Genomic DNA, 53,854 nt, shown 5'->3' with positions numbered 1-53,854 from the left:
TACTCTTCACCTTGACTACCAGGGAGCCCTGGTGGCTTAGTGAGTTATACACTGAGCTGCTAAACACCAGGTAAGTGGTTCAAACCCACTACTTGCTCCTGGGGAGACAGCTTAGGTTTACTGCTCCTATAAAGACCTACAACCTTGAAAAAATGAAAGGGACAGCTCTAGTCTGTCCTGTAAGACCATCTTGGCTTGGAATTGGCTTGATGGCATTGGGATCTTTGGGTGGGTGGAAGCCCTGGTGCTGCAGTGAGTATGCAGTCAACTGTTCACCATAAGTTAGCACTGGAAGCCACTAGCCACTCTGTGGGACCAAGAGTGGGCTTTCTGCTCCTTGAAGGAGTTCAGTCTCAAACCTCACAAAGGCGGTTCTACCCTGTCCTATAGGCTTGTCAACATCCATGCCAAGGAAGTGAGTTTGGTTTGGGGACCTAGACTACTGACTCAAACCTTTCTACTTTGCATATAGTCGCTAGTCCATTCTCTGTCTCTTCATTGGCCTAGTATTTCGGAGCCAGTTGATTCCTACCTCCAATGCCCCCTACATACGGGTGTGTGCTTCCAGCTCTTCACCAAGGTCAGTGTTCGAGGAGAAAGGGAAAGATGAATTAACTATGCTTCACTCAACAAGCAAGGACTGACTACATTGACTCCCAAAGTAGCTCCTTTCCCCCCTTCCCTGCCCACAAGAGGCACTTCTCATAATGATAGTGCAGTGACGAACCATGTCCTGTAGGTTCCTCGTCGCCTTGGATTTTGCCCTTCCGACTTGCTTTCCAGGATCAGACTGACGTGGAATGGAACTGTGCCCCTTACAGAGTGAGATAGTTAGTTTATTGTGTCAGCCTGGTCAATAAACACATGTGGGATTAATTGAAGGGTGGAGGCTTAAATAGCTTGGGGAGCCTCACCTTTCTTGTCTCTTGCTCTTTGATCATCAGACCAATTTGCAAGCTACACTACCTGTGGGACACCTAACCTGTGAATTGTGTCGTTGTCATTTGAGGTCCCTTTAAGACTTGTCTTGCCAGAGAATTGGAATGTACATCCCTGGATCTGGGGGCTGACGGTTGGTGACCTGCCTTACTGTTTGCTGCCTGTGCTGGGATAGCCTAGCTCTCTCTACAGAGGACTACCTGGTGGCCCTCAAGACTTGGAGGACTGCCAGTGTCTCACAACTCTCTCATGGGAGTGAATTGCACTGAGCCATTTGTATTCCTTTATAATTGAACTGTACATTTCTTGTATTATCTATCTATCTGTATATAATTTAACAGTTCATTTTTTATATTATATATCTATCTTTATAAACATATATATTTATCAGCAATCTGGTTTTATCTCTCTAGAGAACCCTGTCTAACACATTATGGTACCGAGAGTGGGGTGTCAAAGTAACATTGCTAGTGTTAAGACTAGTCAGGCTGGAGAGCCAATTTAAGAAGCCCATATTTGTGATTTTATTTCTCTAGAAGCATTCCCAGTACCCTGCCAACCCCAAATCAAACGCAGTGCAGTCCTGTCCATTCTGGCAATATGGTATGGAGCTCTGTAGGCCAGAATTTCTCAAACTTGGGGTCACAACCCCTGTGGGGGGGGGGTCAAACAACCCTTTCACAGGAGTCACCCATTTCATAACAGTAGCAAAAGTACAGTGATGAGGGAGCACCAAAAATAATGTCATGGTTGGGGGGTCAGCACAACATGAGGAACTGTCTGAAAGAGTGGCGGCATGAGGAAGGCTGAGAACCGCTGCGCTAGGTGCTTGGCTGTGATCATTACCAGGGCAGACCACCAGGCTTTTGTTTGGTTTTGTTTTCCAGGTGGCTTTGAGTATATGCCACTGAGAGTGAGTGAGGGAAACAGAAGCTATCACACACACACACACACACACACACACACACACACACACACACACACATTTGATTTTGGGCATCACAAATAGCCTGATTTAGGAAAAGCTTTACAGTGATTTTATTATCATAAAATCAGAATGCTTGTATACTTTTCAGAGCAGGTCATAAACAGTTTTCAAAGGTAATAGAAGGTATTTTATAATGCTAGTACTGGTAAGAAGAATTAATACCGGAGGCTCACTCTTTAGAAATTGCTTGCTTATGTGAAACCGTTTTGATTGTCCAGGACACTCAGATCCAGGGTCAGTAGTTGAAGGTGGTTTCTTGAGACGTTGTTCCTATATCACTTTTGTGAAAAGAAGGAGTCATGGTGGTGCCGTGGGTGAGGCGCTGGGCTGCGAACCATGTGTCTGGACAGTTCAAAAGCACCAGAGAGCAAGATCAGGCTGTCCGCTCCCATCAAGATCTATATCCATGGCAATCCATGGCTGGGGCACTGTGGATGTGAGCCCACTTGCTGGCAATAAACTATTTGGATATCGTGAAAATAATACCTCTTAAGGCTGCTTTATTCCTTTGTATGTGTCTAAGTGAAAATCTTCTTTCTTGAGGTATATTTGCCCTAGCTTGAGGACAGAGAACACACTCCCTCCATGACCATGGTGTCTCGCAATGGACACAGCCAGCTAGCCAGAGCTTGTCTGGGGGGAAAACGGTCTAGGCAGTAAGTTGGATAAAAAGGAGTCTAATTCAGCAAAAATCTAAGTTAACGTTAAGCATGCAACTTGGTCAAGAAAGGGTTTATGGATTTCTTTACAATGTACATGACAGTTCACAGGCACAAACCCAAAGCGGCTGTAGCTGCTAATTCTGCTCAGACCACGAGGAACAGACAAGGATTCGGGGCATGGCACAATGACTGTGTGCAAGACTCCTGCGAATTTGCCCTCTCTCCATCCACAAGCAAACACCAGAGGTTTGGAACACCAGCCTTCATCGCATCCCAGTGCGTGACAAACTTTCCTGGGTCAGAAGAAGATGCGTTCAATTTGACATCCGCCCAACCGATGCTGTGGTTACACTCAGGACATCCCTAGTTCTTCTTAACAGATCTCGAGGGCCCCTTGTCACCATTCCCTAAGCTGCGAGCTCCCCCTAGTGGTTTCTACTTTACAGAGTCCTTGCTAATGAAAACATCCTTGGGGAAATTCCAGGATGCTTTCGTATGAATCCGGGAATTTTTCACAGGCATGTGGTAGCGTATTTGTGTCCAGAACCTAGAATTGGGAGGAACTGATTTTAAGCCTCTCCAGGTGATGGTGGGCAAAACACTGAGAGCTTTCTTAACAAGATGAGGTAGAGACGCTGGCTCTTCGAAGGAACAGAAGTTAATTAAAATTAGTTTCAGTGTTTGATCGTCCAAGGCCAGATTGACCGCTGCTTGTAGTTCAAAGACGGTGGGTCCGTTGACATAGTCAGGGCTCAGGATAAATATTCCCCTTCTACTTTTCTTGATCATACTCACAATGTCCTCTGCATACACTGGAAATAGAGAATTTCATTATTTGTTAATTGTCATTGTTTAACTTCAAGTTACATTAAGCCTGCTTCTTCTAGATCTATCTTGAAGATCCCTTGCAAGTCAAGCTCTTAAGGAAGGAAACGTGGCTTATGCAAGAGGTGAACGTGTATTCTAGTCCAGAGGCACTCTAGAGTTCCTATCCCTGTGCTCTGCCTCCCCAAGTTGGCAATGCCTCTGGAGCACAGCTCCGATATAAGGAAAGGGGGGATGCAATAGAGCTGTGGAAAGCACCGAGGTCCTTGCTTGTGGGTGATCTCTGGGGCAGAGTTGGCTGCAGTGGAGCAGGCTGAAGTCCGTACAAATTATGGGTGAGCCAGGTTGGGACCAGGGCCTGGAAGTCAGCTAGATCCAGGGCTAAGGCTTCCCCTAAGCTAAGGGCCAAGCCCACAGTCTCCAGAGAAGAGGAAACCACTGGGTAGCATAAACAGGACACTTGCTAGTGAAGTGCTGGAGGGAGATCTTTGCTATGGGCAGTATCCCTAAGATCCAATATAATATCTTCTTCTGAAGGTGTGCATGCATGTGTGTGTGCGTGTGTGTGGTGATGATGATGATGGTGGCAGGCCATGTCTCTGGAACACACATTCTCTCTTTTCTGTTATTGCCCAGTACGGCCTACCGTCACAAAACTTCCCAATCTTGAATGTCCTTAAAGCAAGAATGACAGAAGGAAACTTGAGGACAGCTTGCATGTAACTGCCTTTCTTCTGTTGCTCTAAATCGGATCTAGGCGTGCAGGACCTACCTCCTCCTGGGACCACATCTCTCTCGAGCAAACACAAGGTGTATCCATGTTTGTTTTCCAGAACTTCCGGGAACAGGTGAACCGCCAAGTGTTCCTCACTGGGAGATGGAGAAGCCTCGCTCTCCAAGCTGCGCCCTTTCGAATAGGACACAAACGCATCAAATTCCTTTTGATCTAAAAAGGGAAATGATAGAGAATTAGGCTATTTACGTGGTTAATAGCCTAGTGCCTACGGGGAGACATATACATATACTTTATGTTAAATTGATAAAAATCAGATTTAAGTTTTCCACAGATTGTTTTTTCTTTTTTACGGAGCAGCTGTGTCCATTTTTAAAGTCACAGATCTGAGTGGTGTCGATTGCCTGCCCACAGTTGAATTCTAATTTATGAGGCCTGGCTGCATGTTCACGGAGGTTAGAGCAAACATCTGGGGCCTGCAATGGTTCAACCTCATGTATTTGGGACTTGCGCTGAGCTTCCTTTGCATCTACTGCATTTCTGTCTCATTAGTTCGACATCGAAGAAGAGTCAGCACCGTAAACGTGTGATCATGTTCAGTGAGCAAGGCTTTCCTGAGGAGGAAGAAAAATATCCTTCGTAGAATTACAATAAAGTTTCTACATCTAGAGGCGTGTCTACTTGCCCTTGAGTCCATTCTGACTCATGGCGACCCCAGGTGTGACTGCAGAGCAGTGCTCGGGTTCTTGGCAAAGAGCTTGATAGAAGGCTGGGACTTGCTTCTGTGGAACCACTAAGATGCTCAGACCATCGTCTTTTAGGTTAGGAGTTGATGGAAAACTGCAGGTGTCATGCCGGAAGTGTACACACACACGCACGCACGCACACGCACATGCACGTGTGTAGTTTCCAAAGGTGGCATCAACGTTTGGAAGCCTGAACTTTGGTTTGAGGGCCATCAGCGGCTCCCAGAAGAAAGTCTTCATTACTCATTTCCATGAAGGGGACAGCCGAGAGCACACCATGCAGCAGTTCCGCTCTGTAACACACCCGGTCACCAGGCATCGAGATTGATTCTGCAACACAAAGCCCCAGCCCCACTAGCAAGGGAGTGGAAACGCGCGTTTTCTCTGCTTTGAGCGCGGTAGAATATACTGTCAGCTTCTTGTGCAACAAACACACAGCCTTGCATTTGTTTGCCAGCGGCCCAGCAGCAGCCCTCTCCCGCCAAAGGCATTCTCTTGAGGGCTACTCTGTGCCTTCAAAAACATTTCAAAAGTCGCCCGTGTCGGTATTTGTGGAGGAAAGCTGCGATTGTCTGCCCGTGCGATGCCTACAGCCTAGTAATTCTCAGACGCCCTATGGGGCTGTCTGCTCTGTCTTAGAGGGTCAACATAGGATTGGCATATATGTCTACGTTCGAACAGGTATGTAAATCCCTTAGCGAACCAAGGATCATAATGATGTCACTGGAGGCTTTTCTGAGGATTTCGTGGAATAATGAACAGGAGTGCTGATATAAGGGACTTGACGGATGTGTTTCCTCTTCTAGATAGGGAATTTTATTTGTGGAATTTGTTTTCTGATCATTTAAAGATCTCGTATGCCTCTGTTGACTACATTGTCACACACACACACACTGATTCCAGGATGTGCAAAGGGACTAACTGGGTGAGACAGAAAACCTCACAGGCATTGCAGTCAGACAAGCTGATTCGTGGATTAGCGCTCTATTCAAAGCCTTGGAAGGAAACGTTGTAACGAACAGTAAGCAACAGCACTAATCCTCGAAGCTAGTTGGCAGCACCCTTGTTCAGTGGGGACCTGAAAAAGAGCCTCGGAGATGGAAGGGCCAGCAACAGAGATGAAAGAGGAAGAGCCAGAAGAGGAGGTGACCAATGAGCTGAGGTTCAAAGGATCTGTCTACGTACCATTTCATTGCCCATGTGGGAAAGAAGAGATATACAGAGCGTAATGTGCAGGTAGGTGCTGTGCATTTTAAGTGTTTATTAGTCTGTGTTGATTCAATTCCTTACATCTCCTTGTGATACTCCAGCAACGATTGTCTTATAAGCTGAAAATGCTACATATCTTCATTTCTGCGATGGCAGAGTCACAGTATTAGAATACCCACAGCGTGTGAGTAATACAAGGCAACCGTACCCATTGCCGTCGGGCCGAGGCAAACTCAGAGAGACCATCGAGGACAGGGTGCAACTGCGGGCTTTCTGAGACTGTCACTGTTGAAGGATGTGTTTTTTTTTCCCCATAGAGAGGCTGGTGGTGTCAAACTGCTTACCTTTCTAATCTCAGCCCAACGTGTAACCCTCTACACTACTCAGGCTTTCCCCAATTCTGGCATCAACATCACTGAAATTGTGGATATTAGGAACCGACATAAGAGAAACATTGCTATGATTTTTTAATTAGTTTGGCCAGCAGAGGGCACTGCAGCGCTGTGCTTGAAAACCTTGCCTCCTAATTGAATGATGTTTTTGCAAGGTAAGAAAGGATATGCTTAAATATGTCCTTTGGCTCTTTGGGGCAAGGCCTAGAATCCTAAGCAAAATATTTTAATAAAAGAAATACGAAGTCACCGGGGCAAGATTAAGATGTTAGTTTGCTTAATTTAAAGCAGATGTGTGTGTGTGATATAGAAATAGATGTATGTGTATGTGTGTGTATGCATTTGTATATGTATATGCATGGGAGAAAGATGAGGATTTCTCTTCCCAGAGAAATGTACAGTCTCAGAAACCCCCAAGAGCACTTGGAGTCAGTCCTATAGGATTGCTCTGAGTCAGAATTGACTTTGGAAGCATTTTACATACATATAAACTCCAAACACACAATATATATGACATATATATACATATATATGTAAACTCAACAGTTTTAAATAGCTCAAAACACCCTTGCCTTAAGAATTTGTAATTCGTAGGTTGTCTCAATAATTGGCATTAAGCAAGGTGGGAGTGATACATCTCTTTGTGGTCACTTTCCGTGATGATGTGACAACTCTTCCCAAACTTTGTATGGAGGGAAAACCACAGGAAACTGGAGAGGCCATCGCCATGAGGTGAATCAGCACCATCCGTTGGAATTCAGCAGAAGTCTTGCACAAAGGGCTCCTGCCTTTCTACGTAAGGGAATCACAGCAGCGCCTGCAAATATTCTGACTTAGAACCAAACCCAGACGCACTGGTGCTCTGCAGTTGCAGGGGCTCGCTGCCTAGCTTGCGGTTCTCACAGGCCCACTTAACCACGGCGCTGCCAAGGCGCACACCCTAACCCAGATCCATGCATGTAGGGCCATTCTCCTAGTCTAAAGAAACAAACACTACTCAACACTACTCTTCGGTCTTAGGGCAAAGCGGATAAGACACTTCATTAATAAGGACCGGGCTGTTATTTTTACAAAACTTTACACTTTGAAGTTCATTTTTTACCATCATAAAAGACTCTCATTTTACAAGGGAAGCGAATGGATACAATAGCCAATGGTAACTCTTAAACCTGACTGTGCGGGTCCCAATCCCAGCTCTCACAGGGTGTGGAGATCAAGGGTAGGAAATGACTCCCGTCTCTCTGCCTGCCTTCGAGGATAGTGGTGGGAAGGCAGGTAGCTTTGGCACCCAGGATTCCAGCGCGAACCATCGGCAGGAATGGTGTTCAGCGTACACCGAGCACTGTTCTAAATGCTTAATCAATCCTAACTCCATGGATCGGCACAGCTTACGATGTAGTTCGGAAAAGTAAGGCATGGAGAGGTTCACATACTTCTCATATTGCTTTAGGTTCATTCACAGAGAGACGCATTGAAGTCCAACATGCCCGCCAGATAATACGATCATCTACCAGATTTCCTGGTTTCTGGAATTGGAAGAAACGTCTTCTCCGCCTGCTTTTAACACTCGCAGGTATGAGGTCATTAACATGGGACCCAGACCCATGAGGATCAGACTCTAAACCTTGGGCTGGCCGTATCTGGAGATCCTCCCTCAACTCTGCCAGATTTGGGCCCAGCTGGCTGCCCCACATCCTTCTGTGATGAGGTTCCCACACACACGCAGCTGTTCTTGGTCCAAGAGGGCAGCCCTGAGAGACGAGCCCTGATACATGCAGGCCCCTCTTGGCTTTAAGTGCCTATCAAGCTTCTGAAATTCTTTTAAGATAAGCCTGAGGAAACAACGCCGGGTGTCTATGACAGCATTTTCTCTTGTCTGGGTCTTTACTGAGGAGCCCTGGTGGCATAGTGGGTACAAGTTGGGCTGCCAATTACAAGGCCAGCAGTTCAAAACCACCAGCCCGATCTGTGGGGGGAAAACCTGAGGGCTTCTACTCCCATAAAGAGTTGCAGTCTCAGAAACTCACAGGGGCAGCTCTAGTCTACCTGAACCGACAGGGTCGCTATGAATTGCACTTGACCAATGGCAGTGAGCTTTGTTTGGTTGTTTGGTTGGTTTATTGATCTATTGGTTTTATGTTCTTTGTTGCCTTCTGTGCTGGTTCATGTCATGTGTCGGTGTGAGTGACCTGGGGTGCCCAGATATTCAGTCACACTCTGTTTATGGGAAAGGAACCCGTTGACCTTTGAACGACTTGGGGTTAGGGGCGCTCACCCACTGGCCTGTAGAAAATCTGTGTATGGCTTGTGACTCCACAAAATCCTAACAATGCTGATTTTGTTAAATTACCGTAATGAGTAAATTAAAGTATATTCTGTATATTATATGTATTATATACTGCACCATCCTAAAAGCGGCCATTTCCATAGGAGCGAAAATATTAAGCTTTTATAAAAGTGCCAAGTTTTTTGCGCCTCCTCGCTTAACGTGATTTTTGTTTGTTAAGATGATCCTTACACTGGATTCATTTCTCTTGAACGGCTGGGAAGCCACAGCTGCAGCCCTGGATACATGGTTCATGTTAAGCAATCCAACTTTTTCTGTGGTGTCATGACTTTGCTCTGCTCTTTGGAAGTACTTGTATCAACCCTCGTGGGACCCGTGGGAGTCTCATCGTGCTACCCCGTGTGTATGTGGACTCAGTTCATACACACTTGTTCCACGGTCAGCTGTGGTGTTTTCACTGTGAATCGCCTATGAATCAATCAACTGTCAGCAGAGGAGCTGCCCCTGGACAATATGGATGAGCTTGGACTCCTGGGAAATAAGGCCCTCTGCCTGAGGACCATCTCAAACAGAGAACAAGGGAGAGTGTCGAACTTTCTGTTTGACCTGAAACTTTTGTGCATGGCACTGCTGAAATTTCCACTCTGCCTCCTGGTCAATGGTTTCTGTTTGTTTTTTTTTTTAATTGCCCTGCAATTATAGATAATCCAAATCCTTAAGATATCTCTCTCTCTCTCTCTTTCTCCTATTGATTCTGTTTCTCTGGATTATCCCAGTTAACTCACTCTCCAAACCAGTTCGAAGAGGAACAGTCAGAGGTTCTGAAGTGGCCACGCGTTGTACTGTCCTTACCGCCGAGGGTCTCATCCTTGCTCTGGTAGGTACGAAACAGGAGCACTATTTCAATCCAGTACACGTAGAGAAGGGCGCTTGCCGACAGCGTGCCCACCATGAGAATGATGGTGCCCAGTAGTATGTACACGAAAACCACTGCAAGGGAAATGTGGGCACGGTGAACAGAGAGGAGATGCGCAAGCATAGAGAAGTAGCCCTGCCTTTCGACATGATTGCATTCAGGCCAGCACGGTGGATTTGTTTACCCAAGGCCATTTCCATGTCCAGGTTGTTGAAATCCCTGCTATTGGCAGCATTCCTTTTACATCTGGGAATGTGTCACTGAGGTCTTGAGAAAGCCATCCTCAAATCAGTTCCAGAGACGCTGGGACAATGGCACCGACTAGATCTGGGTAGCCTGGGAATTGGAACTATCTTTATTTCTCCCCTCACTACTTCAAAATCCCCACCTGGATCTCTCTCCTTCCATGTTGTAAATTATTTATAACCACTCTACTGAAGTTTACCACTACTCATCTGCCATGTTGTCATTCGGTGGTAACTTGTGTGTTTCTTATTCAAATGCATGCACCAATCTTTAAAGCCAAAGATAAAGACATTTTACAATTCTAGTTACTTCTTCAGTCTGAAGATGATCAAGCATGCAATGAAGACCCATTGATAACTGGTCATTAGAATGCCATGTGGAAAACAGAGAGGAAGAATCGGTTTGAAAAATAAGGATTTGATCATATAAATGAGACTAGAAATTCCATGATAGAAGTTTTTCACGATCAATTACTTATTAGTTGGAAACACCTTTCTTTGACAACATAAATGGTGACTACACATGGGGACATTACTAGGTGTCAGAAACAGAAACCAAATCCACTACATCGGTGGAAAAAAAAACACCTTGGAAAAAATCGGTGCAGTCAGACAGAAGGAAGCCAAGGGCCAACTATGAAATAGATGAGCAATTGCTCAGATTCAAGTTCAAGTTGAAACTAAAGAAAATGAAAACAAGTCAACAAGAGCCAAACTATTATCCTGAGTACTTCCCACCTGAATGTAGAGACCATCTCAAGAATAGCTTTGACACGCTAGACACGACTTGCTTATGTGTCAGGATGCAGAAAAGGAAAGGAAAGCAGGAACGAAAACTAGGCCCTGGGACTTGCTTCCCACATGGAATAAGTTACAGTTATCTGTATAGTCGTGAAGGAAGGAATGGTTCCCGAAGGCTTCCAGGTACTCGGTGGATTTGTTAGTACTAATTCTGGATTGCTGGTGTGCAATTCCCTAGCTCTGTGACTTTGCGTAAAGCTATCAATTTATCTTTGCCTCAGTTTCCTTACTTATAAACTACAGATAATAGTGCCTGCACAATAAAGATGTTGGGAGGATTAAACCATCTAATACGTACAGGTGTTTAGAAGAGGGTCTGCCACCTAGTAATGTGAATTGCTATCATCAAGATCATCCTCATCATTATACTATTTTCTTTTTAAAAGTTCCTCTCCTTTTAATAAAAGCAAAGCAATTGCTAGTGTCCCAGGGAAATGCTCCTGGCTTACCTCCTTTCTTTTCTTTCAACTGGATGGACCAGGTAGTGTTGCCAATTGAGTTCTGGGCAAAGCAGATGAATTTCCTGTGAAGGTCATTCTGAGTCACTTCTTTCAAAGAGAGAACACATTGAAAGACTTCATCCCTTATTAGAGAGAAATTACTAGGAAAAAGCATAGCCATTGAGTTACATTCATTAACATCTAGTTGCCGTGTGTGAGACATGCATATCATTTGGATGCCAGAAACGGACGACTTATGAGATCAACCGGGTGTAAGAGATGCCAGAATTTAATATTGTGAGAGAGAAAGCTCACTCTTAATTACACTATTGAGCCTGATAAGAACGATGCTATGTAGGCGTCAGTTTGAGCAGAGCCTGTGACCCCCAAGTGAACTTTGTTCTAAGGACTAGATGGATCATCTCGACTTCCTGGATGGGATGAGAGTGCTGGCTGACTTGTCCAAGGGGAATGACCCAGAATGCATCTCATAGCAGCTGGTGAACTATCAGCAAATCCCTTCCCGCTTTCGCCGAGCACATGGCAGCACACCAGCAACGGCTTACGTAAACACGCTTCTTGCACGGTGCCCCATCTCAGCATCCTCTCCTCCTGGAGAAGCAATGTGATCCTTGGGCCACACTATAACGGGGGCTGTGTGCAGACCTCCAGCCGTGAGTTCACTATGAGGAGTAAGCCACTAACTATTGGGAATGGCACCTCTTATGGAAGCGGACCTTGCTGTTTCTTCAAGTGACTAAAATCTTGTTCATTCCAACACCTCTGATAGATGGTGTCTTTCTTGGCAAGCTTGAACTGTGGATTGGCATGGATTAAGTGTGGGCATCATTTAACCAACCTCAGCCCCAGAAGTTCTTCTTGAGAACAGATAACAATAATCATTTAGTAATAACATTTAAAATGACTACCTTTCCTAGGGACATGGTAGGCACCTATCAGCAACTCATCAAAGCACTGAGAGAGGGCTATTGAATCCCCTCAGTCCCCTCTGGGATGCCACTTGGTGTGACTTTCCTAACTTGGCTAACAATGAAGCTGAGACTCGAAGGAGAGCAAGTGGCCTAAGGTCACACTGCTGGGAGATTGGGTACCCGGATTCTTAGACTTTTCTTCTCCCTTCAAGAATTTGTAAGTTTCTGCATTTACTCACAACTTGGAATCTCCAGCATGGCTAACTACAGACTTCAAGTTGAGCAAACTGTGACAGATGTGCTATTTTAGGCTGTGTCGCTCTGAGGTGCATGGTCAGGCTAACCAGAAGCAACCAGCTTTTTTATTCACTGACTGCTTCCTACCTTCCAGGAACTCTGATGGCGTATCCCCTACCTTATACCTACTCCTAAAATTCTGGAATTTGACCCATAGATGGGAAGCATGCCAATCGAAGCTCATGGGGGTCACATGGTTAATCAGTTGAAAACAAATTCAAAGGTGTGGCTGTGTGATGTCAAGTTATCTAGTTGTTGCCACACTGGACTGGTTGTAAATGCAATGCGATATCCATTCACTATGAGACTCTATAACGTCCCTGCCTTAGACATTCTTGTCAACTTTTACTGTTTCCAAAAAAGATCTTTTAATATTCATATTGAGGTATAGTTTTAAAACTTAATTTATGTTTGCGCATGGAATTTGACTTTATTTTTAATCAGAAGGGAGACCTTTAATGCATTGTCTCTCTTTGGAGCAGAATTTCCAAAGAACAAGACAATATATCCTTTAGCATATTACATATGCCTCAGAAGTTAAATGCAAGCCTCTGATGCCTTTAGAGAGAGAAGTTCAGCTTCGTCATGTCTCAGGTAGCTTCAAGTTTCTAGAGGTTTTATTGCTATTGAACCAAAATCTCTCCTCAGTGAATTCTGCCCATTGCACTAGGTTCTGTGCTTTGGATAGAAATAAACTTAAAAATTAAGTTTAAAAAATATTTAACTAAGTTAATTTTTTCTCAAAAACCATGATCGTTTGCAAATATGTACAGATAGATGCCCCACCTCAATCCTCTTTTCTGCCAAGATACAATGCTTTAACCCTTCCTCACTTCACATATTTTGTTTTGTCAAACTCCGTAGTACTGTGTTACTTTGCCTGGAAGCATTCCAGACCGTTAATGACTGTCAAAGTGTGTATTCCTGAATTTGGCACACACTTGGGATTGAAGGTGCTAGTTAAAATAGGTGAGGGGCAGCCTCTTCACCCCTGGTTTGCATATGCAATTTCTAGGTCAGTATATTTGTCTGCTTATTTGCTTAAATTTTAGGAAAACCACACCAGACTGTGGCTTCAGCCTTAAACCAGACTTAAACCTTAAAATAACTTAAAGAGTTCATTCTATGCAGCCTAATCAGAAACTTCACTAGGACGCCATCTTTAAAGTTGACATGCACTTTGTTTTCTGTCTTTTATGTTTCGCCATTGGCTCGTGCATTGATACAGTGATGTGCATACTTCGGTGATGTCTCCAGGTGAGAACATACAGAGTGGGCTGCAAAAGGCTCGAGTCACTCATCTTCTTCTGGCCCGTTCTTGTCAAGTGTGAGGACTTACCATTTCTGCTCAGCATCGTCGATGGACCATCTTATCACAGGCTTACCATCCTTTTCAAAGCCAAATCGTGCTTTGCAGGGAAGAGTTAAAGGCTTCCCTGAAAATAAAGAGGCCAGAGAAGGCAGAAAGGATGCACATAAGAATACATGCTCTGCATGCAGGTGAAACAAGTGTGCCCAAATTAATGGGCAACAGCTACATCTCAAACATATAAATAACTGTAAGTTCCTCATAAAGTTTTATAGAGATCTAATTAATGGATCATAACAATTTAATAATGCAATCATATTAAGGTTTGTGTATTCATCACCACAATCAACTTTGGGATATTTTTTTCCTTTTTGTACCCATTGCTATTGACAGCCCATTGGCCCCATCACTTCCTTTTCCATGGCCCCAGGGAATTATTAACCCTGTTGCTGTCTTCATAACCCAGCAACAATGACCAAATACAATGGAAAATCCTCAATCAAAAAGAGAGCAAAAATTATTAAATGCAGAATAAATTCAAAATGGGGCAAAAGCAGAATAAATTCAAAATGAGTTGAAAGGGAGATCTAAATACAAGGCATTACATTCCAGTCTGGTTCAAGCTGTGAAAATCCACTTTACAATGCTCTTTGTCTGGTAAAAGGCTATGCACATTCCTAGACTATGGGAATTCACCAGAGACTCAATCTACATAGGGACCTACAAATGGATTTGGGACTTCTACCATCATCCATAATGTTCATGAGCTGAGTGTTTTGAATTTTGACTCTGGTACCACTCCCTCCTCTAGGTTTGGATTTTATTCTTTGCAATCTTTGGATCACACAGGTTGGTGTACTTCTTCCATATGGATATCACACTGCATCTATTGATGTAATCAGGTGGTTATTATTCTTCATCTTGCTTAAGTAATGAATTACATTTATTTCTTTTTTAATGTTGAACCATCCTTGCATCTCTGGTATTAATGCCACTTAGTCATAGTGAAATTGTGTTTGTGTGTGTGTGTGTGTGTTGCGAGATATCGTTGGCCAGAGTTTTGTTGGAAAATGCTCGTGTTTATCTTCATTAGGAATATTGGTCTGTATGTCCTTGTCTTTTGTTCTATAGATTTTCTGTCTTTGGGTATGTAATTTTTTTACCTTTTGATCAGCAGTTTTTTGTCTTTTTAGGTTTTGCTTGGGTTTAGTATCAGGATTATATTTGGTTCATAGAATGAGTTTAGAATTTTGTCATCTTCTATATTCGGGGATAGTTTGTGAGAGATTGACGGCATTTCTTCACTGAAAGGTTGGTACAAGTACCCTGTGAATCCGTCTGGGCCCAGGCTTTTCTTGGGTAGGAGTTTGTTGATGACCTTCTCTGTATCCGTTCTCCTGGGTGTGCTGAAGTTTTCTACTTTCATCTCTCTTAAAATGCATAAATGATGAAATACCATAAATGGTATTTCTATGCATTTTTCATTTCCTCTACATTATCAAACTTGGAGTACAACCATTATAGTAGTGCGTCATTATTAGATAAAATATAATATAGCATAGTTATTATGATTATATTTCATTTGAATCTGTTGTATCACTCTTCTCATCCCTAATTCTACATTTGTATATTCTTTTTTTCTTTGTTAAGTTTAACAAAATTGATACTTTCAAAGAACCAATTTCTTGTCTCATTGATGTTTATGTATGTATTTTTTATGTTTTCCAATTTTTTCTTTCTGCTCAAATATTTATGATTTATTTCCTTCTGTTCAAAAGTTTATGTTATTGCTTTTGTTCTAGTTGTTAGTAGTGTTGTATTAAGGTATTGATTAGGGCTTTCCACTCTTTTTTCATATGTGTTTTAATTGGTATAAATTACTATCTGATAATTGATTTTATTGTGTCCCAAATGCTTTGATATGTTGTATTATAGTTCTTCTTTGCTTCAAGGAATTTCTTGAATTCATCCCTTATTTGAACTACTATCCAGTCATTTTGAAGTAGTGCATTGTTCCATCGCCATGGGTTTGTCATTGTGTTCCTGTTCTTGCTATTGTTGATTTCTATTTTTATAGTACTGTGATCTGAGAAAATGGATTGTAGACTATCAATTTATTAGAATTTGTTTAGGATCACCTTGTGATATAGCAGGTCTCTAGACATATTAATAAAGAATGTTCATAAAGAACTTTTGATATCCAATATTTATGTATTACATGAAGAGCATGAGACTGCTGCATGTAGCTTGTAATTTTAAAAATGTATCTCTATATTCAGCTGAACCTTTTAGAATGATACATTGAGGACATGCATGCTATCACATCACCCACTTTCTACTCAATTTTTAGGTAAGATGTGTATTCAGATACATTCACTGTATCAAAGTTGGTATTCAATCATGAAATGACTAGGGACTCTATTCAAAAACTAACCTTTGAATCTTAATGTTCCCCCTACTAACAGAACCATCAAAGATGTACTGTCTTAGAAGAAGTCATCTCCTTGGAAGTGAGGATGACAAGTGTTTGTCTCACGTACGTTGGACATGTTCTCACTAGAGGTGAGTCCCGGGAGAAGGACACTGTGCTTGGGAAAGTAGAAGGGAAGTGAGAAAAGAAGAAGCCGATGGAGGAGATCGATTGGCGGTGCCTACAACAATGGGCTCAAACATCACAGCAATGGGGAGGGGGTGCAGGACCAGGCAGGGTTTCGTTCTGCTGTCCATCGGGTCGCTGTGAGTGGACTGTACCCAGAAACAATACCATCAAATCCAGTGATATCATTTTCCCCATTCCTTAGTCTCTTTTGATATTTTCCATAATACCTTTTCTATATCTGGAATCAGGAGAGACTACAAGTATCACCTCATGTTCTTATATCTTAATATCCATTTTTAGATTTTCTTCTGTAACCATGAATATTTTATTAGCATATAAAAGTGCAACTGTGGTATTGAGAAACCAGTATTTGTGTGTATGTAGTGCAATATTATGTATATATGCAGGAAGATATATATGCTATTGAAGGCCCTAAAATAAAAAATATTCTAGATAAAAGTAATTTCTCCCCTCTACACAAAGACACTACTTTGGAATATAAACTGAGCAGATATTATAAATATGCCATTCTATTCTCTGACAAAACATCATATTCATAAAGTTTAGGGCAATTCAAGTTGGTAAATGTACAGATAAAACCAGTCTTACCAATATATATACTGTCATTCCTAGAACTAAAATCTATTAATCATATTGAATATGCCACTTACCATATAATATTATATTGTTTAACAAATATTTTTTCATTACTTCTGAATGTAACCATGTAAAGTCAGTTTTATAATGTCTACATTCAGATTCAGAATATTGATTATTACAAGAATTAACTAACAATGCAAGGTCAGAAACTTAGTTGAGGCTGAGTTGAGGCTGTAGTTCTTAAACCTAATCCCAGAAGTGTAATGTTCTTCAAGGTCAGTAATGTATCCCAATTTACCAAATTCTACTTCCAGCGTGTCCATGTCAGGATACAGAATATCTGGTTTGAAGTTAGTGTTTTTGTCTGAAAAATAAAAATAAAGAAAGTTTTAGTGGGATATCTGAGGATTGTTTGCTAAGTACTTCATCATACTTTGACTTGAATACTTTCTAGTTACTTTGTTGTATTTTACACATAATCCACGCGGCTAAGCAATCTGTTTCCATGTCAAAAGTGCGCCTCCACAATTGATTGTGATGCTAGGGTTGAGGGGTGCAAAGGACGGATCCATCGATTCATTTCCACCAGGGAAAACTGTATGACACACCAACCCTGCTTACCAGTTTCAGACTTGAACCCCATCCCTGCTGTCTCCTTCCAGTTTATTTTTGGTACCCTCTAGAATCCACCGAAGGAAATAAACATCTCAGCCAGAGTTGGTCCACCCAATCTATCACCAAATTTGTAGTTTCTTTCAAAATAAAGAAGAATTCAACCCTTATCTCATCATTTATCCTTTCATTTTTGTCAAAGTTACTTTCATGGTCAAACTTCCTTCTGAAAATGTCTCGGTTTCTGTTAAGAGAAAAATACATTACCTTTTCCCTAGACATTGTTCCACTCTTCACCTCAGGGAACTGATCCCATCAATTAACACCCCCTCTCTCTTGTAGCATTACTTCTATGGGCTTCTTCTCACAAGCATTTACACATACTCTTCATCTCAAAAAAAAGGCAGAGTGAAGGAATCCTCCTCCTCACATCTGCCTTGAGTCCCCCACTGTCAGAGATAATTCTGTAAAGAATTCTATACATTCATTTTCTGCATTACCTCACCTCAAATGGAGTCTAATGTTAATACTACACTGAAACTACTTTGCCCAAAGTCAATAGTGACCTTCAAAAAACTAAATCCACTGAACACATGAAAACTTTAAACATCTTGACTTCTGAGCAGACTTGGAGACAGTTGGCTGTGCCATCTTGGAATCCTCTTTTCTTTGGGTTCCATGTTAGTGTACTCTTCTCTAGCTTCAGCTTTTCTATGTGACCGTGACATTTCTTCACCGTGAGACTGTGGCCATTCCTTCTTTTATGCCTCTTTGGAACAACACGTCTCTTCTCAGGCTTGCCTGGGTGTTCTTCTCACTCTACATGCTCCCTTTGGATTATCTCAATTACTCACACGCTTCACCTTTAATACCACTCCTGACCCCTGGCATTTTCTATCAATCACTCATATAATCAGCTTTACTATATTTACTGACTCCTTCCCTGCACACCCTTCTACTGAAAACCACTTTCGGTCATAATAATGACTCCATCATGCCAAATTGATGATCCGTTCTCAAGCCTCATCATTCTGAGGTGACACATCTTGCTGTCATTTTAGAGATGATTTTTTAACTGTGTCACTTGAACCGGATTCCTCTGTTTCCACCTTGCTCTTCTTTCTCCATTGCATATCCGCCTTCTCTCCCCACACTGTGAGTATTGGAATCCTTTGAGGTTCTGTTGTAAGCCCTCTTTGCTCTGGAATTACTCAGTAGGTGGTTCAGTTTCTTGATGTTAAATATAGTACAAAAACGAACCAATCTCACATCGCATGCCCAATCCAAAGGTCTCCAGACTTATAGATCCTTAAGGTGTACCCCTTCCCCAAATTAAAAAAAAAAAAAGATTTTTCCCCTCAAAGCTATGCATTTAGATTTATTTACAAAACAACCTTTTCACCTTTAAAAGTACTCTCCATTACACAATGCATTGGTCAACTCTGCGATTCCGTTCTTGGAAACATTTTTCAAACTCATCTGTTTGGATGGCTGACAGCACCTCCCTCGTTTTTTTCTTCACCTCTTCTATATCGTCAAATTGCTGTCCTTTCTAGTCCCTCATCATTCACAGAAACAAAAAGAAGCCGCACAGAGTGAGGTCAGGTGAATAAGGTGTGTGGGGAAAGAGAGGCATGCGGGATTTTTTTTACCATAACTGGTGCACTGAAATGGCTACATGAGGAATTCCCCATCTTCCACGAATCAGACCTTTTTTGTTACACTCTGTTATGCTACATTTTCAGAACCTCTAAATAGAAAGCTTGCTTAATAGTCTGACCTGGTGGAACAACCTCTACATGTACTACAAGTAGACATTTTCGTCTGTTCAGGAAGTTGATGGCCTCTAGATTGAGGTTTATTCTTAGTCATCATTTTACCTTTCTTGAAAGAGAAAACCACTCATACACTTGAGTTTTTCCATAGTGCTGTCCTTGTAAGCTGTGTTCAAGAACACAACCATTTTTGCAGCATTTTTCTGAGCAAAAAACAAAATTTCACAGCTGCCTGCTGTTCTCTTAAAATTGGCCATCACAAAAAAAATGAGGGTCATGTAAACCTGCTTTTACAGAATAAAACCCACTGTGAACAGAGAGGACCTTCCCAGGTGATGCACATGGTGTACTAACTCAGAGCAAGTTGCTCGATGCTCTCCTATCAGGAAAAAGATGTACTATGAAAGCTCTGTCCAGGCGAGACTTTGTTCCATTTGTTTGTTTGTTTGTGTTGGTGGGGTGCCCCCACGTATGTCTACTTGTCAATGTGACTTGGATAGCTTGCCTGTCCTTTCCAGGCCAGCACTTTATTTCTCCTACAGACTTTCTTCTTCCTCAGTCCATCTCGCCTGATTAAATTGTGCCACCATTTACCAACTCATCGTAGCCAAATCAGCAAGACACTTTTAATCCCTCTTTTTCTTTCTCTCTTAGGTTAATTTCATTATAATACTCTGTTGATTCAAAGTTCCAGCTACCATAACTCCTACTTAGTTCACAGAAAACTAGAGTGATCATTTTAGAACACAAATCAAATCTGCTGCTCCGTGGGAAATTGATATTTGGCCACAATGAAATCTCATGATGACTATATCTCTATGACTTTTCTTTTCTGAACGAAAACAGCCTTATGCCAGAAGAAAGATGGTCATAGCCCAGGTCATAGCCCAGGAAAACACACTTACCATAGGTTCTTACTTGGACCACAGCTCTGACTGTCCACACACTTGTGTTATCAGACTGAGTGTAATCACACACATACGTGCCCTTGTGAGAATCATAGATTGCACCTAATGGCATGGGATTTCTTCGTTGTTCTGGTTTTGAGAGTAGTTTCCCATTCTAATCCAGAAAAGAAGGATAAAAAATGCTTTCAATCAGATACTTTATATTAATATCGATTGTACCTGTAGAGAAAATTCTCAAGTTTGCAACAGTGAAGTAAAACATCAATCTGTGATAAGAGCATTTCCCAAACTATGAAGACTGTGTGTTCAAAACCATATTTCAAGATTCCCATTGGAAATATTCTAGACTGATAACTAAATGGCTTATGGAGTGCAAGCAGTTAAGCATTTGACCACAAACAAAAAGTTTGGTGGATGCAATCAACTAAGGGGCATTAAACAAAAAAGCATCGTCTATTTCTGAAAGATCTTACAGCCAGGGGAAACCCCACTGAGTTTATGTCTGCTCTGAAACACATGAGATTGCTGGGGTCAGAATTGTCTGATCAGTACTTTTTCATTTCTGTGTTTGTTTTTTCATTACAAATATGAGGGGCTTCAAAAAGTTCATGGAAAAATTGAATTAGAAAAGAGTGGGCATTTCCCACGACATTTTTGAAGGCTAGTTCATAGTAGTAAGTTTGTAGACAGTAAGTGATATATATTTGGAAATTGATTTCTGCAAGGGTGCAGATGGGATGGGGGTGATAATATAAAGTTGCCACTTTAAGTAAATTTAACTGAACAAAATAAAATTAAAGTAAATAATTGAACAGGTATCTGTAAAACCATTGTCTTTAAATCAATTCTGATTCAGAATTACCCTTAAAGTACAGAACAAACTGCCCCATAGGGTTTCCAAGCCTATCAATCTGTACACAAGCAGACTTGTGGTACATAGAGGTGGGACATAAATATTATGAAGAATTGCTGAACATTGAAAAGGAATGATTTAACTCATAATGGGCCCAAAGTCAAGTGAAAAGTAAAGTACAGCTTTACATCTCCCTCTCTTATTTAGAAATTCTCATTGATTCCATTTTGCCTTTAGAATAGGATGTAAAATTCCTCATGGTCTGACCCTACTGTTCTTTACCAGCCTCCTTTACTCTACTGCTCCTGTACTCGCTCACCATTCCTAAACAACGAATTCGTCCTCTGTGCATTTGCACATGTATCGCACCATTTCCCCCCACTTGGTTGGATGCCATTCATCCTTCCACTCCAACTGGAGAGATGCCTCCTATGGAAGTAAGTCACCAAGTGTTCCCTGAGCTCAGTTAGTCACTTCATACTCCTTGATTCCTGGGCACAGACCGTCATGCATGTATGTAGCACTTGTATAAAAACCGTGCATGTGGAAAAGGCGGAAGAGCACGAGAAAGTAACGCGAAGTATTTTGTCCCGCCAGCCGTCGTGGCTGCCCCTGGCTTCTCGTGGCTGGGCCTCCTCAGAGCCGCCCACCATGGCGTCGGAGCTCCCGCGAGGTTCTGAAGGCGAGGCAGAAAATATATACGGAAGAGATGGCCTTTGGAGCTTCAACTTTTCCACCTCAATATTTATCTTCTGATATAACTATTGATCCATATACCTATTCTCCTTATACCCTTGAATCTACACAAAATGTTTGTTCAGTGCCTGCCTCCCAGTATGACTACAATCAACCCAGGTGTTACCAAGATTTACAAGCTGCTAAGCCCCAAAGTGAGCGCGCATGTCCTCTCCCTCAAGAAATGAAAGGCCTGCTTAAGAAAAAGACATATGATGAACCAAAGTTTGACAGTAGAAGAGCTGGTATAAAATCAGCTAAAGGCTCCCATCATATACACATTCATGCAGAAAATAGCTTTAAATCAGATGTCTATCATAATAAACGAACTGACAGGAAACCCAGAATAATAGAAAAGAATGGTTCTACCTCCAAACTTGAGTTTGAATTTACCAGGGTGGATTTTCCTGAACTTCAAGGTCCAGAGAACAATGGTGTATTAGAGATGGCAAAACAACCCAAATGGGGTCCTTTGCGCTCTGCTACAACCAACATCTCTCTCTTGAGAGAAGTAAAACCGCTCGCAGTGTTATCAGAGGGTGAAAGAGTGGTCAAAAATAAAAATGCAACTCAATCAGTGGCTGATAATGATGCTAACAGTTCAACTTCATATACAAGAGAGTTATCTTGGACACCAATGGGCTATGTTGTGCGGCAGACATTGTCTACAGAACTGTCACCAGCCACTAACAGTGCTACTGCCACGAAAAGCCTAAAGACACATGCTTCAGCAGCAGATCCTAAAATGTCCAAAGATTTACAGAGTGACAACCCTGAACAAAATGAAGTTTCAAGAAAGAGTAAGAAAAAGAAAGAAAAATCTAAATCAAAATACGAAGTTCTAACAGTTCAAGAGCCACCAAGGATTGAAGATGCTGACGAGTTCCCCAATCTGGCAGTTGCTGCTGAAAGAAGAAACAGGGGAGAGCCAACAAAATGTCAATCCAAACAGCAACAGCAGAAGGATTTTAAAAACAGTGGAAAGAAGAGTGAAATTCCAGTTCAGCTGGATTTGGGCAGAATGCTCGCAGCCTTGGAGAAGAAGCAGCACTCTCAGAATGCAAAGCAGTCTTCCAAACCTGTGGTGGTCTCAGTTGGTGCTGTGCCAGTCCTTTCCAAAGAAGCCACCTCGGGGACGAAGAAACACCACTTGCAGCAGGTGCAAACCCCTCACAGCCCCTTAGACTCCAGTGCCCCGCTGAGGAAGAAAGGGAAGCAGCGAGAGGTTCCCAAGGCCAAGAAACCAACGTCTTTGAAGAAGATTATTTTGAAGGAACGACAGGAAAAAAAGCAGCAGCGTCTCCAAGAAAATGTTGCAACTGACATGCAAGATATAGAAAGCAGTGGTGATGACCAATCCTTTCAGCAGGATGACCTTTCAGGGGAAATGGAAGAATCGCTCCCCTCCACGCTGGCAGAGGAAAGAAGGGAAGAAGAACCAGTCCCAGCCAAGCCCCCGAGTGACTCAGAAACCTGCCATCTTCGTCTCGACTCAACCAGCTTCCCGAAGATTCACAGCCGGAGGTTCAGGGATTACTGCAGCCAGATGCTTAGTAAGGAAGTTGATGCTTGTGTTATGGATCTTCTAAAAGAATTGGTACGTTTCCAAGACCGTATGTATCAGAAAGATCCAGTCAAGGCTAAGACCAAACGCCGACTCGTCTTGGGGCTGAGAGAAGTTCTCAAACACCTGAAGCTCAAAAAGTTGAAATGTGTCATTATTTCTCCCAACTGTGAGAAGATAAAATCCAAAGGTGGGTTGGATGACACTTTGCATACCATTATTGATTATGCCTGTGAGCAGAACATCCCATTTGTGTTTGCTCTCAACCGCAAAGCTCTGGGGCGCAGTCTAAACAAAGCCGTTCCTGTTAGTGTGGTCGGGATATTCAGCTACGATGGAGCTCAGGACCAGTTCCATAAGATGGTTGAGCTGACAATGGTGGCCCGTCAGGAGTACAAGACCATGCTACAAAGCATATGCCAAGAGCTGGCTGAAGAGCCTGGTCCTTACATGTCACCCAGCCCACCCACACAGAGATCAGGGAACTCTTCGGAGGATACACACCCAAACCCCAGTGAGCAAGAAGAGCCACATTACATTGAAATCTGGAGAAAACATTTGGAAGCATATAATCAATGTGCCCAGGAACTAGAAGAAACATTAGAGGCTTCAACTTCTCAAGTGATGAATTTGAAATTATAAGAAAAGAGCTCTGTGTGTGTGTGCGCACGTGTGTTCGTGTGTGCACGTGTGTCCATATTTTGGGTAAAGGGGTGGATTAGAAAAGACTGTCTTATTCTCAGTTCTTCATTGACCTACTGTATTGGATTCAACCATTCAATATGAAAACTAGGCAGAGTGAAAGAATGTTTGTAGACATGGCTTGTTGTAGACCATACTGTGATACAGTTTTGGCTTTCTGACCACACTGGATTTGCAGAATACTGCAGAAAACATGATACTTAGACTACTTTGGTTGCTAAAGAAACTCCTCTTATTATTACAGAACAATTAAACAAGTAAATTATAAATTACACCTGTCTGCAGGAGCCCGGTATTGTAGTTACTGAGTGTCAGGTGTAGTAGGACAATTTAATTGACAGGAAGTGGAAAAAGGTGCCATTCCTAATCTTACCTTTTTTCCACCTCCCAGGAAGCTCTGACTGCTTTGTAGGAAACTAGTGTAAAGTCTTCTGTGAGTGATGCCAACATTAGAACAAAGAGGGGCATGGTGACGTGCTTGTTTCTCAAGGGATGTATGTTTTCACATTTATAGATTAAAAATTTGCTAAAATGAGTCACTGAAGGAAAAAAACATTTTCTAATCTGTGACTATTTAGTCTTAATTTTAAAAAAATGCATATCAATGTTTTGACATTTCAGTTTTGATAATCTTAAAAACTTTCTTATTTTAAATGAATATTCTGAATTCTTTGAGACCAAAGGGAAGAAGTTTACTTTCATATTTTCCCTATAAGTAAGAAGGCTAACTTATTTTTAATAAATAGTGATTACTTTAAAAAAAAAACGTGCATGTGGTAATCACATGACTTTATGTCAGCGTGAACATATAGGAAAGGGATCCAACATGTCAATTAGGTCACAGCCAGATGATGCTTCCAAGGGGGGTGTGAAGTTCTTATAATCAGGGAAAACTGGGGGCTTCCCTTTCTCTCTCTTTCTCTGCCTCTTTGTCTTCTTGTCTGCTGGAACTCTGCCTGCCTCCAAGGTCCCATGGAGCTGCGTGACCCTGAGACCAGTCAGCCCCCTGCCGGGTTTCCACTGACCTTGCATTCGCATGACTCTGCACCACCAGCCAGGGATCCTCCTGCTTCCCAGCTCACCATTCTGCATCACTTACATGGGGCTATGTGAGTGTGAAGAGGGACATGCACTAGCAGTGGTCTGATGGACTTGATTTGGACTGGGCTAGGATGCCTTCTTAATCCACAATTACTTCTCGGTATAAAACTCTTTCTTATACAGAGATGAGTGTCACTGGATTTCACACACACACACACACACACACACACACGTCTTCTACATTCTACATACATAGATTCCTTCTCTCAGTGAGCCCAACTCTCAGTCTAAAGAGGTGAATAATGCAGACCCTGCCTAGGAAATGGGATGCACAGAGCATGTAGAGACCAGGGGAGGTCTGACTACAGTCCATAGGGAGCAGTGATGCTTCCTCAAGTCTAGTCATAGCCTTGAAGAATACACAGAAATAGGTTTGTTGAGATAAGTGACATTTGGAGAATGCTTGAAGCAATTTGTGCATATAGTAAACAAGTGAGATAGGAATTAGAATATGAAATGAGATTTATTCTGCATGTTAAGGTGATAGGACCAATGCATATAGGACATGTTTGATTTTGTATTGCACTATATAATAACTTGATAAGAAATAAAACTATCTTTGAAAATTATGTGAATAAATAAATGTATAATGAAAAGAAATGTTCTGAAGTATGAAAGTCACATAATCAAAGATTTAAAAATATAAACAGCTGTATCAAATGGATGTGGAAACTCATATAGCTTGAAACACAGACTATAATAATCATGTTCATATTACTAGGAAGTAGTGATAAAATATTTGCCCAGTGACTGAGTGTTTAGGTAGTACAAACTGCTAATGCAGAATTTCAAATCCAACCAGGGGCATCTCAGAAGAAAGGCCTAGTAATATATTTCTTTAAAAATCTTTGAAAACAAAATTCATGGTGGATCACAGACCTCGAAGTAAAACCCCAAACTATTAAGCCCATCAATGAAGAAACCGGGACAACCCTTAGAACCTCGGGGCCAGAAATACATAGGCTAACTGAAATGGGGAAGAAGCTGAAATTCACAAGTGGGATATGCTAAGGATAAAACATCTCTGTGCATCCAGAGACTTCACGAGGCGAGTAATAAAACAACACAGAGACTGGGAGATCTTCAGCAACGACACACCAGACAAAGGGCTTACTACTAAAATGCATAGTACCCTATAAACCTGCAACAAGATAAAAGCAGAAAACTCTCTGAGGAAGTGGGCAAAAGACCTGAACAGAAGTTGCACTAGGGAGGAAACCAGAATAGCCAGTAAACATATGAGAAAAAGTTCCTGAGTACTCTCCATCAGAGAAATGCAAATTAAAACAACTATGAGAAGCCACCCAACACCTTTGAGGATAGCCCAGATTAAAAAAATATCAGAAAGCAACAAATGTTGGAGGGGATGTGGCAAGGTAAGAATGCTCATCCACTGTTAGTGGCCATGCAGATACGTACAGCCACTGTGAAGAGTGATCTGGCGATATCTAAAAGAAATGGAAATTTACTGGACATATATCCAGAAAAGGTAAGAAATAGACCACAACCAGTCACCTGCACTCCAGTGTTTATTGTAGAGCAATTCACAATCACAAAGATCTAGAAACAACTTAAATTTCCATCGATAGATAAGTGGATTAGAAAACTCTGGCACATAAACACAATGGAGTACTATGCATCCTTAAAAAACAGGGATGGACACATGAGGCACATTGTATCAAGTACATAACTCCACTGAGGAAAGCCCAATCAATGCACTGGGTACAGAAGAAAAACTACATAATTCACAGCCTGAGGGACAGGCCCACAGGCAGGGGACAGACCAAGCCCAAAAGAAGGGAAAAAGGGAAGGTGGGGGGGGGGGGGAGATGAAGGCATTCAGGGGAGCAGGGTACTAATCCACCCACGGGAAGGTATTGTTTATGTCTCCACAGGAAAAGGAGTTAGACTCCAGGTAGTATCATGGTGCACCACACCTTGAGGGCAACTTCACTGCCGGAAGCAGCCCGCGGACAGAGAGGACAACAGGCCAGTCCCAATCTGAGCAACGCTGACCCCCTCAGAGGCCATCACTCTCGCTGCTGGGGAAAGGCCCAGCCCATACCACCCACATGAGAGCAAACTAAGAAAGAAGAAGAGAGAGTGAGGGCCTAGACCCCACTTTGGCACACCCAGTCCTGATGACGACCTTCTTGCTTGGAACGCCTAAGAGGATTGTAGGGCTGACAACAGCTTGAGACATGATGTCCCATAGGGAACATAGTGCTACAGAGGACAATATTGGAGAGCGAGCCTGGACTGCCCCCCCCCGACACACACACACCCCGGCCCCCTGCAGTGGGGCAGAACAAGAATGGAGCATAACAGACCCACAATGGGACCTAAGTCAAAAAGCCCCAGAAGACTCCCGGAAATAAACTTCAGACTCAGAGGGGCAATGCCCGGAGCCCCGCCAAACCAGTAGGAAGATAGTCAAGAAGGTCAACGGACTGACCAGGAATTATGTATAGGTTATTTGTTTGTTTGTTTTTCTCTCTTTGTTGTTGTTGGTTGGTTGGTTGGTATTTAGTCTTCATTGGTTCTGTTTTGCCTACCTATATAAGATAGGCATGAGAAGCAAGCCAGGGAAAAAGCAATAGGACCGAAGCTTTTGGGGGATCTTGAGGGAGGAGAAACCAGGGAGAGGAAGAGAGATGCAAGCAAACAAGATCACAGACAGAGGAACACTAGGGATCTGAAATCGACATCAAGGGGGAGCAGAAATCCCGATAGTGGTGGAGCAGCCATAATCTAGCTGGAGGAATTACTGAGAGGCAAACAAGGGTGAACGTGATAGTGGAATAGGGGGAAGGCAAAAGGAAATAGAAGAAAGAATTAGGAAGCAAAACTATTTATAGAGGTATAAACATACAGGTGTATACTTGGAAATATATTAATGTATAACAATAGGGGTATTGGCGTGTGTGTGTGTGTGTGTGTGTGTGTGTGTTTATACACTGAGGCAGTGGACGGACTTTGGGCCTCTACTTAAGTATTCTTTCAACACAATAATACTTTGTTATAATAACATGGCATTGGGTGATGCCCACCACCCTGACACAATTGCTTAAGATAAACTAGGTGCATAAACAAATGTACTTAAGGAAGCAGATTGTGCCAGGCTATTAAAAGATATATCATCTGGGGTCTTAGAAGCTTGAAGCCAAGGAAGCATCTAGCAGGGAGGCAACAAAGCCCACATGGAAGAAGCAGACCAGTATGTTTGATCATGAGGTGTCAATGGGAACAGACATCAGAATTCCAAAATAAACAACCTCATTGAGGTGACAGAGAGAGAGTAAGCTAGAGACCCAGAGCCCATTCGTGGATCATTGGATGTCCCTGCAAACAGGGGCTGCATGGAGGAGGGTGTCAGTCTGGGTACTTTAGAGAATCAAACCCACCGAAACTCATGTATAAGAGAGAGCTTTATATAAAGCGTAAGTGCACATCAAGAAAACAGCTCAACCCAGTGCTGCCCAAGACCACAAGTCCAACATTAACCCATATGTCCAACACCAATCCACAAAGTCCTCCATCTCACAAAACAGATGCAATAATGTTGACAGCAGGAGGAAAGCCGAGTCAGTGAATATGTAAACCTCTCAGTGCTGGCAGGAGTCTCCACACAGGTGCTCCAGCACCCAGGGCTACATCAGGGTAGGTCCATGTGGCTTCTCCTCAAGGGTGTCTTGCAGGAAGTAAGCCTTGCCAGCTAAAACAGGGAACTGGTTAAGGCAGCTGCACCCTGATCTGACCATCAGAAAGCAAGAGACCTGAGAACTAGAAAGGCAAGGCTTACCGAGCCATTTATCCCTCTGCACTTCAATTAACCCCACATGTATTTATCAGCCAGGTTGGTACAATAAACTAACTACCTCAGAGGAGAAAATGTATCCAGGGAGGCAGTTTAGCACTGATGAAATACACAACACTCCTCTAGTTCTTTAATCCTTCTTCCCCCAGTATTTTGATCCTAGTCCAATATTGCAATTCCCACTAGACCGGTGTACAGACAGTGGCACAGAGGAGATATTTCAATATACAGAATATAGGAAAGACAACCCCCCTCAGAAACAGCAATGGGAGCAAAAATTCCTGGAGGATAAGGGAAGGGAATGGGAAGGAAAGGAGGGAAGGGAAAATGGATAGCAATATGGGCAAAATACCACCCCTCAGGGGAAGAATAACAGGATGGTAGGTGAAGGGACAGACTGGGAGATATAAAATGTGTGTACATAACAATACATATTATAGTAAGGATTTTCAGGGATGGCAAGGTGAGGGAGGGTGGGAAAAAAGAGGAGCTGATATCAGAGAGCTCAAGATGAATGATAATGTTTAGAAATTGTTGATGCCACTAATTATACATGTGTGCTTGAGATAACTGATGTACGGTTTGTTGTAATATATGCAATTTTTAAATTTTATTTAAATTTTTTAAAGTCATTGAAAGTATAATAGAACACAGTGCTTTCTGACACATAGAATTACAATGCATCTGTAAATTGAATCAATTTGATGAAAACTTGATGGAAACCTTGTAACCCTTATATATCATGTCTAATGATATTTCTCTGGAAAATGTTCTTCCTATCTCTAATATTAGTGTACTATAAGCAAAAAGAGAGAGAGAGATTAGCAATATCAAATCAACATTAATCTATTATCTATGTAGATTATAAAATATTCTCATATATTATCACATATGACAGTTCAAAATATTCCATAACTTGGTTTGGACAGATGCTATTTCTTCCAATTTATAATAGAGAAAATCAAAGCTGGGAAGTTTAAGTGGAGTGAGAATCAGCCACCCCCCCAAAAAAATAAAATTGTATTGAATTCATACTATATGTTTCAGTTAAGGAATTTCCTTTCCCATTTTGCCTGCTAACTTGTAGGAGAAAAGCTTCTCCCACTATATATCTCTGCTTTGATTTTGTGGCCCAATAAAGTAGATTGGTAAGAAGGCTACAAGAAGGTCCTCATCATGGATTCATTTTGTCCAGATGTTTACACATCCCATCTATTATAGTCCTGTGTAAAAATAATTTTTGCTTTCCCTATATAGTAATTGTCATTAGCATCCTTTTTTTCTTCAATTGGTAGCTAAATGTATAAGCCTTTATTAATGACCACAGTAAAAACTGAAATGCAGTATATATGAAGGGGTACTCCTCCCCCCCCAAAAAAAACAGAAAAAACTCCACTGAGCAGAGCTTTCATGGTATGCATTTTTTCCTGCTAGGTGATAATTGAACAACTCACTATGAGTTAGTGCACCCAGTGGCATCACCTGGAAAGGTTCTCTCTGGTCAGTGAATTTTTTTCATAAAAGCAGTTATGTTCAAACCTCATTCCCAAATATAGTCATCTCTTTCACATTCCCCAGTGTGTGTATTTAATGATTTATTTTATTCCTTGAACACATCTGTGTCATTTTTTACCTCCTTTCTGATCCTGCTAGTAGTTCCCTAGATCAGAGTGCACACTGTAGACCATGGATACATCGACAGTCCTGATAGTCCACATCCAAGCCAGAGCCTCTATTTCTAGCTCTCCTCCCAACTAACCACTCAATAACTTCATGTTCCCTCTTGTGGACTGCTCGCTTCTCACTAAGCATAGTCCTCATTTTCCAGTGTCTGCTGCGCATGTTGAGCTTTCCTGTTACACTTAACTATTTCAGGCTCTTGTCCCAATGGTCAACTGATAATGTAAGTGCTGCACTAGAAGTAACATTTATCTTACACAAAGAGAGTAGGACGTTAATTTACTGAGGAGGCGTGACTCAAAATGAAAAAAACAGTGCAAACATCTATTAATAGGTGGAACTCAGAATGCACAAAGTATGAATTTAGGAAAATTGGAAGGCATCAAAAATGAAATGGGATGTATAAAAACTGATATTCTAGGCATTAGTATACTGAAATAAACTGGTATTAGCCATTTTGAGTCAGACAGTCATATAATTTACTATGCTGGCCATCATAAATTCAAGAGGTATGGTGTAGTATTCATCATCAAACAGGAAATTGCAAGCTCTATCTTGAAGTACGATGCTGTGTGTGATTGGACAATAACTATCTTCATATCAGGAAATGTAGTCAATACAACTATCGTTCAAATGTATGCAGCAGCCACTAAAGCTAGTGGTGAAGAAACTGAGGACTTTTACAAATGTCTTCAGTCTTAAATTGCTCAAACATACAATCCAGAAGGATTGATTATTATGTAGACTTAGGAATACCGAAGCTGGAATAAAAAAGGAAGAGACAACAGTTGAAAATATGCCCTGGAAGATAGAAACAAAGCTGAAGATTGCATGACAGAACTTTATTCGTCTAACAACTTCTTCATCAAAAATACCTTTTATAACAGCACAAAAGGCAACTGTGTTGTGGAGGACTTCTCCAGATGAAATATACCGAAATCCAATTGACCACGTTTGTGGGAAGAGATGATCGAGATGCTCAATATCAGCAGCTAAAATCAGGTCAATGGCCCACTGTCGATCAGACCATCTGTTGCCCATATGTAAGTTCAGGCTGACACTAAATAAAATCTTACCACATCCACAAGAACCAACATACAACCTTGAGTATGTCACACCCGAATTTCAAGAACACCTCAAGAGCAAATTTGATGCATTGAACACTAATAACAGAGACCTGATGAGCCATGGGATAACATCAAGGGCATCATACATGAAGAAAGAAAAAGGTCATTAAAAAGACAGTAAAAAATAATGAAAGATCAAATGTATGTCAGGAGAGACTCTGGAACTATCTGTTAATCATAGAGTATCTACAACAAATGCAAGAAACAGTGAAGTATATTTTGAGAATGATGAGGGCAATGATTGTACAAATGTGCTTTACACAATTGATGGGTGTATGTATTGTGATAAGAGTTGCACGAGCCCCTAATAAAACGATTTAAAAACAAAACAACAAAAAAGGGCTGAACAGAACATTTCAAAAGGCAGCTTGAGAAGACAAAGTATTCGAGTGAAATCTGCAAAGACCTTGAGTTAGAAAAGCAAAAAGAGAAAACATGTTCAGTTTCTCTTAAACTGAAAGAACTGAAGAAAAGAATGTAAACCATATGAACAAGAGCCAATGAAAGTGAAGGAAGACGTTAAAGCTGCACTGAAGGCGCCGGAGGAAGCAAGCTCCAGGAATAGACAGAATACCAATGGAGATGTTATGACACACGTAGCTATGTCAAAATGTAATGTCTTAGCATTTGATCTCCCTTTAGGCCAATTTTAAAGCTGAGTGAAGGTTGGATATTAAATAAGGAAGAGTGAAGAATTTATATCTTTGAATTAGGATGCTGTCAAAAAATATTGAAATTACCTTGGACTGTCAAGAGAATGTGAAGGACTGTCCTGGAAGAAGATAGCCAGAATTCTTCTTAGAAATGAAGATGGCAGTTGAATTATGAGAGTGACGAGTGCAACGAATGTATAAGGGTGCTTTGCTCATTTGATGTATGCACAGATTGTGATAAGAGCCTTATGAGCCCCAATAAAAAGATTTAAAAAAAAGAAAGAAAATGATTAGGGCAAAGAATGTACGGATGTGCTTTATACAATTGATGTATGTATATGTATATGTATGGATTGTGATAAGAGTTGTATGAGCCCCTAATAAAATGTAAATAAATAAATAAATTTTAAAAAAAAGAAATGAAGATGGCAAGATTTCATATCAAGTACTTTGGACATATTTTCAGGAGAGACCAGCTCTAGGAAAGGTTTATAGAAAGGAGAAAAAATGTAGGAACAGTAAAAAAGATGAAGTATACGCAAGATAGATTGACACATGGCCTGCAACAAACAATGGGCTTGATCATAACAATTTTAGGAACATAACGTACAACTTACAAGGATGGCACAGGACCAGGCAGTGTTTCATTCTGTGGAACACAGGTTGCTATGTGTCAGAATTGATTCAAAGGCTTCTAACAACAGGACAAAGGGCAGGGTGACTTTCTACCAAACACAGAGATCTGAGCAGAGATGTCCAAGTTTTTCCTGCTCGATGGCATCAGGATGCATCCACTGTTGTTAGCACCTGAGGTCAACATTTGGAGAAAGTAGCAGCAGATGTCACTGGAGACACAATCGGACTTGCTGAAATTGACCTAATTGCTTACATTGTCTAGATAACACATTTCTGGATTGTGTTACTCAGCTGGAGTCAAATTTCTTGTAGCCGAAGCATTCTGACAGAATCCTATTGACACACCTGATGAGATAACGCTAAGAGTCCATGATGGAGGGCAATTGGTATCCTTGAGTCATGAACAACAATGGAAGAAAGAATCTTGCCTGAACTGGACATCCCCTTACATAAGGGTCGTGGGGAGGAGATGAGTCAGTCTGGGTGCTGTGTAGCAACAATGAAATACACCATTTTCCTCTAGTTCCTAAATGCTTCCTCCACCCCCAACCCCACTATCATGATCCCAATTCTACCTTACAGATCTGGCTAGACTAGAGGATGTACACTGGTACAAATAAGAACTGGAAACACAGGGAATCCAGGACAGATGATCCCTTCAGGACCATTGGTGAGAGTGACGATACTGGGAGAATGGAAGGAGGGTGGGGTGGAAAGGAGGAACTGATTACAAGGATCTACATAAAACCTCCTCCCTGGGGGATGGACAACAAAAAAAGTGGGTGAAGGGAGCCTTTGGACAGTGTAAGATGACAAAATAATAATAATTTATAAATTATTAAGGGTTCATGAGGGAGGGGAGTGGAGAAGGAGGGGGAATATGAGGAGCTGATGCCAAGGGCTCAAGTAGAAAGTAGATGTTTTGAGAATGATAATGGCAACAGATGTACAAATGGGCTTGACACAGTGGATGGATGTCTGGATTGTGATAAGAGTTGTACAAGCTCCCAATAAAATAATTTTTTTAAAAAGAATCTTGCCTGTTGTTCACGACACAATGTGTGTAAGGATGTTAAAAGTTGTTTTGGCTTAGCACTTAATTACTTGGTGTTCATTCAAAGAATACACACTAACTGTTCTGTGTCGGATACAGAACTGAGCATTGGACGCAAGAACAGCAGTGCCATACGAGGCTGCGGTTTGTTCTGTTGCACACAGGGTCACTACCAGTCTCCCAGACTCAGCAGCACCTCACAGCAACCAGCCAACTCGGAATGAATTGACACCATCTTTCCCCAGTACTAATATGATAGCTGTCACATTAATAGTTTGTTCAGAACAAAAAATGGTTCCCCTTTTCTCCATGTTGGTTGGACAATAAGTGGGATATTGTCATCAGAATAGGAAAACCAATCCAAAATTTCTGCCATGGAGTCGAGGCTGACTTAATGAATCCTTGTAGGACAGAGTAGAACTGCCCCTGAGGATTTCAGAGAGTACAATAATTCTGTGGGAGTAGAAAGCCTCGTCTTTCTCTCTGCTGACCATCACATAACCGGGGTGGACCAGGCAAGTGTATGAGCTTTGGAACAGTTCTTAAACATTAAATATAAATGGCTTTTTCTTATTCCTTATTTGGATTCTTTATTAGGGGCTCACCAGTCTCACCATGTTTACCGGTTCTCCATTTCACTAGACTCACTGATGCCAGTTACTAGGACAACTAGGCCACAAGCCAATGAAAAGGAGAAGTGGGCGGCAAATGTGCAAAAATTCCTTGGAACACAGGCACAGCAACCACTCAATAACCATATCTGCATTGCAGCATCCAGATGAGAGTGTCTTAAGCCACCAACAGAAGAGTTCTTCTGGACAGCATCGGTATTTATGTGAGGTCATAACTACATCACTTGGGCCTACTTTGCCTCACTGGCTTATCAAGAACCTACGTAGACACAGTGAGAGGCCTAGACCAGAGAGTTTTGGACCAATGGAAATTGTTGGCTTTAGAGAGAACTGAAAATAATGAACAAAACCATTCACTGTCCTTACTGACTTCATTTTAGAGGTCACGGTGTTAATGTGCTGCTTAAATGTGAATATCATTCAGGCCAGGGTGTGTTCATTGCTGCTTTAAATTACAAATATCACAAAACCTCAGCATATACATAGTTCAGTAGTGGACAACATAACTCCAGAATACCTATGGTCACAGAGTCTTAAGGGAATCACAGGATCTTAAGAAATGAGAATATGTCTTCTCAATCCAGTTGATTCAGGCTCATTATAACCCCATGGATGTCAGAGTAGAACTATGTTCAAAGAATTTTTTATACTTGGTTTTTTTTTTTACAAGTAGATCACCAGGCCTGGGTGTACTTGATTCTCTAATCTTCCATTTGGCAGTGAGCCCACTAAACCTTTGCACAAACAAGGTCATAGCAATGTGCCCCCCTCCCCCCATCCTTCCAAGAAACCCATCACGACAAACACAACACTTGCTTCACATTGAAAAGTCAAACAAACAGGAAACAAAAAATCTCTACCCATTGGGTCGATGTTTAAGTACTAGGGCTGGACTACACCCTCAGAGGGGCTAACTGCATATATTAAGGTCTATACAACTACTAGATAACCAGAGCCCACTTTTTTTTTAACTTTAATTAGCAGCAATTCAAACTGATGGGTTTATATTAACACATAATATATTTTAAAATCTACCTGAAATTTTAAGGGCTGGACTGAAAAAAAAAACCCTATTGCAATTATAGGAGGAGCTTAAACTCTAGGCTCTACCACCCAAGAATTGGCTAGCAGTGGGCTACCTCAGAGGGGACACGGCAGCATTACTTAGCACTTGGAAAAACCATTAAACATAATGACCATGTGTGGAGTGTTGTTATGGAAGCTTCAGACATCATTGCAAACCTTGCTTTTTCCTTGCCATTCTCTTTAGCACTGCACCCCTCTCTTAGCCGGACAAGACACCGGACTGTCAGCCAGTCTTTGGTGTCAGCCGCAACGGTTTGCTGCGATTATCTTCCAATGTGTGCTCCATTGGGAAAATCGTCCACCTCCTTCTACCTATTTCACAGAATATTTAAAACTCACTGGTTTTGTGTAGCTTTCCTCTCGAGTGTCCACTTAAAAAGATTAAAATGAAATAATCTAGCTTTCTGCATTAGCATATGTTAATACAGCTCATGTGTACTATGCTTAAATTTTATGAACTGTTATGGCATCCATGTACTGATCAAAGACAAGTTCTAATCATTGGACTATCATGTAGAAAAAGGAGAAAAGACCATTTCATGATCTTACCCCACAGGCAGGGGGCAAGCCTTTTGGGGAACTCTAAATGTCAGATTCTTATAGCCATGTTGCTATAAATTAAGTATAGAGATAGTAACATAAAGAATATGCTCAGATAGATTTCAGAGGTTCATTCTTACTCGGTACCAGGTAACTTCTGGACTCTGTGTACCACTCTGACAGTTCAGACTGGGACAGGAAATTGAAGCTGTGCTGCCAAGGAGAAGCCCTTGCTCGTGGCCCGGTCCCCAGCAGGATGCATTTTGCTTGGGTCTGACTTCTACGACCATCTTGATACAGCAAGCATCATCCTGTGGTCTCCTAGGAGAGGTAGTAAGGTCCCATGAACATGTGTTACATCCTGACGGTAAAAAATCTGGGGATGTTTCAGATAGGAATGAATTTGCAACGTACCTAATTCTGGGTCTACAAATATATGATCCAGCATCCTTCACACTTATGGTGGGAAAATGAAGAGCTCTCTTGATATGATAGTGGTCTTGAATAATTTCCTGTAGTGGGGATCCAGTTTTAGGTTGTAAGTACCATTGGACATCACGTAGGTCCTTACTATCATTGCAGGGCATATGATCAGGGCCTTGTGTGGGTGACAGTTTTCTTTTGTGGAACAAATGGGTCTCCTGTAGCTCCGGCAAATCACAAAATAATATAAATTCCTCTTCGGCTTTTGCATGATAAGTCCAAATAAGTTTGTCAGTGTTGCAATCTGAAAGTCACAAGCAAACAAAGCCACATACAAACTAATTATAAGATGAAATTCTAGCTCACCTTTATAATAGGATTTGATTTAGTAAGAGATTAATTTTCTCTACGTGTCTTTCTTCTTCACGGTTACCTTTTTATGGAAGAAAATAGCTCTTTTTTAACTCCCTCTACAGCATTGTCATTAGCGACAGAGACTTCCCACAAAGAGAGCTGAGCCACTGTTTAATCCCTTTCATCGACTGCCACTGAACACCAGATATGGTAGCTCAATTGTTCATCCATCTGTGATGTCCGCTGAAAGACTCGCCACAACAATTTCTCGCTGTACTCCTATGTTGACAGTAGGATAGCAATCCATCATGGGGCTGATAGATCAGATTATCTGTCACTTTAAGTGTCGACCACAAAACTCACAGTTAAGCATGAGAAGTGAAAATGCCTACCTGTTACATGAAATCCTTTACTTCTCTCTCGAGAGAGGAACCAAAGAAGTATCCAGCCCCAATACAATATCATTCTCTCTTGGTCTTTTCATTGCATCAACAAGTATGTTCTACTGCATTGTGACTCGGCGCTCGTGCTTGATACTCTTATGCGTTCTGTATACCAAGAAAAAGGAAATGGAGATGGCAGAGCCAATCATCACAACGCCAAGTCATGCAGGAAGCTTTTAGAGAGCAAACCTTATGCAAGTAGGGCTTCACAGGCCCCTGTTTGTGTGGGAAGTTTAGCACAGAGCGTCCCCCAGTGTGGGTCACGTGTCTAGGGAAGCATGCGGTCCTTCGTGCTCTGCAGTATGTCTTTAGAGCCCATTTGACATCGTCACTCCCCTCGCTCACTCTCTTTTGATGTTCTCGCCTAGGATGTATAATTCTGTGAGTGATTGGAAAAACATGAAAGTGAACGTTTTCTCGAAAAGATGGCCCAAGGAAAGTTAAAATGCCAGACTCTGCAGAGTTAAAGATATCGCTTTCATGTGTTACATTAGGTGCTGTCTGTATCGTAATGATTGTGAGAGAATAGAGAAGTTAGACCGGGAAAGGTGCCACTAGATGCCATCACGGCCAATTCTCTTAGATACGAAGAGAGCAGATCCCCAAAGAGAGACAAAGTGGGCTCTGTCGCTGGTGCTTCTGTCCACCTGGTTGACAGGGAGTCCCTCCGAGTTTTCAATCTACTTAAGAGAGAAATAGGTGTGCTGGGGGAATGATACTTGATTCTTATTAAATGCTGGTTTTGACCAGAAAATAAAAGTTGCTTGCTGTCACCCAGTTTTGTCTGTGCCTCTTCGAGCTCTGAACTATCATCACTACATAAAAAGAACCCATGTTCTATTTTCAAGAGTTGTGGGATTAAGGTGATTTCCCCGAACTGTGGCTTGAAATTCCCCTGCGCACTCACTCATACTGCACACAATGTTTGAATGCCCGTTGGGGGCTCGAACGCTCGGGGAGAATGAGCATTTCTCCAGCCCTCACAAAGCCAAGGATGCAGCTATGTAAACGTCATTACAATAACATGCAAGAAGTGTGAGAAATGAAATCACCCGTCAGCATTTAAAGCCTGGTAATAATGGGGGGATTGGGGGACAGGAAGACAAGCAGAAGCGTGAGAAGGAAGGAAAGGAAAGGAAATATGTTTTCTCCCCGTGTTTTAAGCATATGACTCAATCATTCAGTCTGATTCACTCTCTTTCCACATTCACCTCACTCTTTCCCGTCCTCTCCGGCCACTCTGTAGCCAACTCCAAATGCCCCAAGATCTTTCTTTGCAGTCATCTTCATATTTTTCTCATTAAAAAAGCAAACAAAAACTCCCTACCAGTGGCTTTTCTCATCTTCTAAGAGTCTTAGTTCTTAGTTTCCAGATGTAAAATTTTCAACACACACACACACACACACACACACATCCCTCCAAGAGACATTAACTCTTCACATCCTGTAGGAGAGAGTTGTTTTAAAACCTGTATATTTATTATCATTTCATGTAGTAGAAACGTTGTTTTTGGAAATTCAATGGAGGCAGACCCAAGATTCAAAGGGACTGTGAGGAAAGAGTTAAGCCAGCCAGAACTGGTTAGTGCCAGGACAGAGCAGACAATGTTCCCTGAGGAATAGCAGCATTCCAGGGAAGCTTTGAACCAGTACAAAGTGCAGAATGAAGTCCAAAAGGAAGATAAAAAGCCAGAACACAGAGGCAATAAAGGATTGAGAAAGTTTTCATGAGTCACGCTCTGTTCCTTTCAGAAGCTCACAGTAAGGACTGAATAGTATCTGTTGGATTTGGCAGCCAGGAGGCAAATGGTGGTGGATGAGATCATGGAAACCTGGGTAGTGAAGAGGAGGAGATGTGGGCATGCATAAAGTAACGTTCAAAGTGACCAGGGCCAAAAAAAAAAAGGCCAACACTGATAAAATAGGTCCACAATGGAATTTACACTAAGTACATCAAAGTCAAATACAGAGAAGTCTTTGAAGCAGCCAGAAGAAAATATCTTAATAGGTCAAGTACATACTAATATATAAAAGGAAAAAGCTGCCCAATGCTTAACCCACTGTGCCACCACTCCTCAACTTATCAAAAGAATCACCCAAACTACTTTACAAATGCAAATTTTCCGAACTTGCCAAGGATTTGTTGAATCACAATGTCAAGCAAATATAACATTGAAAACCATACAACGAGCAAGTGGTGGGACGTTCCTTATGACTCGGGTTACGCTTGAAAGTCTAACCTTCAAAATGCAAGACAAAGCCTTTCTTTATCATTAGGAACCTTGCTCAGAGGTTGGGTGGTGAGTCAGTACAGAACTATATTACATATTGCCAGCATGTAAGTACCTAAACCACCCAAGGACAAGCCCGTTCTAGAAACTGCATCAATGTGGGATAACACATTATGTGTCTGGTTGCTAAATATCTACCTTCAGGACCATCTAAAATATGTGCAATTCCTTTCATTCGAGTGCCACCAAAACGCTTTCACGGCCTAGGACATCACCCAGATGGCAAAATGCATTATTTACCAAGCACTGGACAACATTTACGTTCCACCAGACTGAAGAGTCTGGTCATGGCAGTCCAATGGTGGACAAGCAGGACAGAATATCTGCAACGCTGCCATTGCATTTGTTCCCCAGTCACTTTGCGGGGAGGTAAGTGTTATCCTTTGTGGTTTGTAAGTGAGAGAGCTGAAGCTCCCATTACTGGACATAGCAGCCCCAGCTATCTTAATACAGACCGCAGTGAGTAGCCTAAAACGAACTCATGTCAACATCTACAGGAGCTTAAAGTCTCTGATTTTCTCTTCACAACACAATGCGCCCTCAGAGAAGGGGCTCACAGAAGCCTCACAAGTTGACCTGCCTCTTCCGCCAAATATTTTGCAGACTTACTTTTGCAAAGCTGTAATTTCTTTTCAAAAAGGATGGAAGGCCCTTGCATTGAGTCAAGGTGCCACCTTCAATTACCCTGGAAAAGCAATGAACTAACTTGTATAGCAATCAGAGCATTTGACGGGAGAACGGAAAGAGAAAACTTCTGGAGGACAAACGTATAAAAGGGACTGAGGCTTAGGAAGGGGACTCTCACTGTCAAAATAAATCTAAACTACTTTATACTTTCCCTTGGGATCAGACTTGGTGATGCAGAGACAACATTTGTACCTATAAATCTATGAATTGATAAAATATGTATTCAATTTGTTTAATTTCAAAATAAGCAATACTTAATAATTCATTTAATTTTTCAAATTAAACCATATGGAGTTAAACTAATAATACTCTGATGCTGTCATGGCCCAAGGTAGAGCTATATCACATGGCTTGCAAATACCAGAAAACAACGCACGCACTTCCTGCCTTCAAATCTTTATGGTCAAGTTAAGTGACCACTCTAATTCACAAATATCTTAAATTCCGTAGTTGTGAGTACCTTTCCCATAAAATACTCAAAGCATTATAGATAGCTTAATCTACAATTACAGATCAAAATGCAAAAGGAAATTCTACTTATTTGGAGATGGAAAAATAGCTACATGAGTAATACTTCTTCTGATAGATCACTTTGTTATATTCTAAGACATTCTGTGGAAATAAATTGTGCTGGAAATTCTTTTAAAAATACATTCAAACTCTTTTCTCAACTTAAATTTTGTGGTTAGGAAATCTACTGAAATAATGTACTATTGCCTTACCTTTATTTCCTGTTCTTAAGACATAAAAAAGAGGAACAAACGTAATATCCTGATTTCAGTGACTGTTGGCTTTTGTATCTGAAGAACAGGTGAGAAGGCTCATTTCCAGAGAGTTCTACTGTAACTCTTCCTAATCACAGAGGTAGCTGGAAAAGACGCAACAACCATTCAGTGCAGGCAAATTTGAAAATGATGACACATTCCTGAAGAGAGAAAGAAAAACAATGGGCCTTTTGTAGTGACCAGGGACATCTTCAAAGGCCTGGTCAGACGGAGGAAAATCAAATTGATGACCTCTATCAGAAGAGGAAACGCAATGAAGATGGAGCATCTACAATTCTTCTCTGACCAATCTACTCAATTAGATGAGGTTTGTGGTCGCGTTTAGCTTAAAGGGTGAGTAAGCCTGCTTCCTTTACAGGAATTTCCTGTAAAGAATATAAGCACTCAACTCAATTTCTCAACCATGGGTTTCTTTTATCCTCCTTCTTCTTTTTCTTCTTGTAAAACTAACCCTTGAAAGTTTAACCTTTACGATGAAAGATAAAGCCTTTCTTTATGACTCACTTGTTTACTCCGACAAGAAAATTGCAACTCTTCAATAATTTTTACATGAATCGATAATTTATTGATACAGAAAAAGAAATAAACATAAAGTCTAAAATCACCAAAGGATTTTTTAGTAACTATTTCTCAAAAGAGACTTTAAAAATTTCACATATAACTAAGAATTTACGTTTTTCTTTGGATAGCAACTGAAACCACGTACTGAGGACCTCAGCACACTCTTGAGGTCACACTGGTTACAAAGACCCTTGTCTAGAAAGCATCTTCATTGAGCCTAAACACCACCTTCTCTCAATAATTTCACATCCTAATAGAGATAAGGCTGGTACTGAGCACATGAAAGTTCCAAGTTTATTTTAATGCACAGCTAGAAAATAAAATAAAATATAAATGAAGACTAGAGCCACTCAGGGAAGAAGGCAAAAATAAATGTTTCCTGAGATGAGGGTGGGAAAACATAAGAGAGATATTAGGAATGAGCCAAAACCCTATTTGCCTAGGATTCCTAGAGGACATTATTTTTCTTTCTCAGATCTGTTCCAGGAGATAATTTCTGGGTGATGCAATGACTAATACACTCTACTGCTGATCGAACAATGTCAATGTCATCAATGGCCACCACACCCCATCCTTTGTCTGATCATTGTAGCATGGTGTGGGGCTGGACTGTAAGGGTCGTATTTCAAGTGCAGCAGGGTTGCCCATGGTGAACAGGTTTCAGTGGAGCGTCGGATTAGGACAGACTATGAAGAAAGAAGGATTAGCCCTGGAAATATTCTGAATAAATAGGGAACACTGCCTGGCACAGTGCCAGAATAGGATCTGGGGAGACACGTGGAAGTCTCAGCTTGGAAGACATTCAAATAACACAGTAGGTACAAAGCTGGGCTCGAACATAGCAGTGATGGAGAAGATGGAGCAGGACTGGACAATGTTGTACATTGGTTGTTATGAGTCAGGATCAATTAGATGGACTCTAATCACGACTGCTAACTGATAAGTTCAGAATGGAGTCCCTCTAGACTCCAGAGATGCCTTCTGAGAAAGCTTCCACAACATAAGCTATTGAAAATACCGTGGAGCACAATCTCTGCCACCTGTAGGGTTGCCATGAGTTGAAGTCAACTCCATAGCAGCTTGTTATTATTTCAAGTGAAGAAACAGAAAGAGGCAGGCATCTGGAGGTGTGGTGGCTCACAGGGGGGCTGCATTACGACCAAATCAGCAGTTCAAAAGTACCAGCTGCTCTGAAGAAGGTAAGGCCTTCTGCTCCCAGAATGATTTACAGTCTCAGAAATCCATAGGGTCATTCTGAGACAAAATTGACTCAAAGGCAGTGACTTCTTTGAGAACAGAGAGGAAATGAAAAGATAGGCCCACCTGGTGAAACTGGGCACAGGGTATCCTACAGGAAATGCATCAGGAGAAAGAGAAGAGGCGGGAGAGCTAGAGATAGAGGTGCTCATGGATAGGATGGATGGGATGGATGGGATGGGAGGAACAGGTGAAGCATAAGGTATTGCTTAAGATAAGCATCCCAGTACTGCTTCATTGAATTGAATTAAAAACACTGAGGTGTGGGAAATGCCCTTCTGAATGAAGGTTCGGGAATCCTGATACAGATCTTGAAGATCAGGCTAAAGTTTTTTTTAAGAGATAGGTCCCAATGTGAGTTTGATAATTTCAGTAAATTTGAATGAATCTAAAAAATGCAGATGATAAGCACTGTGTCTAACATCAGTATCTCAAGAGGAAGAAGTGAGATGCCCAACCAGACGACAATTGTTTCAGCCATCTGGGCAATTGTTTCACAAACGGCCATGAACAACTTCTTGGAAGTCCCAGTCCCAGCAGACATCATGTGCTGTAGCACAGTCTGAGCCCAGCCCTGATGGAAGCATTGTGGGAGATGCTAAGTTGTTACTTTTAACCTACTGAGTTTGGGATTTGTTTGTTGGTATTGATTAATTCTGACTCAATAACTCAACTCAATGGTTGAGCTTGTTCCGACTCCTAGTAGACCTATTATGTGCAGAGTACCTCTGTTCCATATGGTTTCCAAGGCGGCGATCTTTTGGAAACAGATCTCCACCACCTGTTTTCTGATGTGTCTTTGGGTGGGTTTGAGCTACCAACCTTTTAGTTAGCAGTCAAATGCTTAATTATCCAACTTGTGTCACCCAACTGAACATACATTTCCAGGGAGCTGTTTCACACGGGAGGAAATGGGTGAAATCATATTGTGGTAGTTACATAACCTGGTGTCAATTTGAGGATTCAGAGTGTAGGGGTGGAGTCTAGCCTGTCAATCAGGATATAGCCAATGAGGTCTCTGTGTGGGCATGGCCATCTTCTGAGGATTCTGGGAACTCCTGTATTTATCCTTTGAGGCAGGAGACACTCTCTGCTCACTTCCTGGGTGGGTGACATCCCTGTGGAGACACACGGAGAGAGGCTGATGGAGCCAGACTCTGGAGCCGGAGAAGCCACTTGGAGACCCCTGCCAGTGCTGAGATGCTTATAACGCCACTGTAACCATATGCGTCATTGCATGTGTTTCGTGAGTCTAAAGAGGACTTTATATTGGTCGCAGACATATGGGCTAATAGCAGACTTATGGACCTTATCTGGTCTGGGCCAGGATGATTTCTTAATATTCAATTGCTCCTGTATATAAAGTTCTTTCTTATACACATATTATACATATCTATTGTATCATACATTTGGTTCAAGGGTAAATACAACTCCCTCTCTGCCCATCCTGCGCTTTTACTTTAGGGAGACATAAAAAAATGACAGTTTAAAGTGATAAACACAATTCAACAGATTGGGCACTCTCATTGCACAGATGTTAACAGGATAAGCATCGCCCTTCACAAGTGTCCAGGTCACTTGGAGGGAGAGGGAGCAGTAATGGCTCCTAATATTGCAAAGGCTGGGTCAAGGGGTATGCAGCAGAGCATGGGGTAGAGCTCTGAGAAAAACTTCAAGTTCAGAATTGGCTCCAGAAGAGACTTCACTGATGGTTCCTTGTTTTTTCATCCTCGTGTGGAGACTGTTAATTTAGTTATCTCATATCTTCCAACTCTATTTTATACTTTCACTGACTCTTCTCACAACTGCACTTTGACTCGCCTTTCGAGGATCTTGTTTCTCTAGCATGTCTGTCTAGCATCCGTCTCAAATGGTCCACTGGTCCCTGAAGGGAATCAATGATCTGAGTGCATCTTGTTGCTGCTCCCTCCACCATATTGCCCTCCTCTTGAAAACCTCCAGCATTGAATTTGGTATCCTCTTATTCATTACCCTTTCTTGTTGTAGTCATCCATAACCCCTATTCCATGCACTCCCTCCTATCCTGAATCCCTCTGATTTTAGCTCCTGACTTAATCCGACTTTCTTCAGTCCTAATCTTTTGATTAATAGTGATTTTAATATTTTGTTATAAAAAATATAGGCATAGATTCTTCGAACACCATCCTCAGAGTTCTTTAATATCTGCTTTACCAATGGCTCGCTCCTCTACCATTGCTTGAGCTATTCACTCATTCACACTGCCATACAGTAAATGTATTAATACTAATAATTGCTATGCCTCTATAATTTCCATTTCAAACATTTTACTCCCTTAAGTCACCTCCTGTATTTCTATTTCTACCCCAAAGCAAAAACAAAACTTTCCCAATTCAGCAGACATTGACTACAAAAGCAGCTTACGTGGATCCTACCAAACCTGCAATGACTTGCATTTACCAATTTAACTTTATTAGTCATTTTGATCAGCTCCTAGTATACACCATCAGTTCACTCTCTTTGTGCCCCTTGCTTCATCACAGAAGGTTGAAAAGTACCAACTATCTGAGGTCGTGCAACATACAAGCTTCTATTGACTCTGTACTTTGAACATACACAAGTCATCATGACTGAACCAAACACTTACTGGTCTCACGCCTTGGAACCCAAAGGAGACTCAATTGCTTCCTGGAAACCAACCCCAAACTAGATTTTTTTCGTTGTTCTATTTCATAACCTTTTCTCTCTTCATTCTCGGTGTATTGTTGGAAGAAGAAAAAAAACACGTCAGTCATTAGAAAAGAACTTCCATAGCCAAAATATTTATCAACCTATCTGTACAAGGGATAGTAAATACCAAAGCTAAGGCAATGATCTGAGACCTTATCCAGTAGAACCCACGTCTAAGGTGTTGGCTGTGGGACCCCTGGTGGCTTAGCAGTTATACATTGGGCTGCAATTCATATGGTCAGCAGGTTGAAACCACCATCCATTCCATGGGATGCAGACAGGGCTTTCTACCCCCATAAGCAGTTACAGTCTCGGACACCCACAGGGGGATCTCTATAAATTGACATGGACTTTATGGCAGCGAGTTTGGCTTAGTTTTAGGGCATCGGCTAAAGAGAAGGCAGGAGAAGAAGATAAAGTAAAGAATATCAATATAGCTGACTCTCAACTTCCTGCCAAGTAGAAAATGGTTTCATTAAACAACACAAAGAATGTGGTAGGAAGTATAGGTTAGGGGAGACTAAATAAGCTTAGGTTGAGTATGTTACGTTTTAGACCTGATTTAGATTTCTCGACAGAACTACCCAATGCACTGCTGAATATATAAGCATCATTTTAAGAAACCAAAGAGAATTTTCAAGAAGATATGGCTTAACAGCATTGAGAGAAGAAGGGTGTTAAGTAGAAGAAGCATGAAAATGTTTCCATTAGATTTAGTCATGCAGAAAGGCAGAAGCTGTGGACTGAGAAGTGCAAAAGATATTGCACCATACGGAACAGCAATTATCAGAAGGCAAAGCATAGCCTACCTTTTTTAGAAGTTTAATTTTGAATATGTCATCGCTATCTTCTTGTGACACCGACTTGATTTTGTAACATGGCCACATCGTGTCTTCCATAGTAGAATTACTTTGCAGGGTTGTCATGGCTGTAATCTTTACAGAAGGAGAACCTCAGAGAGCTTCTTTCTTGGTGCCTCTGTCTGGTTTAAACGATCAATATTTTGCTGGTTAGATAGCTGGGTGTAAGTAATCTGTATTGTAAGGCAAATTGTAGATATAATTTGTTGACTTCCTACAATGGGAGTTGTGTATTTTGCTGTCTTGGGTTCCTTTAAATAATATTCCTTCCACACACTAGCTAGCCTCCAAATATAATTATAATTCTTCATTCAATTCTTTATATAATAGTTTTCTGTTCAAATGAAATTTAACACTTATATTACTTTGACCAGGTTAATATGACCCAAGGCTGAGCTTAATAGTATAATCTACTTAAATTTTTTTTATTTGGATGATTTGTTCATCAAAAATAAATAATATAGTTCCTTCATATCCATCAATGTATGATAGTACCAGTTCTTTATGATGGAGATGATAAATGGTGCGATCTCTTCAGAAAACAGTTTAGCAATTTCTTTAAAAGTTGAACCTATGGACCATGCATTTGTATTTATCCAAAAGATAGGGAAGTTTATGTCCACACAGACAATTGTACACAGGTACTCACAGCAGCTTTATTTATACCAGCAAAAACCAGAAAATAGCAATATATTCATCATAAAATAGTAAGAAAAAATATGGTTTGCCATATAATAGAATAATATTCAGCCATAAAAAGGAACCTACTTAATAATCTGTGCTCACAATACAATTCTGCTGACGGAAAATGGTCTGAATCTGTATAAACTGCATGGTGCTATGTCTATAACATTATTGAAAATAAAACCAGTCTACTATGCTATACAGCAGACCAGAGATTGGGAGACGAAGACAGGAATAGGAGGAAGGGGGAGGGTTGCCAGGGGGGCAAACAAATTTGGTCGATGATAGCTGTGTTCTTTTGATTGTAGTGAGGGTTCATGGGTACATACAAATGACAAAAATGTCAAATTTAACATTTGAGTACTTACAATTTAATGTATGTCAATTATAACTCTTTAAAGCACCCAAATTAAACTATTTTGAGCGAATCAAATTAAATATATGATGCCTGAAGCCTATAGTAGCATGCAAAAAAAAGGAAGAGAAAGAATGGAACAACTAAAAAAATGAATATTTTTTTCTTTTTATCATTGGAAATGACTGGCATACCGATTATTTACTCTGGAAATTGGTTACCAAAGGGAGCAAATAAAGTAGCTCCAGAGCCCCGGTGGTAATGTTATTAAACTTTCTCTTGCTAACCAAACATCTGATTGCTCAAGCTCACCAGCCACTCTATGCAGAGAGATGGACGGGACAGACGGATGTGACAGTCTTGGAAACCGCACTGAGCACTTCCACACAGTGCTGGAGAGCTCTATGGGTCCTCTTTCACTAACAAATGTAGTTCAGTGTAGCCAGATAGCCCACCTTTTAAGGAAAAGCCTTTCTTTTCAAAAGATTATCAGAAAACAAACATACCGTAGAATAAATAATATAATTTGAAAATACTTGTTATAAATCTTAATTAATTAACTAGTTGATCTTAAATCATTCAAACAAGAAAATAAATGCCAAAGGACAAGGTTAAATATCGATGGAGAATCACCTATAGATTACTTACTAATTTTAAATGTGGAAATAAATCTTTAAAATACAATGTTAAATCCAGTGACCAACTTGATATCATTATGGAATGGCAACCAGGTATTATATGACTCCTGAAGCCAAACGATGTGAATTCCACAGAATCACGTATGAAGTGCCCTTGGCAAAAATGTCTAACCCCAATCAAATCAAGCCTTAAAATGGATGGAACAAGATACAGGAACAACCTAAAGCTATTGTGTACAATCACTGAGGAAAATCCAGGGAGTGGAACAATTTGGAAATCATTTGACCTAACCTCTTTAAGCTGAACCGAGCCATGATATTTTCAGTTGCCTCGTATGCATGTTGAACATTGAATGAGGAAGACCGAAAAAGAATCTTTGCATCTGAATTGTGGTGCTGGGAGGAATATTGGAAGCATCATGGGCTGCCAAAGAACAAACCAATCTGTCTTAGAAATACAGCCAGAATGGTCCTTGGAGGCAAGGATGGCACAACTTTATCTTACATACATTGGACGTATTGTCAGGAGAGACCAGTCCCTGAAGAAAGACATCATGCTTGGCAAAGTAGAGGGGCAGAGAAAAAGAAGAAGGCCCCCAACAAGGTGGATCGACAATGGCTATAGCAAGGCTCAAATACGAGAATGATTTGAGGATGATACAGGACCCAGCAGGATTGAGTTTGTTTCACATAGGGCTGGTATGGGTTGAAACTGACACGAGGGCACCTCATAATAACAATCCCTTTAATCAGTCATGATATAAAAAGCTAAAAAACGTGTGTGTGTGGGGGGGGGGGGGTAGGGTATGTTGAGAGTAGTCTGGATTTAAAGATATTTAAGAATAATTTTCATACAAGGGAAAATGTTCACTCAATAGGACTCACTCATCTGGAGCTCCTGCTGCCCGACCAGAAAATTGGGAGGTAAGATGAAGGAAACAGAGAGGTAGAGTCCTGAAACTAGAACTAGGATACTAGGGTCTCTCCTGAACCCCCTTTTTTTTGCGTGTGATTTCCACTCACAAAGCAAACCAAGAACTCTCTAAAGCACTCTAGGATTGGTGAGCCCGCGGGTGCCAGCTGGAAAGCTCCTCACACCCTTGCCAGTAGTAGTGATTTCTCCAGATTGATGCCCTAAAGGGGGACATAATTTCAGACAAGAGGAGAATCCCATGCTGGAGCTCTCCACGCTGTTGGCTGCCCTGAGCTCACAGCCTGGGGGGTGGGGGGGTGGTGGTGGCAGGCAGCCATAATTTGGAGTAGAAGAAGGAAAAGCAGATTTTTACCTGAGGCAGATCATGGTGTGGGAGAAAATAGGCGGATAGTTGGAATTCAGGGAGCAAATTTAGTAATAATTGGCCAAGAAGGAAACAACCCCCCTGATAAGCTGATCTCCACCTCTGGGGATCAGTGTGAAAGCCCCCAAATCAGAGCACATCACAAGCATAACATTAAAAAGAGTGAAATATATATTATTGGTTAAAAACTCAAACCCCAATCTTCTTGCTCAGCTCCAAGAAACGCATAGCCGGGTGGGGGGTGGGGCTTAACATAAATCGGCATAAGAAGAAACTCAGCAAAGGAACTCCAGAACTCAGCTATAGGGCCTGAAGGCTTTTTGCATAACAAAGACCCACAGAAGTGAGTCTTGGATTCTAACAGAGCACCGAACTTACAACTGGAGAGTGAGGGAGACCTTTAATTTGATTCTATTCTAGCTGGCCAGCGGGATAAAAATTAAAAATAAAACTCTCTGAGCTAGTAGGGCACCAGCAATCTAGATAGGACAATAAGCCCAACTTCCCTCTCAGTGATTCTACACGCTGGGGAGATCCTACCTGTCTTGGGGCCCTGGGCGGGGCTGTGGGAACACCTTGCCCCCTGCTTCAGTGATACATACAGCAAAAGGCAGGTATAAAAGGGAACTCCAGCACTCAGTACCACGGTGGGAACTGATGTCTGGCAACGGGTGCGATCTTGCTTTTGAAAGTAATCCCACATTGCATCTGTAGAACCCTACATCAATTGGGTATACCACCCTGTTACCTTGAGGAAGAGTTGGAACTCCACCAGCTTCCCGGACAGGTGATCAAGCCTCAGTTATCTCCTTACTTACCACTCTATTTCTTCTCGCTTTATTCGCTTACCCTTCTATCTTGCCCACTGCTGTCAGTCTCAATGAGCTCTGGTTTGTGTTAGGTTATTTTTTCTCTTTCTTCTTTTTCCCTCTTTCTCCTCTTCTTTCCCACACTTTCCTATCATACACCACTATTGGCTTCCAGGTCACTACCCTTCGCCTAGAGCAAATCAACCCAAATAGCAGGGGGAACTCCAACCTGCCCTCTATGAGTCTGCTGTACACCACACAAGGCAGCTGTGACAGCCGTCTACACGACGCTACGCTGCAGAGGAAACCTCCGTTGGACTGCTAAGGCGATCTAGTCAACTAGAGCAAATACGCCCAGAACAACTGGGTCCCTGCATTAAAAGTGCACACCAACCTGCCATTGTGGGGCAGGGTCTAAGGCCCTCTGCCCCCACTTTCAAGCAATCAGGGATCAGCTACCTCTTATTTTTTATTTCCTCCTTCTCTCTCTCTTCCCTCTTCACCATCACAGCCAATATTAGTGAACACAGTTGAGTTGTTCCCCCTTATTTCTCTTCCACCTCTTTTTCTTTTTTTCCTCTCTCTTTCTTTGTTCTCTTCGCTTCTGTCTCTGCTTTTATGATTCTCTCTGCTCCCTCTCTTTCCTTTCACATGCTGCTGCTGGTTCCCAGACCTCTATACTCTGCCTAGGGCAACCCTGTCCTCCCAGTGGGCAGGCTGATTCCCTAAGACAGTGCTGCACACAGGAAGAGTCAATGCTAGACACAGCACAGCACGGAGTCAGCTATCTCTTTATCTGTTTTTTTAATTCTCTCTCTTTTGCTTTCCTTTTTCTTCTTTTTCTTTCTTTCTTTGTGCTCTTCTTTCACTTGTTCTTTTTTTTTTTGTCCTCTTCTAGCTCTTCTCTCTTTCCTGACACAGTCTCGGCAGATTCAGTTCTCCTTTTTGTTGTTTTTTCTTTTTTACTGTGTTCACTTCTGTTTACTCTGTTCACTTTTGTTGTGTATGTGTGTGAGTGGGTGTTGGTTTGCTTGACATTGTTGCTCCAGTCTTTGTCTTCCTCTTTCTCTCTTTTTCCTCTCCTTTCACTCTCTCACCTGTCAAAAACCACTAGCAGCCTCCAGGCCACTCCCCTCAGCCTAGGGAAATTCTGAAGGCCAAACTGGGGGAGTTCCCACTCGCATTTATTGGCTTTTCAAGTAGCTGGGGACATCGTGCCTGTCCTCTTTCACACACCAAGCAGCAGGTGGTTCTCCCCTGCAAACAGTGGGGACATCTCCAGCCTAAACTCGAGGTGCTACAAGTGACTGGGGGAAATGCCTGACCACTACAGGTGGGGCTCCATGCTACTGCAGGAACATCCACCCAATATTCAAGACAATCTCTATGACTACAGTAATTCCCCTGCCAGCTACAGAGCTCTACACAAAGGATGGTAAACCCACATGCCCTCTTCAGCACTCCAGTTGCAGAGAAAATCACCACAGGCCTTTTGAGGTGCTCCAAGAACCATGAAACCTACTTAAAGATCAGCCGGGGAAGCAACACCCTCATGGGCCCACAACAATCTGACCAGGATCACATGAGAGGAATATCCAACACACATTACAAATAATGGAATACTGCACTGCTAGGATAAGAATGAAACCACAGGAAGATATAGTGATAGCCAGACCCCTCAGTAAAGCTATCGACAGGTAGTACATAGAAACACTCATACAAATCCCCCAAGAGAGCCCAGGGCTCTTCGACTCAGGAAGAGGGCTCCAGGCTACTCTAACAGAAAAACTAAACAGCAACCAGATCTAACAGCTTCAACAAAAAAGCAGGAGAAACAGAAGACAAATGCTGGAAAAAGTCATGAACCTAACGATGGGCAGAGAAGAAGCAGATATTGACCTGCCACAAAAGGAAATTTTCAGAATGCTGCTTAGAGTCATAAAACATATGAGGGAAGCAATTCAGGAAAAGATGAAATGATAGAGGCAATTCACAAAGGGAAATACAAGAGTTAGGGGATGAAATAACAAAATCCAGTGACAAATTTACAGACCTTGCCAATAGACTTGAGAAGGCAGATAATCACATCCGTAACCTAGAGGACAACCAGCAGATCTCAGCAAATGGGAAAAGCAGTCAAACAAGACAATCAAAGTATCTGAAGAAAACTTGAGAGCCATGTCTGATGCTATGAAAAGAAATAGTATTAGAATAATTGGATTACTGGAACAAGATACAGCAAAGAAGACAACAGCAAAAATATGAAGGGAATTCTTAGAGGAAAATTTCCCCAGCTTAATAAATGAAAATCAGGCAACCATTCACGAGGCTTAAAGAACCACCAGCCTGACTGAATCCAAAGAAGTCACCAAGACACATAATTGTAAAATTATCCAACTATGAGGAAAAGGAGATCATAAAAGCAGCTAGGGAAAAGCAAACAGTCACATATAAAGGTACCCCAATAAGAGTATGTTCAGACCTATCAGCGGAAACTATGGAGAAGAGAAGGGAATGGAGTAACATATTCCAAAAATTGAAGGAAAAGAACACAAACCCAAAAATACTTTACCCAGCCAAATTATCTATTAAGATAGATGGAGAAGTAAGAGTCTTCCCAGACAAGGACAACCTCAAAGAACGCATACAAGGAAACCCAGCTCTACAAAACATCCTAGCCAATCCAGTATGGGCAGAAGATCAACACTCATCGAGGGCTTTTAAGAGACCATCACATAGAACAACTGCACCCATAGGGCGACAAACAGGAAACAGCCCCCAGGATAGCATCAGCTCAATAGTGGAAAGAAGGCAAAAATAAACCACACACACAACACAAGCAGATAAGATAGGTAGAGAGGAAAATATCCAACACCAAAGGTATAAGATGACACCACTGAGTCTGTAGATGTATATAATAATACTGAATATCAATGGCCTGAACACAGGCATTGAATGGCAGAGGCTAACAGACTGACTTAGAAAACATAACTCATCAATGTGCTTCCTTCAGGAAACTCATATCAAGCTTACAGACAAAAACAGGTTGAGAATTAAAGGCTGGAGGAAAAAAAACCAAGCAAAAGACAATGCAAAAAAAGCAGGGGTCACAATCTTAATATCTGACCAAATTGACTTAAAGATACAGGTCTTAACAAGAGACAAGCAGGGGCACTATATAATGCTCAAAGGAACAGTAGACAAAGACCAGTGAACATAATATACATTTATGCACCTAATGAGAGACCTTCAAAATCTGTAAATCACATACTTCAAAAGATGAAAACAGAGAGCACAGGTTCAAC

General features: G+C 41.6%; 1 protein-coding gene and 1 pseudogene across 1 annotated transcript; one reads left to right on the top strand and one right to left on the bottom strand.

Annotated features, from left to right (window-relative positions):
- Positions 1–2,989: 2,989 nt before the first annotated feature.
- IL18RAP (interleukin 18 receptor accessory protein) lies at positions 2,990–37,637 on the bottom strand. Its single transcript, XM_075562570.1, is given in 10 exon segments — positions 2,990–3,401; positions 4,187–4,360; positions 9,634–9,771; positions 11,193–11,344; positions 13,710–13,848; positions 17,219–17,284; positions 20,213–20,369; positions 36,536–36,716; positions 36,810–37,122; positions 37,565–37,637. Coding segments are annotated over 10 exon segments (1,770 nt in total). The 3' UTR covers positions 2,990–3,024.
- Positions 21,632–24,336, top strand: LOC142461406 (selenocysteine insertion sequence-binding protein 2 pseudogene; annotated as a pseudogene).
- Positions 37,638–53,854: the final 16,217 nt, after the last annotated feature.

Source organism: Tenrec ecaudatus, chromosome 11 (assembly GCF_050624435.1).
Source record: "Tenrec ecaudatus isolate mTenEca1 chromosome 11, mTenEca1.hap1, whole genome shotgun sequence".
In the NCBI taxonomy this organism is placed as follows: Eukaryota; Metazoa; Chordata; class Mammalia; order Afrosoricida; family Tenrecidae; genus Tenrec; species Tenrec ecaudatus.
This window is presented reverse-complemented; position numbering and strand designations above follow the sequence as displayed.